At 37.8% G+C, this 72,089-nt stretch overlaps 1 non-coding gene and 1 pseudogene across 1 annotated transcript; both read left to right on the forward strand.

The window, feature by feature from the left end:
- Positions 1–15,672: 15,672 nt before the first annotated feature.
- Positions 15,673–15,807, forward strand: LOC114505871. The gene has a single exon (XR_003685326.1). It is a non-coding gene; the product is annotated as a U11 spliceosomal RNA (small nuclear RNA).
- Positions 15,808–19,762: 3,955 nt separating this feature from the next.
- On the forward strand, positions 19,763–24,904 carry LOC114504962 (annotated as a pseudogene).
- Positions 24,905–72,089: the final 47,185 nt, after the last annotated feature.

The raw sequence follows: 72,089 nt of genomic DNA on the forward strand, positions 1-72,089 counted from the left end.
AAATGGATATGTGATGGAAGAAACTTTTAGGGGTAAAATCCAGAAGTGTGGGTTGTTGATTAAATGGTGATGAGAGAAAGGGAGTCTAGGATGACTCTAAAGATCCTGTCCTAGTGTTTGGATATATGTCATCGGAAATACAGGAGAATGGGTGAGATTTTTAGGGAAGATGACAAATTATATTTAGAGCATATTGAGTTGGTAGTGCTGGTGGACCAAATATAAATGACTAGATGTATCAGGGGAGCATTCTATGTTGACAATATAGATTTGGGAATCATCGGGATAGAGTTAAAATTATAAAAGCCAGAGAACCAATTAAGAGCACTCATTCTTGCAGTTCATGGAAATTAAAATCTTCTTGAAGGAAAATTGTCACTTGATGTAGTTCTAATCTTGGTTCATTAATATACCATTAAAAGATTCAATACAATGTAGAATTATGGCAGGGCACTGGATTTATTAAAAACATGGGGTGGAGTTCCTGTTCATTTTATTTACAGAATTATCTCATATTTAATATACCTCGATATAATGTGAGAAACTGAAGCTAGGAATAGGTCAACATAGAGGAAAAAGTGAACAATATTTTTGTGGAATGCATATATCATTGTCATCACAAGGTATGACCTAACATGAACAACAAGATGACTTACATGGGCCAATGTGGGCATTATAAAAGGAAATTTCTGACCTTTTTATCGAGTGTAAAACTTCTACTTTGTAATATTGCCTGTAAGTTTATGCAGCAAAGGAGCTCAGTCAATGAAATACCAATGTATAAAATAATGCGGTTGAAAAGGTGAGGTTTACATGAAGAGAAGTTTAACTTGGAGAGAAAGAACACTTATATGTTAAATACATCTGAGCTCTTCATTGCCTATCTTACATATGTACACCAACAGCAATCATATAGGTAGATTATTGAGAGCATATAATTAAATAATTCACATGTTATCTCATGATTTTTCAAATAAATCCTATGAACTAGGTATATGGTTATTCCCATTCTGTCATTGAAGAAATTCAAACTCAGAGAAATTGGTTAACATTTATAGAGCCTGTAATTTCCAAAGCCTACATTTAATATCATACACACATAGATATATTTATAAAAATGTATAGCCTAATTACTTTTTATCACTGTCAAAGTAACAATTTCTAATTGTTTTGCTTGATTCCCAGTTCAAATGGATTCTTCTTTCTCTGAAGTTATGAAATTAAATAACCAAAACATTGCTTTGACATACCTTCCTAGTCTAACTGCTCTTTCCATGCAGGAATATCTCTTTGACATCCTTGACATATGATTTTTAGTCTCTGCTCAAATACCTATGGTGACTAAAACAAAAGGTCACCAATTCCAAAGATTTGGAAGCTGTGGCAGGTCCTCAATTTGTCTTTAAAGATAAACAGATCCATCCATGTTGTTACAAATGGCCAGATTTTGTTCTTTTTTACGGCTGTAAATATTCCTCTGTGTGTGTGTCACATTTTCTTTTTTCATTCATCAGTGGACAATTAGCTTGTTTCTAAGTCTTGGCAATTGTGAATAATGCAGCAATGAACATGAGGGTGCATGTATCTTTTCAAAGTAGTGTTTTCATTTTCTTTGGATAAATGCCCAGAACTGGAATTGTTAGAAGATATGGTAGTTCTATTTTTAATTTTTTTAAGGAACCTCCATAGTGTTTTCCATAGTGATTGTACCAATTTACATTCCCACCAACAGTTCACAAGGGTCCTCACTTCTCTACACCCTTACCAACATTTGTGATTTATCTTTTGAATATCCGTTCCAATAAGTGTGAGGTGGTGTCTCATTTTGGTTTTGATTTGCATTTCCCTAATTAGTGATGTTGAGCATCTTTTCCTAAGCCTGTTGGCCATCAACATCTTCTTGGGAAAAAAAAATGTCTATTCAGATCATTTTATATATTTTTTTTCTTCTGACTCTTCCATAATACTAACTTTTGTTTGAGCCCACTTTCTGCTGAACTTACATTTTAGGATACTAGAAATATTTTAAGGACTTATAACTTCAGAGTACCATAAAGGTAAAAAACCAAAAACCACTTTCTTATATGATATTTGTTTTTCACTAATGTGTCAGGAAAAATGCTTTACTGTTAATAGTGAGAGTGGAGGATAGAACAAATTATGATGATCTATGCTGGTTTCAAATGTAATGTAATTTATCCTTTAAACTAATTTGTGAATGAGGTGAACCTAAGTGTCATGCTAGAAAATATAAAGGAATAAAAAACCTCTCAGAAATGGACAGGCAAACGCCAATCAATTTGCTTGTAGATAGAACAGACTGATGGTTTCCAGATGGTAGGGTGTTTGGGGGACTGAGTGAAAGAAGTGAGGGGATTAGTAAGTACAAATTGGTAGTTACAAAATAGTCACAGGGATAAAAAGCACAGCATAGGGAATATAGTCAAAAATATTATCATAACTATCTATGGTGTCTGGTGGGTACTGGAAATATTGGGGGAGCACTCTGTAACGTATATGACTGTCTAACCACTATGCTGTACACCTGAAACCAATACAAAATAATGTTGTATGTAAAAAAGAAGGAAGTCATGGGAATGGGTGTTGGGCAGGGCAAGGGAGAGCAAGGGGGATAGATAATGGGGACAACTGTAACTAAACAACAATAAACTGAGCAAAATTGTAGAATATAAGATGAACAAACAAAATTCACTTGTAATTTTCTACAACAGTAATGAACAATCATTATTTTGTACTTTGCCATCAGGTGTGACACCATTTACCTATCCTTTCATCTAGTCCAGGAGTGTCAAACTCATTTTCACCAGGGGCCACATCAGCCTCGTGGTTGCCTTCAAAGGGCCAAAATAATTTTAGGACTGCATAAATGTAACTACTCCTTAACTGTTAAGGAGTTGAAATTACACTCGGCCCTTTGAAGGCAATTGCAAGGCTGATGGAGGCTCCTGGTGAAAATGAGTTTGACACCCCTCATCTAGACAATCATTTTTCTCTCTAGTTTGTAAGGCCATAGTAAAGTTCCTTCCTGAATTTAATCAGTAAGTGTGTTAGTGTTGCTGCTGTATCAAACTGATACAAACTAAAGAGGCTTAAAATAACACAAATGTATTATCTTACAATTTTGATGGTCTGAAGTGGACTTGGTTAAAATCAAGGTGTTGTCAAGGCTGAATTCTTCTGAGACTCCAGAGAAAATATCTCCTTGCTTTTTCCAGCTTTCAGAGTGCCAGTGTTCTTTGCCTAGTAATCCCTTCATCAGTCCTGAAAGCATCATTCCAACCTCTGCTTCTACCATCACAGCCATTCTCTGTCTGACCCTAACTCTACTGTTTTCCTTTTACAAAATTGATTGCATTGGACTACCTGAATATTTCACATTAATCTCCCCACCTCAGGACATTAATTTAATCACATCCGCAAAGTACTTTTTGCTATGTAAATTAACATTTTCACAGATTCCAGGGTTCAGGATGTGAGCATACTCGATGGGTCATTATTCAGCCAACCATAATATGTTTTTCTGAGCTCCACACATGTTGGTTCAACAGCATTCCAAGATTTCCCAGACTACTTAGCCTTTCAAGGATTACCGACTGAATCCATTAATTTAATGGCAATGCACTGAATAAATTGATCAGAATATACAAGTAACTGGATATGACAATTTCCTACACCAAAGTTTGGACTCACACAAAGTGACTTCTCTAGAGCAATAGCTTTTCTTAAGAGTATAAGACTTGCCTATTGCTATTCACAATCTTACCTGTTTGGGAACAATGCTTGAAATATTTCACAGACTCTATATGCATTCATTAATGATTCTTTACATATATTTTCACCAAAATAATACTTTGATGGTATGTATTATTTGTATTTTCCCACAATGAAATCAGTAATAATTTTTATTGGTGAATAGAACAAACTGATGCTTAAAGATTCATTTACTTGAACAATGATTGAAATAAAAAAAAAGAAATCAAAAAGAACAGATGAAATGGAAAAAAAAAAAGATTCATTTAGGCTATATTACAACCTGTATTTTCAGAGGCACAGATAGAAGACAGTATAAATACTTTTTTCTAAATTAATGCAATATACAAAAGAGCAATGAATATATATATGTGTATATGTAAAATTTCTGGACCCAAGCCCAACATGGGGGCAGCAGGTTCCTCCACACCAGAAGGGTGTCCAAGAACTCAATTTTGACACTATCAACCCAGAAAAAGCATCAGATTCCAAAGGTAAAGGGTTCAGTCCTACAACTATACTCTGTCGATACACACGCATACTTCAGACACCAGATACAAGACCAGGTTGTTACCTGTATTTCCAACTGAGTCGCTATAAGTCAGGTTTCCACAATCCTCTTCTTGGGTTCGATTAATTTGCTAGAACAGCTCACAGAACTCAAGACACAATTAGTTTACTGTAAAAGGAACAGCTAGATGGAAGATATGTACACGGAGCTCTCTCCAAGGGAGCCTCTCTGACAAAATCTACACATATTCACAAACCCAGAAGCTCTCCAAACTCAGTCCTCTAGGGTTTTTATGGAGGTTTCCTTACATAGTTATAGTCAATTAATTAAATCACTGAGTATTGGCAGATGAATTAAATCTCCAGCCCCTGCCCCCTCCCTGGAGGTCTGGTTTGGGGACTAAAAGTTCCAACCCTCTAATCACTTGGTTGGGTCTCCTGGCAACGAGCCCCACCTTCAGGTGCTTTCCAAAAGTCACCATCAACATAACAAAAGACACTTTTTATCATTCTCAACATTTAGGAAATTCCAGGAGTTCCAGGGGCTGTGAGCGAGGAATTGTGAAGGAAGTCAAATATATAAGAAATATATATTTAATCATTCAGATGATTCTTACAAATCACAATATCTATATTTATGTATCTACATTTCCTGCATTGAAATGTGAAGACATAACCAAGTGTAGAAGAAAAGGAGTCACATGCGAAACCTGGCATGCTCGGGGGAGACATTGGGCTTGCAAGGCAGCCTTACAAACTCAAGAGACCTAAAGGAACCACATAGGATGGTCTGAAATTAAAACTTTATAACTAAAAGCAGTTCATGTGCTATGCCAGTATTTCTCCCTAACAAAAGTCAGTCTTTACCTTAACTGAGCCTGTCTGTTGTCTTTTTGCATCTATGCTAACATACCTTTGGAAAGTCAAATTTCCTTTTTCTGGACCCCCCAAAGCACAGACACCTCACTAGGGGGAGACCACAAATGCCCTCGTTGTTATCATGTTAATTGTTGACTATTAACTATCCCATACTCACCAATGTGAAAGTAAGTGTCCATCATTTTACTTTTTATCTAGTCGCAAAGTTTTCCCTGCATTGCTTTCTCCCACCTCCCTAATCTATCACCAATGGATTTCATGTAACCCACTTAGTCTTCTCTTTTAATTGTAATGTATAAAATAAGGGGCTAAACTGCCATTCTCCAAAGCATTTCTCAGTCCATTAAGATTTTGCTTCCCAGCAACTGTTGTCAGTTTGGCTCAAAAAAAACCAAAAACAAAAACAAAAAAAACCTCACCAAAATTCTCTAGGGGTTTGAATGTTTTTTATGTTTACACAGGCATGTCCAAAAAACAGATATTTTTTCCTAATCCCTACCACACTGAGTTTTCAAAAGGAAGTTTCTCACAACCAAAGGCAAGACAAAAAAGAGGTCACATGCTAAACCTGACAAACTCAGGAGAGGCCTGAATGGTGTATTACAAACTCAGATCTAAAGTAACAAAGGAGGTTGGCCTCAAATTAGAACTTTCTAACTAACAGCAGTTCGTGGCAGGCAGTCATGTCCTAGGGCAGCATTTTTCAGTAACAAAGTTCGGTTTTTACCTTAACTGAGCCTGTCGCTTTATTGCATCTAGGCATACCTAATATGCCTTTGGAATATCAAATTTGCTCCCCAATTCCTCCAAGCACAACCACCAACCAGAGGGGAGACCACAAATCCCCTCATCGTTATTGTTATGATGTTCATTGTTGACTGTTAACTATCCTATCTTCATCTGTGTAAAAAAAAAGTGTCTATTCATTTTACTTTTTATCCAGTCCCAGAGGTTTCCCCAGCCCCTGCTTTGCTTTTTTTCCCCGGCTTCCCTAATCTATCACCAGTGGATTTCATGCAACCCCCTTACATCTTCCCCTTTGATTCTGATGAATGAAATAAGTGGTAAAACTGCTATTTAGTAGAGCACTTTCTCAGTCCATTGAGATTTAGCTTCCCAGAAACTGTCATCAGTTTGACTCAAATTAACAAATAAAATTTCTTACAGGTTTGGATGTTTCTTACGTTGACAAAACTAAAGTTGATTCTAATATATAAAAGTAAATCACTTTTTCAGGAGTTCAGATTCAAAGTTTCATTAATACCTGTGACAATTTCTAGTTGTAAATGTAAAAATATATACAATATCCCACCAATCCCCTGGGCCAGTTGACAACAAGAGTGCTGGGAAATTTACTTCCTTAGTCAGAGATGGTGAAGGAATGTTAGAGGTCTTCTGGCCTAAACTCTAGCTCCTCTCTTTGGGGTATCTGCCCATTTAATAAACATGCCAAAGTGCATTCATTGAATATGCTGAGTTAATAGGGCCAAAGACAGAGACTAAAGCAAGAAGACCCCCTTAGCACATTCTTGGCAGAGCTTTGTTTAGACATTTCCTAAGAGTGCTTGGGGTACTCTTAATTACTTCTGCCCCTCCCCCTTCTCTTCCTCCACTCCCACCCATTGCTGCTTTGCTGGACAGGCTCTCTACTTTCATTTACATACGTATCTGTTTGAACTGTTTTGATATGAAGGAGTCTCTTTATTAAGGCTCTTTATTAAGCTTCAGTTTTATTCTGTGTTGCTACATCCAGAGGACAGAAATCTTGTTATAGACTGTGGACTCCACGTTTCTATGATATCTTCACTCCAGTCTATAACAACTGGGGATTTGCATTACATTACCTTTTCCCTATATATCAAGACACATAACTTATTAATTTTAATTAAATAATATATATTGCTATTTCATTGTTTCTGTTTTTTTGTTTCCATTTGTCTCTCTAAACTGTGAGCCGAGAGGTTTCAGAGCCAGACTTTGAAATGAGTCAGCTGTTCAGAGCTCAGACACCGAAAGAGGTTTCCGTAGCAACGGGAGACGTGTGGGAAAGCCTTATGCACATTTAGCTTAAGAAGCAGGATTTACTGGCTGAGGTGCAAAGCTTCCCCTCTGTCCTGGAGTTATTTTCTTAGCACAGGGATACTTGGTTTTTGTTAGTTTTAAGCTAACATTCAAACATGGTAAAAATTTCTTCTGAATGTAAACTTTGCATTTTGTGGAAATAAATACTGATATTAAATACATACTGTTTCAAAAATAACCATAAAATCAATAAAGCACTGTAAACTAAAGGAGCTAAGTTTTAGTCAATAGTAAATAGCATAAGGCTCTTATTGTTCTGATCACAAACACACACACTGATACAGTGAATTCAATCTGGCAAATGTCTTGCCTCCATCCTTATCTATGAAGTGGTCCTTAAATATATAGAAAATACCTGACACCTAGAGAAGGTTCAGATACCTCTTCTTCCTAGGAGAGATTTCAACTTTTAGACAACCAATCCGTATTTGATCTATTGCCAGCTGATTTGATTGGTTAAAATTGTACTAAGCAAGCCAAGACTTCTGATCTAATTAAATATTCCACTTAACCCTAGGTAGTTGCACTGCGATACTGCTATTGGGTAGAAATGAAAGAATCAGTGTATTTCCACACACGCTCTTGAATTTTGAAGAAGCAACTCTAAGGGCACTCCACTCCAGGAAACTCATTTTTTCTGTGATACAGAAGTCACACATTGCCTGGAATTTTGAAAACCATTAACAAAAGAATCAGTATATTTCCCCATTGAAGGGTACTCCAGGAAACTCATCTTTCTGTAATACAGAAGCTACATATTGCCTGGAGTTTTGAAAACAAAGAACAAAAGGAGTTGTGATCTAAAGAAATGTTGCAATTGGACCATGAGGGTACTTGTAAACAAATTCTGCAATGGAAAATTTTGCAAAATACTCTATCTCAACCTAGGGCTAAACATGGTAATTTTCAAGGCCAGACTTCTCCTCCCATAATCTGTTGAGGTATGGTGAGAAGCTGGTTTATGAGGAATCATTCCTTTCTCTTTATTTCTGTTATCCTGCACACTCTTCTGTCCTCTATAGTCTGTTATCATTCTGAGGCAAGTAGGCTTTCCCTACTATACAGAGTCATTTTGTTGATTTCTAAAATAACCTCATAGACCTGATTGGTGTGGCTCAGTCGGTTGGACAGCATTCTACAAAGCAAAAGATCACTGGTTTGATTCTCAGTCAGGGCACATGCCTGGCTTGTAGGTTTGGTCTGGTCTAGGTGCATGGAAGAGGCAACCGATAGATGTTTCTCTCTCACATTCATGATTCTCTCCCTCTCTTTTTCACTCCCTTCCTCTATCCCTAAAAATAAATACATAAAATCTTTATAATGACCTCATAATTTTTAGCTAAAACCTGCCTCAAATTTGTGGTCATGATTAATTAAAATATTGAATGTCTTTTTTTTAAAGTGGCCATCACTAAAAGCCATGTGGAAGCCGCAATATATATGTAGCACACTAACCCTTATTTCTACATTAATATAATAATATTAAAGCCATAGCTACAGACTCAGCAAGCTACTTCATTCAAGACAAATAGTGTCTCTTGTTTCAAATGAAAGAATTTTTGTGTTGGTTTTCTTTTATTAGATAGGCTCTAAATACAAAGAATGCCTGTAAAACAACTTTTCAAATATAGGTACCATTTTTACTATGGTTCCTGCATTCCATCTTGGAAATGCTGAGATAGTAAAATTAACCCAAATCCCAATTACCAATCTGTTCAGTAATCAATATGTTTTTTAAAAAATTCTCACCAGAGGATGTTTATTGACTTTAGAGATAGAGGAAGGGAGAGGGAGATAGACAGAGGGTAGATAGAGAAGGAGGGAGGGAGGGGAAGAGAGAGAGAGAGAGAGAGAGAGAGAGAGAGAAATATCTATGTGGGAAACATTAATTAGTTGCCTCCCATATGGGCCCCTAACAGAAATCAAATTCCAAAACTTTTGGTATGTGGACAACACTCCAATCAACTGAACCACCCAGCCAGGGCAAGTAATTAATGTTTTAACAAATACATGACACATACTTTGTGCTGAGTACATGCTTGTTGAATGAGTAAATGATGAATGACTGAATGAATAAACATCCCCAGTTGTTTTTACCAGTCTCTCTGATACACTTATCCTCCATCCAATCTTCCTAAATTGGGAGTATTAACCAATTCATCATACTATGGCTTCACATATCACACACATTTCTAATTTGATCTTTTCATTTGGCTCCCAGTGCTAGCTAACAGATCTGCCTGGATACTAGACATGTCTTCTTGACTTGTGAGCTCTTCTCCCCCAAAAGCTTATATCTGTAAGTGAACTCCCTTTTCTGTAACTACCTCTTCCAATCAAATTCTGTTCTATTTTTTAATAATTCTGTCCCTGTTAAAAACAGTTTTATTTTCTTAAGCTATTCAGGCTTAAAATTTTCAATAATCTTTGGTGTTTCCTACTCATATAACTCTCATTCCATTAGTCACAAACTCTATCCATTTTCTTTCAAAATGCCTGTCATTTTCATCCGAATTATTTCTCTTCTCTATGCTTGATTCCAAATATTTATCCCCTCACCCATGGATTACTGCAACAGCCTCCTAAGCCAAGCCCCCAGTTCCAAATTCTTCCTCATCCAAATAATCTCCACTGCTTTTCCTGTCTGCTGTCTCCTACAGCATTTATAATTTGTCTCTCAGTTTAGCACTGAATCACTTAGTTTTACACTAGTCCTCTTTGCTGTGTGTAAAGCTTATTTCTACAATGTATTATAAACCTAAAGGCATGCATAACACCTTAAACTAGCCTGTATTTCTTACAGCCGTGAGCATGGTGTGACCACTCAAAAAACTAAGAAGATATATGAGTAAAAAAATAATAGAAAGCAGAGTATAGAAAACAGACAATAAAAGTATAAAATAAGCAAAGAGGAAATAAAGAGGGGGTTATGTGAAAATAACCTCATAGGACTGACATCTCCCAACCTTGTCCCATCCCTACCTCTCTTCTACTGGCCCCAGTGGAGCATTTACCAGGCCTCTATTCTTTTTTTTAAGGTTTTATTTATTTATTTTTAGAGAGGGGAAGGGTGGGAGAAAGAGAAGGAAAGAAATATCAATCTGTGGTTGCCTCTCATGCACCCCCTACTGGGGGCCGGCAACCCAGGCATGTGCCCTGACTGGGACTCAAACCAACAACTCTTTGCTTCACAGTCTGGTGCTCAATCCACTGAGCCATACCAGCCAGCACTACCAGGCCTCTAAATCTTAATCTTGTATGAATAATCTGAAAGGCAGGAAGCAATGGCAGAAGTGAGCTTTTAGCCTTAGCATCAAAATAAGACCCATAGCAGAGCTGATACCTTGGCTGGAATAGTAAATTTTGAGGTTATCTGGAAAGACATTGGGAAATGAAGTATCTTTGCTAAAGAAACCATAAAGCCTCTAGTTTCTCTTGCTAGGACCACCACCAAAAGCTTTTGAGAATTTCATATCCCTACTTTACCACACATTTCCACAGAACATCTCAAATAACAATGCCTTATGCTTGTATACTGGGTTAACCAGTAGAGGTTTAGATATGCTTTAGTAACATATAGCTCCAAAATCTCAGAGATGCAACAATTTATTTCTCACTCATGCAAAGTCAACTGAAGGTCATTTGGCAGGTGTGATTTCCCTCCACTTAGTAACTCAAAGATAGGTTTTCCTTCCATTTTATGCCACTATCTCAACATGTTGTCTTCATGGTTACTAAGGAAGAGGAATAGAGAGCTCAGAGATAGCATATGAACTCTTAATGCTTCGACTTAGCAGTGACACATGTCACACCTACTCATAGCCCATTAACCAGAGTATTCACACAGTCTTAATGTAACTAAAATCATATTGGGCTCTACAGCGGAGCACACAGAAAATTGCAAGAGCACTAGTGTCTTCCACACACTTTATGTTATCCAAACAATTTGGCATCTATTTCTCCTTGATTTCCACAATTCTATGAGGTCTCTGGAGCTGACAGCAGCTCCTTTGTAAAGATATAGCAACCAAGGCCCAGAGGTAGCAAAGGTGACTTTTCTGAGGTTCCAAATTTAGTTAGCAACAGAAATGGAATTAGAAACTGGGAACTCTTTGTGCTTTAAACAATTTCCTCCTGAGAGGAAAAAAATCAAGGACCAGGAGCAAGCCAATAAAATGATGATGCTCAACTTACTTCATACACAGCCACTTTCAGCCAAAATAAAAAATGCTTCTCTTGCCCTGGCTGGTGTGGCTCAGTGGATTGAGTGCTGGCCTGTGAACCAAAAAGTCATTGATTCGATTCCCAGTCAGGGCACAAGCCTGGGTTGCAGACTAGGTCCCCCATTGGGGAGCATGCGAGAAGCAACCACACATTGATGTTTCTCTCCATCTCTTTCTCTTTCTTTTCCATTCTCTAAAAATAAATAAATAAAATCTTTTAAAAAGGAAAAAAAATAATTTTCTTCAGAATGTGTTAATAGTAACTTTTAAAACATTTATTCAGAATATATTTTATTTTATTTTTTTAAGATTTTATTCATTCATTTTTACAGAGAGGGGAAGGGAGGGAGAAAGAGAGGGAGAGAAACAATGTGTGATTATCTCTTGTGCGCTCCCTACTGGGTACCTGGCCTGCAACCCAGGCATGTGCCTGAGCAGGAATCAAACCAGTGACCTTTCAGTTCTCAGGCTGAAGCTCTATCCACTGAGCCACACAAGCCAGGGCTATTTGGAATATATTTTAAAGAGGCTATCAGATGTTTGGCTGTTTCTAACTAAACCATGGACCTCCTTATACTGTCAAAAAAGAAAGAAAATCTCTATTGACCAAAAGCAATGTGCACCACAAAGCCATTTAAAGGAAACAGTAGAGAAAGAAAATGTTGTTGAACTGAAATGAAATCCAATCAGAGAAAGATTAATATTAAATATGTGGTCTTGTGTCATGGTCATTTGATATTATACACACACCCATGAATATACTATATGCCATACAGATAAGTGGTTAAGTAGACTTCCAAATAATGTATGTGTTTCAGTCTCATTTATTACTGTGATTCTCCTTGTATTCACCTCTCCTATACCCATATTAGTATGCCCCTGATGTAACATGTCACATTGTTTTGCATTGATGTGCTTGTTTCTTCCCTTCACCCAATTATCGTTTGTTACTGTCACAATACATAGTGAAATGCTCTTGCTTCTCTTGTTCCCCCTTTGACAGTTCCTCAGCTCTAGTTAAGCACTTCCATGTTCCTCAATGCTCTGCCCTAGGTCTTATTTTCTTCTCAATCTATACTCTCCTCTTGGGAAATGTCATCTACTCCCATGAATTTAAGTACCAACTATATTGTGTTTTTTTTTAATATTGTGCTATTTTTAATTCTTATTTATTTTAGATTTTATTTATTTATTTTTAGAGAGGGAAGGGAGGGAGAAAGAGAGAGAGAAACATCAATGTGCGGTTACTGGGGGCCGTGGCCTGCAACCCAGGCATGTGCCCTGACTGGGAATCGAACCTGTGACACTTTGGTTCACAGCCCATGCTCAATCCACTGAGCTATGCCAGCCAGGGCTAAGTACCAACTATACTGTAATGATAACCCAATCTCTGCTTTTAAGTGTTAGATCCATCACTCTTGCTATAGGACCTCTCTCCTCTGCTCCTGGAGTTCAAAATATTTCCAGCTGACCCAGTTATCTTCCTTACCACCCAAAACAGCCACTGCTCCTATGTTCCCTAGTTCTTTGAATGCCACCACTATCTAACCAATGACTCAAGCCAGCTATCTAGGAGTCATTTCTCCTCCTTCCTATTATCCACCATAATCAATCACTAAATCCTGAACACCTTAATTTCTTAAATCCATAAAATTTCTTTTTATCTTTACTTTCACTATATTAATCATGACACTATCACCTCCCAACTAGAGTACTCCTAATGTTTCCTTTGCTATCCCATTTTCCATACTTTAAAGGATTCTTCTAAAATACCAGTATTATCTTGTGATTGCCATATGTAAAAGTAATCAATTATCTGTTATTATTAGGTGTTTTGAGTACACTAAGATTAAAAAATATGATTTTTAAAAATATTTTATTTATTTTTAGAGAAAGAGGAAGGTAAGAAAAACAGGGAGAGAAACATCAATGTGTGGTTGCCACTCACACGCCCCCCTACTGGGGACCTGGCCCACTACCCAGGCATGTGCCCTGACCAGTAATCTAACTGGCCACCCTTTGGTTCTCAGGCCGGCACTCAATCCACAGAACCATACCAGCCAGGGCTGCTTTTTATTTTTTAGGAGCTTCAAATTTAGATGAGTATAGTTTTACGGACTGAATGTTTATGTCCCTCCAAATTCATATGTTGAACCGTTTTCCCAATGTGGTGGTAATAGGAGGTGAAGCCTTTGGGAGATAATTAGATCATGAGAGTAAAGCCCTCATCAATAGGATTAGTGCCCTTATAACAAGAGGTCAGATAGCTACTAGCTCTCTTTCTGTCATGTGAGAACACAATGGAAGTCAGCAGTCTACAAACCAGAAGAACCCTCATTGTAACCTGACCACGCTGGCACCACGCTGATATCAAACTTCCAGTCTCCAGAAGTGTGATATCTAAATTTATGTGGTGTTTATAAACTACTCAGTCTATGACGCTTTGTTATAGAATCTGAACTAAGACAGGGGAAGATGGAAAAAATAGTCTAAATTCAGTTAAGGTTTTTGGATATAAATACCAGAACAAACTCTGGCTCACTTAATAGAGAAACATTTATTGAAAGGATATTGGATAGATGACAGAACCAGTAGGAAGTCTGGCAAAGTAGGTTCAGAAACACTCAAGAACCAAAGGAAATTAGGCAGTGAGAAATACAGGAGCAGCTGGTGTTGGCAACACTACCACTGGCCACTTGATTCTACTACCTCAGTGTACAAGCTCCAATTTTCCCTCTTTCTTTGCATGATTCCTTCAGAACTCAAGATCCTTGGAAGGAGTATTCAATTGGTAAAGTCTAGGTTATATACATACATGATCATGTGCCAGGAAGAAAAAGGCACTTTGTTACCTGAGCACTTCAAACTCCACAATGGAGATGAAGCTCTAATTTCCACCAAGACTCACTGGTGTCAGATACTCTCAGAATAGAATGGTTGTTTATGTATTAGGAAGCAAAAAATGACACTGTATATGAGTATAATCAAGTTTATAATTCTTACCCAAAAACCTTAGAAACAGATATAGTTCAGAATTTATAAATTTTCAGACTTAGAACAGCACTAAGACCTATATACTGCCTTTTAAAAACACACTGACTGAAATTTGGGGAAATAGTTCATTATTAGACACATTTATATTTCTGAACTGAAATACATGAATATTAACACTAAACTGAGATACAGTAGTCCAGAAATATTAAATCAAAATTTCCAGAGATAAACAACTCATATGTTTGAAATTGCACACCCTGTACGCTGTCTAGCCGTGTCCCACTTGGAACATGAATAATCCTTTAGTCCAGTGCATCCAGTATGTATACACTACCTTCCTGTTAGTTACTTAGTAGCCATTTAGGTTATCAAATGGACCATTGCAGTATCTCAGTGCTTGTGTTCAAGTAACCATGATTTTACAGGCACATCTCAGAGATATTGCAGGTTTGGCTCCAGACCACTGCAATAAAGCAAATATCCCAATAAAGTGAGTCATAAAATTTTTTTGTTTCCTAGTGTAAGTCATTAAGTGTACAATAGCATTATGTCTAAAAAACAATGTACATACATTAATTTTAAAATATTTTATTGCTAAAAAATGCTAACCATCATCTGAGTCTTCAGTGAGTCAATGTTTTTGTTGGTGGAGGGGGTCTTGCCTGAATGTTTATGTAAACACAGTATCTGTGAAGTACAGTACAGCAAAGTGCAATATAATGAGGTATGCCTGTGCTTAATAATGACACCAAAGCACAAGAATGGCGATGTTTTGGATATGCCAAAGGGAAGCTATAAAATGCTACCTTTAACTGAGAGGTGAGTACAGTACAATAAGGTATTTTGAGAAATACCACATTCATATAACTTTTATATTACAGCATATTGTTAGAATTGTTCTATTATGTTATTAATTATTGTTGTTAATCTCTTATCATGCCTAATTTATAAGTTAAACTTTATCATAGGTATACATGTAGAAGGAAAATGTAGTATATACAGGATTCGGTACTATTCGTGGTTTCAGTCATCCACTGGGGATCTTGGAACATATCACCCACAGATAAAGGGGGCTACTATAAAGACTAGAGAAAGTCTCAAATCACATCAGGTTAGATTTTACTACTATATAAGATGAGGTGAGTTCTGGTTTTTCTAATAAATTTTGAAAAATTTTCTATTATCATACCTTTGGAGATTTGAGAATTTCAAGAGAAAGGACTTCTGTCATGACTGGCACACATAGGGCAACTTGATTGCTCTATGTGCAGAATCAACATCAAAGAGATTTCAGAAGTGTGATTTTTTGGTACCCAGACAGCTAGTGATCATTGGCCCTGGCACATGAAAAAAAAAAAGAAAGAAAGAAAGAAAAAAGAAAAGGAAAGGAAAGAGAAGAGAAGAGAAGAGAAGAGAAGAGAAGAGAAGAGAAGAGAAGAAAAGAAAAGAAAAGAAAAAAGCAAAGAAAAAAGAAAAGATTGGCCTATCAGTATTAGTACCATAAAAAACTCATGGAAGTTTTTGGAGAAAGGAAAGTTGATTATTCTGAAGGGATCAAAGATAACTTACTGAGTAATGAACCCAATCTAATATAAAGAACAGATAAAATTTGAATAAACCTGAGTGAGGAAGGACATACACTTTAGAAGACACAGCATGAGAAAAAAAAACGTGGATGGAGAAACAAGGAAATGTGAAGAATAGCTTAGGTCAAGTTTCAGGGTCTGTGAAGGCAAAGAATAGGATATAGCCTTGAAAGGTAGAGCAAATCATAGAGAACCTGATTAAGTGGTTAATTTTATTCTTCAGACAATGGGGAGTCATTGAAAGTTTTTGAGTACGGAACTGTAAGATCAGAGCTATGCTTCTGGAAGTTTAATCTGGTTGTATTGTGTCATTTTCAAATAATTTATATAAATAAGTTTTATCTGATGTCACAGAAGGTGTTTAATTTATACAATTGAAATCCATTTTCCCTTGTCCTTGTCTCAGTAAAGATAAACAGCCGCTCAACACCACCAGGTCAATATTCCCATACTTGCAGAACATCTTAATTCAATTGCCTACTAAGAAGTATTGAACAATTGTCAGGACACTTGTGAGGAACTACGTTATTAGTGTAACATAAACTAAAAATAAACACATAATGCAGAATACTGGACTTTAAATATTAATATTTAACCACTTCTTCAGTTGTTGCTTTTTAAAAAGATTTTACTTATTTTTAGAAAGACGGGAGAGAGGGAGAGAAACATCAATGTGTGGCTGCCTCTCACGTGCCCTCCATTGGGGACCTGGCCCGCAACCCAGGCATGTGCCCTGACTGGGAATCAAACTGGTGACCTTTTGTTTTGCAGGGCAATGCTCAATCCACTGAGCCATACCAGCCAGGGCTGTTGTTTATTTTGTTTAATGACCTGATTATTAGCATGCCAGATGATGACAAAATAAGTTAATTACAACCATTCCATGTGAGAAACATAGTTAAAGAGAAGATCAACTCCAACAAACATTTATTATGCATTTGGTGGGAGCCAGACATTATCCTAAGCAATTTATGAACCTGATACTCGTGTCAAGAGTGAACTATTTCTTCACCATACACCAAGAAACCAATCTCTCTCCATTTCCTCTTTACCCCAAATTATACCCTCCTTTCTTGGATACAAAACAGAACTTCCAGTTTTGACACTATTTTGTCCTTAGCAGCAGGAACAGGTAGCTTTCATTTCAAAGTGTCTCTAATCACAGCTACCACAGAAGTCAGAGTGGCTATATATCAAAGACCATTGGCTGTGCCGAGCTGATTAGCAGCCAAAAGCACAAAAGAAATGCATCCTCAGCACATTTTTGTAATATTAGCCCATTATTTCCCACTAAGTGTGATCTATAAAGGCATCTTCATGACCTCAACCCTCACTATTACATTTGGCTCCATGGTACTGTCCTCCCTATAAGCTGTCACCTGCAAATTCTTCCATAACACACATAGGCCAGTTATGGTTGAGATTAAACTGCAGAATATTTTTCTCTGTGGGCTAGAACATTTCCAGAAATTAAGAGTTTTAAAACCTGGCCAGGTAGTTTAGTTGGTTGGAGCATCGTTCTGATAGGCCAAGGTTGTGGGTTCAGTCCCAGTCAGGGCACATATAAGAACCAACCAATAAATGCATAAATAAATAGAACAACAAATTGATGTCTCTCTTTCTCTCCCTCAATCAATCAATAGAAGTTTTAAGAATAAGTTGTTTTAAAACAGTTTATATTTTTCCAATATCATTAAAATACTGTATAATCCATCTGTTCAAATCCCACAATCCCTCCCTATCTTCAACTAATTATCCAAAGTCACTCCACCTTTTTAAAAAATATATTTTATTTATTTATTTTTAGGCAGAGGGGAAGGGAGAGAGGGAAACATCAATGTGTGGTTGCCTCTCACACGCCCCCTACTCGGGACCTGGCCAGCAATCCAGGCATGTGCCCTGACTAAGGATTGACCTGGTGACCCTTTGGTTTGCAGATTGGCAACTCAAAACACTGAGCCACATCAGCCAGGGTTTTTCTACATTTGTTAAAGATTTAACTTATTTATTTTTAATGAGAGGAGAGTAAAGGGAGAAAGAGAGGGAGAGAAACATGGATCAATTGCCTCTTGCATGCCCCCTACCCAGGCATATGCCCTGATCAGGAATCGAAGCAGCGACCACTGAACCACACCAGTCAGGGCTCTACCTTCTTTTTTTAGGAACTTTCCTTGCTATCCAAGATCCATTTAATATCTATATGCTGATGACTTCAAAATTTTTTATTTCCAAAGCAAATCTGTTCTCTGACCTCCAGAAACCTTCAGTCCCTCTATCTACTTGGTATTCAAATTGTAAAGGTATTTCTTTTTTTTAATATATTTTATTGATTATGCTATTACAGTTGTCCCATTCCCCCCCTTCACTCCCCTCCACCCTTTACACCCTCTCCCACCCATATCCTCCACTTTAGTTCATGTCCATGTGTCATACTTATGAGTTCTTTAGCTTCTACATTTCCCATACTATTCTTGCCCTCCCCCTATCTATTTTCAACCTACATTCTATGCTACTTATTCTCTACACCTTTTCCCCCTCTTTCCTCCTCCCACTCTCCTGTTGCTAACCCTCCATGTGATCTCCATTTCTGTGGTTCTGTTCCTGTTCTAGTTGTTTGCTTAGTTTCTTTTGGTTTTGCTTTAGGTGTGGTTGTTCATAATTGTGAGTTTGCTGTCCTTTTACTATACATGTTTTTTCTTTATCTTCTTTTCTTAGATGAGTCCCTTTAGCATTTCATAAAATAAGGGCTTGGTGATGATGAACTCCTTGAACTTGACCTTATCTGAGAAGCACTTTTTCTGCCCTTCCATTCTAAATGAGAGCTTTGCTGGATAGAGCAACCTGGGATATAGGTCCTTGTCTTTCATGACTTGGAATATTTCTTTCCAGCCCCTTCTTGCCTGCAAGGTCTCTTTTGAGAAATCAGCTGACAGTCTGATGGGAACCCCTTTGTAGGTGACTGTCCCCTTATCTCTTGCTGCTTCTAGGATTCTCTTCTTCATTTTTACCTTGGCTAATGGAATTATGATGCGCCTTGGTGTGTTTCTTCTTGGGTCCAACTTCTTTGGGGCTCTCTGTGCTTCCTGGATTTCTTTGAAGTCTATTCCCTTTGCAAGATTGGGGAAGTTCTCCTTTATTATTTGTTCAAATAACTTTTCCACTTGTTGCTCTTCCTCTTCCCCTTCTGGTACCCCTATAATTAGGATGTTGGAATGTTTAAAGATGTCCTAGAGGCTCCTAAGCTTCTCCTCATTTTTTTGAATTTTTATTTCTTCATGTTTTCCTGCTTGGTTGTTTTTTGCTTCCTTCTGGTCCACTCTATTGTTTTGAGACCCAGTTTCCTTCCCATCACTATTGGCTCTCCGTGCATCTTCCTTCATCTCTTTTATGGTAACCTGCATTTTTTCATCAAATTTGTGCCCAAAATCAACCAATTCTGTGAGCTTCCTGATAACCAGTGTTTTGAACTGTGCATCTGATAGATTGGCTATTTCTTAGTCGCTCAAAAGGATGAGTCCTGGGGGACTGATCTGTTCTTTTTCTGGAGACGAACAGATCAGTCCCCCATATCTCTCTCTGTCTCTTCTTTTTTTTTCTCCTGTCTGGTCACTCTTGTGATGGTGTGGGGCGGAGCCTTAGGTGTTACCTGGGCTGGGCACCCCAGTCGCTAGAATGTGACATTGCATGTGGGGACGGGTGTGGAGGCGGGAGGGAACAATGGCGGTAGTTCCGTTCTCCTGGGATCACAGTCCCTTCCCTGGGATCCTGGGTTGCACGCTCTGCCCTGGTCCACAGTCGCTGCTTCAGTGGGTCTGCCAGCCTCTGCTTGCATACTCAGGGTCCACCGCTGCGATCTTGTGTGCCCCAGATGGCTTACGCGCTGAGTTCGCATGCTGAGTTCGCTCGCCAAGTTCTCCCCGATCACCGCACACCGCTGCCAACCCGCACCCGCCCCGCTCCGCCCCTCCTACCAGTCTGGATGAATGGGTCTACTTCAACTTCTTGGCTGTCTGACTTCCATTCAGATAAATTCTCTGTCAGTTCTGGGTGTTATTCTGTCTCTAAATTGTTGTTTTTCTAATCTTGGTTGTGCGTGGAGGTATGGTGCGTCCACCTATGCCTCTATCTTGCCGGAAGTCGGAGGCATTTCAAACTCAGTTTTTCTTTTTTAACATTTGTATTATTGTTCAAGTACAGCTGTCTTTATTTTCACCCCACTATGCTCCCCCTCCCCCCTCCAACCTGCCTGTTTTGGCTTTGTCCATGTGTCCTTTATTTATGTTCCTTGATAGCCCAAACTCAATTTTTCTTCATAATCTTCCCTCACCAGCTAGATCCTCTTCCAGTATGCCATGCCTCAGTGAATATTTCCACTTTCCATTTAGTTTGGTAAGTCAAAAACTTAGGAGTCAGTTCTAATACCTATTCCCTCAAATTTTGTATTTAATCTACCCCAAAGTCCTGCTAATATTCCTGAAATCTCTCTATTTCTCCCTCTCTACCTATTTCCCCCTGGTTTAAACCATGAACTTATTTCATCTGGATTACTATAACTTACTTTGCACATAGCAGACATATTATAATGTTAATGGTGTCCTAAGGATTTGCTGGACTCAGCAGTTCTCAAGTCACTGGAGGGGAGTAAAATCAGGAGATCATGACCAGAAGTCAGTTACTAGCACTGTAGAGGAGAGATGCTCATCTTCAAGCAGACTGTTGTGAATGACACACCTCTCTCTGTGGAAGACTCTAAGACCACAGTTGATAGAAAAATATTAATACAGACTAAGTAGGACTAAGAAGGAAGTAGGACTCAGCAGCTGAGAAGCCTGGATTTTTTTCTGGGGAGAAATCGGCTTGCACCCATGACTCTTGGAACAATCTTGAATCTGCTTTTAAGAATGCAACTTGACTGTCTTAGAAGCTCATACTCAGAACTGGCATTTTTTTCCACAAAGGTCTGCTCTCTCTCCTGGACTTATTGAGCTATGCCTGCTAAATTCAGTTCTATAGGAGAAGAAAAAGGATGAACAGAGAAGTGTAGATGAAGTTAGGGATAAAAGGAACAGAAGTACTGGAAAAGAAATGGACACATGAAATGATATAAACATTGAGGAAAAGTTTTACACATAGCTACCTCTGTCCTTTTGCAAAATCACAAAATGAAACTCATCATACATTTCTAATTAGATATGAATCTACAGTAATAGTAGTGTTCATCTCCTACCACTATCATCTCCCTTATTCCCTTCCAATCACATTGTCACTGTTTTCCTGAAATATACTAGACTTGCTCCAATTTTAGATTTATGCTTTGTGTTGCAGCTGCTTGCCCCCATCTTTCTTCTAGGTATCCTCATCACTTTTTCTTTCATTTCCTTCATGTCTTTGCTCAGACAGTATTTTATCAGAGACTTCCCTAACACCCCCCCACCTGCACTTACTAATCTTCCTTGTTGTCTATATACCCCCAGTGAAGAAGTTAACTTCAGAAATCTCTCTCTCACACTTTGGTAGCTACAGCATGTTTACATTGAGGTGTAATTGACATATAACATTATATTAGTTTCAGCTGTACAACATAATCTGATATTTGCATATATTGTGAAATAATCACCACAGTAAGTCTAGTTAACATCTGTCACCACACAGTTACAGAATTTTTGTGATGAAAAATTTTAAGATCTGCTCTCTTAGCAACTTTCAAATATGCAATACAGTAATGTTAACTATAGTCAACCTTTACATGATATCCCCATGACTTTATTTTGGAAGTTTGTACCTTTTGACACCCTTCATTCACTTTGCCCACCCTCCCTCCACCCCCTGCCTCTGGAAACCACCAATCTGCATCTATGAGTTTGGGTATTTTTTTTAGATTCCACATATAAGTGAGATCATTTGGTATTTCTATTTCTCACTACAGCATTAGAAAACAATAGCAGGTTTCTAGTAGGTACATAATATTTTATATGAAAAAATAATCTGTCCTGGCTGGTGTGGTTCCATGGATTGAGCACCTGACAGTGAGGCAAAGCATCACTGGTTCAATTCCCAGTCAGGGCACATGCCTGGGTTTTGGGCCAGGTCCCCAGTAGGGAGTGTGTAGGAGGCAACCACACATTGATGTTTCTCTCCCTTTCTCGCTCCCTTTCCCTCTCTCTAAAAATAAATAAAATATTCTTTAAAAAAATAAGTAATCTAATGCAGCCTAGTGATAAAATATTCTAGTGAAAATATTTCCTATTGCTCTGGCTGGTGTGCCTCAGTGGATTGAGTGCCAGCCTGCGATCCAAAGGGTCACTGGTTCAATTCCCAATCAAGGTATATGCCTGGGGTGTAGGCCAGGTTCCCTGGTGTGGGGTGTGCAAGATGCAACCAAACATTGATGTTTCTCTCCCCCTCTTTCTAAAAGTAAATAAAATATTTTTAAAAAGAAAATATTTCCTATTAATTACTAACAAATGCTAACCAAAAAAGTCTCACATACTTAAGCAGCATCAATCTGTTTGGTTAGAATCCAGGAACTATGACAGTCTCTGCCAACACCCACTCAGAACCCTTTTGCCCCATCCATCTGCTAAATGTATCTATTCATGTATTTGCCTTTTGGCTTTGTTTTCAGTCCCATCTAAACTTTTTTCTTGTCTAAAAGGAGAGGCATAATCTCTGTGTCTAGTACATATTTAGCCTTTTCCTGCTCAAGACTTTGTGTTATTTCTTTTCCCAGGCATTCTGAACCACAGCTTCTTCTCGTCAGTGGTTATCCTACAGCCAGGCCACCTGCCAGGCTTACCACATCACTCAGCTCAAACAGGTTCAGATTTTGTATAGGCCGAGTTAAGCACCTGTCTCATACTGGAAATGAACGAACAAACTGAGTTGTGTGTAAGCAGTACAACTGTGAGAACTAGTTTCAAGCTGCTTGACGAGCTGTTTGAGTAGTTATGTTTATGACAGTAAGCAGCAAAAGATTGTATTCACGCTCTCTGAAGTCTAGAAAAAAAATACTAAGAAATGAGGTTTTCAGAATTTAAAAATAGAAATGTACACATATTTATACAGAACCAAAATAAAGCACTAATGATTCTACTGAGATTATATCGGGCTTTTTTCTGTGAAGATTTTGTATGGAGCATTTTATAAACATGGGTAAATCAGTTAAACAGACAGAATAACAGGAAATGTAATTCTAATACAATGATTAAATGGCTATGGGAAGTCCATGAAGTTTATACTAGAATCATATTCAGGGCCTCCACCTCCTAACTTCTTTAGGATGATTTTTCCAACAGATATTAATTTAGGACATAAGAAATAACAATATCCCCTAGCTTATTTTAGGTTTTATTTATAGTTGGGATAGTTTTATCACCAATCTCAGATGTAGCATGGTACAGTTAAAAGAGAACTGAAATGAGAACTGGGATTTAGTTAGTTTTTAAGAAAATGGTGTTCCACTTTAAGCAAATTACCTAATCTCTCTGAATCTCAGTTTCTTAATCTGGACAATGATTTAGTAACAATGGTTCTTAATAGAAGGCTTTACAATAGCCCTGGTTGGGACTTTGGAAATGGTCACTGGCATTTTTTTTTTAATTTAGCAGACGGGTGCCAGTGATACTAAAAGCCCTACAATGTGCATGATAATTCTGCACAATGAAGAATAATCTCCCTCAAAATGGCACTAGTGCTCCTCTGGGGAAACACTGGGCTGGATGGTTTTTAAGGTCTTTCCAGCTCTCACATTCTATGATCCTGGGGTACTGACACTCTTAGAGTCTTTATGTTAATATGCAAACTATTAACACTTGGAACCAATAAAATCACCTTTAAAATGATTCTTGTTTTAGATGTGATAAGAAATTTCAACTTTTCTCACAGCCAATAAATTGTATTGGGGAGAAATATATACTATGACACAAATGGCATAAAGGATGAGAAAAGGAGAAAATGGATATATATATCCCAAGGCATGTGCCCTGTCTGGGAATCGAACCTGCAACTTTGGTTCACAGGATGGTACTGAATCCACTGAGCCACACTAGCCAGGGCTTTACACACCTTTCAACGAAGATTCTAAATAATGAACAAATTTGACAAAGTAAAAGAGAAAACTTGATACTTCCATAACCGTATCTATAGATTTTAACATTCCTTTTTCAGTAATTGAAGAACAAAATAAAAACCAGTAAAGATATAGATTTCCTTCCTTTTGTGGGTGGTGGCAAACATGGAGAGAATGCTATGAAGGTCTGGCACTGAGAGTATAAGGTGGTGGGGCTCAGCCTGCCCACCCCTAAGTGCCATGCACCGCCCATTTTCCATATGTGCATCTTTGCATCTAACCATGTCATTGCCAAGTCCCACAGTGGGTACTTTGTGTCTCAACTGAAGAAGTTCAAGAAATCTTCAAGGGAAATTGTCTGCTGTGGGCAAGTGTTCAAAAAATTCCCACTTCAGGTGAAGAACTTAGGTAACTGGCTGCATTACAACTCCTGCAGTGGGACCCACAACATGTACCAGGAGTACTGGGACCTGACAACCGCAAGCACCATCACCCAGTGATACCGAGACATGGAGGCTTGCCACCATGCCCACACCCACTCAATCCAGATCATGAAAGTGAAGGAGATAGCAACCAGCTAGTGCCATTGACTGGCAGTCTTGCAGTTCCATGACTCCAAGATTAAGTTCCTGCTGCCCCACCAGGTCCTTTGTTGCCAACACAAGCCAGGCTTCACCACCAAGAGGTCAACACCTTCTTTCAGAAGCAGGGCCTCTCTGTCCCTTGGTCTGCCCAATAAACTCCTTGGGAAAACTGGGGTGCTCAGGAAAAAAAATATAGAAGATTTATAGAACTTCTGTCCACCACTTTGAGGTAATAGTTATAGAACACTGTACCTTACAATTGTAGAGTACATATTCCTTTCAAGTGTAGAGAGACCAATGTCTGGAACAGAAGCAAAAATATGATGCACTTAACAGGACTTAAGTCTTACAGAGTTATGTTCTTTGATCACAGGGGAGTTTAAGTTACAAATCAATAACAACAATGTATCTAGAAAAATAAATAAATACTTCGGAATTAAACAACTTACTACTAAATGAGCAGGAGAAGAAAGAATAAATCACAAGGGAACTTAAAATATATTTTGAACTTAATAACAATAACAACAACAATAATAACAACAGTGAAATTATGTCATATCAAGTGTGGGGTGTAGATAAAGCAGTGCTCAGAGGAAAATTTATTGTTTTAAAAATTATAGTAGAAAAAAGTTTCATTCCAAAAAGTTAGATTTAAAAAAAAGCAAAGATAATCTTTCATTTTAAATAAGTGGAAGGAGCCCTGGCTGGTGTGGCTCAGTGGATTGAGCACCGGCTTGAGAACCAAAGGGTCATACCAGTTCAGTTCCTGGTCAGGGCACATGCCTCAGTTGTGGGCCAGGTCTCCAGTAGGGGGCATACAAGAGGCAACCACACATTGACGTTTCTCTTTCTCCCTCCTTTCCCCTCTCTAAAAAAAATAAAACAAAAAAAAACTTTTAAAAATAAGTGAAAGAAAATAAATAATGAAGAGCATATATCCATGAAAATAGAAAACTGACAATTACTAGAGAACACGAACAAGGTCAAAAGGATTCTTTGAAAAGTTCAATAGAAATGATACACTCTTAGGCTGATCAAGGAAAAAAGAGGGAGAGTACAAAATAACAATATAATTAAATCTTATAGATGTTAAAAATATTGCCCTGGCCAGGTGGCTCAGTTCATTGGAGCATTGACCTGTGCACTAAAACAGTTGTGGGTTCGAACCCTGCTTGGGGCATATGCCTGGGTTGTGGGTTCAATCCCTGGACAGGACATGTACTGGCGGCAGCTGATGGATAGTTCTCTCTCACATCAATGTTTCTTTCTCTCTCTCTCTCTCTCTCTCTCTCTCTCTCAATGGATATATCCTCAGGTGAGGATTTTTTAAAAAAATAATAAAACTAAAATATATATTGTAGAGCAATCTTATAAATAATTTTATAACAAAGTAGATAACTTAGATAAAATGGGCTAATACCTCAAAAAATACAACTCTCCAAAAGTGACAAAAATAAAACAGAAAATCTAAATCACACAATAAATCTAAAAGAAATTGAATGTTATTTTTTTAAAAGTCCAAAAAGAATTGGACTTTTCAAATTTCAAGCTTTTATAGTTTCACTGGTAAATTTCTCAAACATTTAAGGAGAGAAAAACATGAATCTTAAACTCTTTCAGAAAATAGAAGAGGGATCAATTCACACCTCATTTTATAAGGCAAAACAGAAAGTTAATTTTAAAACCTGAGAAAGCTATTACAAAAAAAGAAACTAGGAGACAGTATCCCTCATGAATACAGGCACAAAACTCTTAACACCGTTAAAGCAAATAAAATTCAGAAACAGCCCTGGCTGCTGTGGCTTAGTGAATTGAGCACCAGCCCGAGGACCAAAAGGTCACTGGTTCAATTCCCAGTCAGGGCACATGCCTGTATTGGGGGCCAGGTCCCCAATGAATCATTGTAATTTTCCATATTTATTAAATGGAAATAAAACCCACATATGGCAAAGTTCAACACTCACTCATCATAAAAAACTTCAGCAAACTAAGTATAGAAAGGAACTTCTTTAACCATGTAAAAGTCATTAACGAAACACCTGGGGTCAACACCATATTTAACGGTGAAATATTGAATGCTTTTCCCTTTAGAACAAGGGAAGAGTGACCACTTTCACCATATATATTCAGTACTTTACTGGAGGTACTAGCTATTACAATAAGGCAAAAAAGATATAAATTCATCAAAGAAGAAACAAAAATCTTCTTATGTGTAGATCTCATGAAGGAATGTATATAGAATATCACATAATCTACAACTAAAATTATTAGAACTATGTCATTTTAGTAAGGTTGCAGGATACAAGGTTAACATATAAAATCAATTATATTTCATATAAAACAGCTCCAATTGGAAATTAAAATTCAAGCAATGAAATTTACAACAGCAGTGAAAAACATCATAGCCCTGGAAGCAAATATAACAACAGATGTTGCAAACCTCTACACTGAAAACTACAAGCAATGGCTGATAGAAATTAACACCTAAATAAATGCAGATATTTGCTATGTTCATGAATTGGAACACTTACTCTTTTTAAGATGTCAATTATCCCAAATCGATTTACAGATTCAATGCAATATCAAACACAATCCTATCATGCTGATAACCTAATTTCCTAAATGTATATAGCATGAAAAGGATCTAGAACAGTGAAAGCAGTTAGGAACAATCACAACAAATTTGGAGAAATATACTACCTTATTTCAAGAATTACTGTAAAGTTGGACTTCCGGCAAGATGGAGGAATAGGTGGACGTACCGTATCTCCTCGTACAACCAAGATTAGAAAAACAATAATTTACAACAATAATTTACTATCAGAATAACACCCAGATCTGGCAGAGGATTTATCTGAATGGAAGTCGGGCAGCCAAGAAGTTGAAGTAGACGCGCTCATCCGGACTGGTAAGAGAAGACCAGCCAGGCGGGTGCGGGGCTGGCTCGGGTCGGCGGCGCGCGGAGGTCGGGGAAAGTTTGGCGCGAAATCGGCGCAACAGCCATCCGGGGGCGGAAGAACGCAGCGGTGATACCTGAGTACGCAGGCTGCAGCTGGCAGACCCAGAGGGGTAGCGATTGTGGACCAGGGCAGAACTCGCGGCCCGGAAGCCCAGACGAGGGTCTGAGTCCAGGAGAACGGAACTATTGCCATTGTTTTCTCCCCTTCCGCTCCCGCTCCTGCCCCACCCCCACATATAACGTCACAATCTAGCGACTGGGGTGCCCAGCCCCAGTGAGCACCTAAGGCTCTGCCCCTCCACCGTAACAAGAGCAACCAGACCGGAAAAAAAAAAAAGGAGAGACAGGGAAAAAATATGTTTTCAACAGAGCAGATCAGTCCCCCAGGACTCATCCTTTTGAGCAACCAAGAATTAGCCAATCTATCAGATGCGCAGTTCAAAACACTGGTGATCAGAAAGCTCACGGAACTGATTGATTTTGGATGCAATTTAGATGAAAAGATGCAGGTTACCATAAAAGAGATGCAGGAAGATACGCGGAGGAGAGCCAATAGTGAAAGGAAGGAATATGAGTCTCAAAACAATACAGTGGACGAGAAGGAAGATAGAATCAACCAAGCAGGAAAGCATGATGAAATAAGAATTCAAAAAATTGAGGAAAAGATTAAGAGCATCCAAGACACCTTTAAATGTTCCAATATCCGAATTATAGGGGTACCAGAATCGGAAGTGGAAAAGCAACAGATTGAGCATGTATTTGAACAAATAATAAAGGAGAACTTCCCCAATCTGGCAAAGGGAACAGTCTTCCAAGAAATCCAAGAAGCTCAGAGAGCCCCAAAGAAGTTGGACCCAAGAAGAAACACACCAAGGCACATCATAATTACATTAGCCAAGGTAAAAACGAAGGAGAGAATCCTAGAAGCAGCAAGAGGTAAGGGGACAGTAACCTACAAAGGAGTACCCATCAGACTGTCAGATGATTTCTCCAAAGAGACCTTACAGGCAAGAAGGGGCTGGAAAGAAATATTCCAAGTCATGAAAGACAAGGACCTACATCCCAGGTCGCTCTATCCAGCAAAACTCTCATTTAGAATGGAAGGGCACAAAAAAGTGCTTCTCAGATAAGGTCAAGTTAAAGGAGTTCATCATCACCAAGCCCTTATTTTATGAAATGCTAAAGGGACTCATCTAAGAAAAGAAGATAAAGAAAAAACATGTATAGTAAAAGGACAGCAAACTCACAATTATGAACAACCACACCTAAAGCAAAACCAAAAGAAACTAAGCAAACAACTAGAACAGGAACAGAACCACAGAAATGGAGGGCACATGGAGGGTTAGCAGCAGGGGGATGGGAGGAGGAGAGAGGGGGAAAAGGTATAGAGAATAAGTAGCATAGAATGTAGGTTGAAAATAGATAGGGGGAGGGCAAGAATAGTATGGGAAATGTAGAAGCTAAAGAACTCATAAGTATGACACATGGACATGAACTAAAAGGGGAAAATGTGGGTGGGAGGGGGGTACAGGGGGGAGGGGAGAGAAGGGGGGAAATGGGACAACTGTAATAGCATAATCAATAAAATATATTTAAAACAAAACAAAACAAAAAAGAATTACTGTAAAGTCATGTCACTCGAGACAGTATAATACTGGCCTAAAGAATGATGGAGCTCTCTGACTGGGTAGCTCAGTTGGTTAGAGTATAATCCTGATAGGCCAGTGTTACCAGTTAGATCCCGTCAGAGCACATACAGGAGAATCAACCAATGAATGCATAAATGAGTGAAACAAGAAATCAATGTTTCCCTCTCTCTCTCTCAAAATATGAATCAAAAATTGTTTTTAGTTCTTAAAAAAGATAAATGGAAAAAAGTCCAGAAAAATAGCCACACTTGTAACAGTTACTTAATTTTTGAAAGTCACTAAAACAATGCAACACTGAAGAGAACAAATAGCAGAGGAAAAATTGGCTATCCACATGGAAAAATAATGAAACTCAATCCCTGCCTTACATCATAAACAAAGATTAATTTGAGATGGATGATTTACATTTATGTAAAATAATATATATTGCATATTTATACAATGAAAAACAATAAAAAGGAATAAACAAGTGATATATACTATATCAGTGAATCTCAAAAATATTATGCTGAATGAAGTAGGCCTCCTTACACAAGAGAGTACATAGTGTATGATTCCACTTACATGAAGTTCTAGGACAGGCAAAACTAATCTGTGAAAAAAAAAATCAGAGCATTGCCTCTGGTGAGGGTGTGGGTGGGAGGTGACAAGGAATGAGGCATTAGGGAAATTTCTGGAGTGATGGTAATGTTCTCTATCTTGATAGGGTTTTAGATTTTATGTTGTATTCTGTTAGCAACACTCATTGAACATCAACACTTAAGATTTCTACATTTCATTTTATATAAATTTTCCCTTAAGTAAAGAACTATTGCTCTGGCTGGTGTAATGGCTCAATGGATTGAGCACTGGCCTGTGAACCAGAGAGTTGCTGGTTCGATTCCCAGTCTAGGGGTACATGCCTGGGTTGCTGGCCAGGTCCCCAGAAGGGGGTTCACAAAAATCAACCACACATTGATGTTTCTCTTCCTCTCCTCCCCTCTCTAAAAACAAATAAAATCTTTTTTAAAAAATAAAGAACTATAAATACACATTTTATTCTGGTTGATGATCTACATTCTGTAGTGTTTTCTGACAAAGTGAACTGATGTCTGCCACTTATTGTAAAATGCATTAAAGAAAATAAGTTGAAGCCCTGGCTGGTGTAGCTCAGTGGATTGAGCGCAGGCTGCAAACCAAAGTGTTGTAGGTTCGATTCCCAGTCAGGCCACATACCTGGGTTGCAGGCCATGGCCTCCAGCAACTGCACATTGATGTTTCTCTCTCTCTTTCTCCCTCCCTTCCCTTTCTAAAAATAAATAAATAAAATCTTTAAAAAATACTCTTAAAAAAAAGCATTTAAAAAGAAAAAGAAAATAAGTTGAGCCCTGGCTGGTGTGGCTCAGTGGATTGAGCACTGGTCTGAGAACCACAGGGTTGCTGGTTCGATTCCCAGTCAGGACACATACCTGGGTTGCTGGCTGGGTCCCTGGTGGGAGGCATGTGAGAGGCAACCCCACACTGATGCTTCTCTCCCTCTCTTTCTCCCTTCCTTCACCTCTCTGTAAAAATAAATAAATAAAATCTTTAAAAAAATAAAATAAGTTGAATTTTTTGGTGGATAGATATGTAATAAAGTAGATATTGTAAACTGTTAATTCTAAAATCTGCGTAATGTTTACTTACTGTATCATTCTTTCCATCCTTTCTTGTGTACTTCAAAGATTTCACTGTAAAATGTTGCTAAAAAAGCAACCAAACAGAAAAATGCATGTTTATAATGATAAGGAATTCCCTATAAGATATATCATTAAGTGAAAAAAATCAAGGTATAGATGCTTCCATTTATGTAATATACATGTGTGTATATGTATTTTTTGTGTGTGTAGTTTCTTGTAGTCTATGCATATTTTGGAAGGATACACAAGTGACCATTAATAGCGGTTGGGTTGCAGCTGCCTCAGAGGGGAGGAACTGAGATTAGAGACATTTCATTGTGTATCATTCTGCACTGTATGAAATTTTATCATAATATATAACTTTTTTCTCAAAAAAAGAACTATGCAAAATCCTAAAAATAAGGAAGATGATACAAATAAAAACTAATCTAGACATCTAATTTCTATTTAATGAGAAGCAATGGATAAATCTTCTTAGGAGACAAGGACTTAGAATTCAACAAGGTCTTGCCTGTACTATTTATTTGGGAAACCAAGTAATCAATTTCAGAAAAACCAGTATATACATACACACCTGTGTGGACTTTAGACAAGTTATTTAAATTCTCTGGGCCTTTGTTGCTCATCTGTAAAAAAGAGGTAATATAAGGCTGCAACTTTGCACTAAATGGCATATACAAATATGTGGGTGCAGCAAGATTTGCTCAGTCTTAGCCTGCAAAAAAAGAGTGGTAAAAGGAACTGATTAAACATCATTTTAATTGCTGGATTTCAAGGAAACAGGTATATATTTCTTTAAAAGAGCCAACATAGGAATCCAAATGCTCTGGAAAGCATTGATAAACTACCAGAATAAATTTTTTCACTCGAGTGATTGCTCCATCCTACACATGCTGGTAACAGGGCTCGGTTCACCCTTAATGAATGCAATATCTGAATGCTTGGGAATCTTTGTTCAGGTGAACTCAAGTCGTATGCCCTTACTACATTTTATTAAGAGTTTCCTGTCCTTACTACATTTTATTAAGGCCAAGAAATACTCTTCTGGTGTTCTGGGAATCAATTTCCTGCCACAGGGGGCAGTTCTCCTGATATCAACAAACAATTTTTAGACACCAGCAGAGTGTCAACTCGATTCTGATACTATGTGTCCATGAAACTGGAAAAGCCAGCGTTCCCGCTGCCTGGCACTACCAAACCCAGTAAACAGAGAGAGGGATTGAATCTTTATGGGTGTTTTAGTCAGATGGCTGATGATCTGAGAAGATGGCCAGTATATACCCTAACAGACCATTGTCCTTTTCCTTTCAGGCCAGCCTTTTTATAAGGGTGAAAAATGTAGGTAAGGGATTTGGAATTCAGGAAACAGGTTAGTTAGATAAAAGCTGCAGTCTAGCAATTCCCTAATATCCTTTCATCTGTGGTGATTTTCTTTACCTGTGTCCAGAGGGGAAGACTGTCTCTCCCTGGAACACAATGGCTCAGATACCACCTTGATTGCTTTATGGTCTCTTCTGGAGTACAAAGGTTGTGGTCTCCTGGTGTCAGGGTGGGCCCTACTGCAGTTCCTGAAACAATAACTTTTTACATGCATTAACTACTAGGCTTATTAGCTATTACCTTAAACTAAAATTTTCCAACTCCTGAGTTCCCCCATCATCCAGAGATAGTATCCAATTCCAACAGGTTAAGAGCTCCGTCCTACAAGACTGCCCTTACTGCCCCATAGTTGTTACCCGTACTTCTGACCATCTGGCTATAAATCTGAGGTTGCCAAGATCCCCTCCCTGGCTTTGATTAATTTGCTAGCAGCAAGCAGAACTCAAAATAAATTGTACTTACTGGATCACCAATTTATTATAAAAGGATATAACTCAGGAACAGACAAATGAAAGAGATGCACAGGTCAAGGTATGATGTAAGGACTCATAGCTTCCACGCTTAACCAGTTGTTCCACGTCCCAAATCTCTAAGTGTTTACTAACTCAGAAGCCCTCCAAATCCAGTCCTTATTCACATGATTGATTTAATCATTGGCCATTAGAGATTGAACTCAATCTCTAGCCCCTCCCCAGAGATCTGGAAGTGGGACTGAAATTTACAACCCTCTAACCACTTTGTTGGCAACCAGCCCCCATCCATAGGTGCTTTACAAAAGTCATCTGATTACCATAACAAAAGATAACTTTAGCACCCATTATGTAGGAAATTCCAAGGGTTTTGGAAGCTGTGAACCAGAACCATGGAGGAAGATCAAATATATATGAGAAATATATTTTAGTCTTTAGTTGTCTGCTATAAACCATAATATTGCAAGTGCTTAAAAATTATAGAAAAAAAATCCATTAAACTATTAATACTTTTCTGGCACTTAATGGTTAATCTACATTTATCTAGAAAAATTATCTGTCCAAACAACTACTTCTCCAAAGATTTCAGTTTTATAAAGTTCATTCAACTGCTAAAAGGTTGTAGCTACATGAGACAACCTTAGTGGCATATTCAAATGCACATGCATATCTGGTTCAAATATAATTTTACATATTTCCACATTTGGCTTTATACAAAGGAGAAAGGAAGGTCATTAGGAGGTAACAGAAGGCAAATAGCTTTGTTTTTTAAAGATTTTATTTATTTATTTTTAGAGAGAGGAGAAGGGAGAAAGAAAGGAAGAGAAATATTGATGTACAAGAGAAAAATTGATCAGCCGCCTCTTGCACTCCCCCAACTGGGGACCTGGCCCAAAGCCCAAACATGTGCCCTGACCAGAATTGAACCAGCGAACTTTTCTCTGGGGGATAACGCCCAACCAACTGAGCCACACCAGTCAGAGCACAAATAGCTTTTCTGTATTCTCATTGACCTAATACACAGTAATGTTCCTGGATATCTGGGTGTTTTCGTTAGCTCAGTGTTGGATTAATTCAGCACATATTTATTGAGAACCTACCTATTATGTGTCAGATGTGGTCATGTTACAGGGTGCAGCCAAGAGGGGGACCCCAAATGGACATTTGAAATGTGGTCCAGAACTTAAGGTGTCCAGGAGATTTTAAGATGTCTCCATCCCCCATCCCAGGGTGTGGGTTGGGGGAAGGGACAAATGGAGCAGGGCCATTGAGAGCTGTTTAGCATAGCAACAGCCTTGCAGCTAAGCTCTGGGTTGGTCATTTAACATATCTATAACCTTTGACTGGTTGCATAGATATGTTAAGTAGCTGTGATCAGCTCTAAGCCAGGGGGACAGAAGTAACTTCCCCACCCAGACTGGGGAGGGCGGGTCCCCTGCGTTACAGCGCCTGCGTGGGAGCTCAGAGAGGATTGGCTCCAGGACATGGGGCCACGCCTGCCCAGACTCAGGATGGCAGCCCAGTAAAGCTGGAAGGATACGAGTTCTGGCAGGTGAAGCCGAGTGTGGGAGGAGTCGGAAATGAGGCTGCAGAAGATTGGCCGCGGGGATTTAAAACCCAGATTTGGCGGCCATTGAGGAGAGTAATGCTGCTTTAGGAATGTGAGCCATGCGGCAGCCCTGAGGAGAGAACCACGCGGCCTGGCAGAGTGGGGACCCCCACAGTTTTAGAAGGGGGAACCACCAGCTGGTTTTAGCAGAGATCCCGACGACTCAGCTGAGGGTGCCGGGAATCCAGGGAGGTCTCCCAGTCGAGATGGAGTACTAACTGGAAAGAACCAGAAGACTACCTGAGCCATGGACTTAAATTTCCTTTCCTGAGATACGGTACTCTGGACTGGGCAAAGGGGGAAGGAAGGAAGGACTGCATCTGTTTGTCGGTGTTTTTAGGGACTTTGGGATTTTGGTGAAGACATTAGGTCACTACTTTAAGTTAGTATAGCATTAAATAAACATTTCCTTTCCTTTTCACGAATCTCTGGCATTGAGAGACGTCTTTCCTCTGGCGGCGGACATAACGGACCTGGGGCCTTCTTTCAATATTAGTATATCATCCCAGGCCCCCCCTTGTTATTGTTTCTGTAATAGTCACAAGCACAATGAAGAAAGTGCTGTGAAAGAAAGATCAGGTTCTTACTTGTGGCAGTTTGCATTCTCACTGAAGAAGAAAGACATGCAGAGGTAACTTTAGATAGTGTTAACTATTATGAAGAAAATAAAAGAGGATAATGTGATAATGACTTAAAGTGGGGGTAGGGCACATTTCTCAAGTGTGGCCTGGGAAAGCCTCTCTCTATAAGGGGTGACATTAGCTGTGACCTGAATGTTGAGGAAAAAATAAGCTATATGTGGATTTGTGGGAAGATACTTTTTGAGAAACATGAATCTAGGGCCTGCTTCCTGGTATGTGGGATAGATTTTCATACTGTAGCACAAAATGAATAGGAAAATTCAGAGCAGTGGGCCTGGAGAAAAGATCCACAGCATCTTGTAACCCTAGAGAAATGAGTGATAATGGAACAGGCAGACTAGAAGGAGTCATGTAGGTTTGTTAATCAAGGCTTGAGAGTGGGTGGAGGCAGGGAGATCAGCAGGTAGAGCGGTGTAGGCCATACATCTAGTCAGACAATATTCCAATTAGCAGAAATCTGTACATCAGTGAGATCTGGAGAGTTGAAGCCTGTTCTTAAGGCAGACTGCTATCTGCCTTGCTTCACACATCCTGCTGTGTGGGGGTGGCCCTGAGCTCAGAGGTGTTGATTGAAGATAGGACATCAGAAGCCTGCAGGTACACTCTGTTTCTAAGGGAAAAAAAGGGTGGAGATACTGTTTTACTTCTCATGAAACCAAGGGTTTTTATGACTTTGATTAAATTTAGCTTTAAAATCCTAGCTCTAGAAATCATATCTCTCTCCATGTACATACCCCTCAGAGACCTGACCTTTACCCATATTAGCAACCTCTGAGGCAGCAGAAGACAATAGCCCAGACCTGGTTACAAGGTCCTAGACCTCTGGCAGGCTAAAGATAACATCTTGACCTAAGTTATATTTCAGCTCTTGAGTCTTAAGGTGGAATGACCCCCCACACTATGTTCCCATGAAACCAGATGGAAGGACTCCAGAACAGACCTCAGAGCTGTCCTCAAGACCAAAGAAATAATTTATTACCTTTACCTCACCTCCAACCAATGAGGTCCCAGCATGACCCCAAACCCCTAACCAATGGTGTCTTGTAATTTTGCCCTATATACGGATAATCTATAACCTAAGTGCCATCAAGGAGTTTGGGCTTTTGAGCATTAGTTTCCTGTTCTCCTGGGTGGCACCATCCATAATAAAATGGCCAACCTTTCTCCACCACAATTCTCAGTGGCTAGTGTTTGGCTCTGTTAGCAATGGGTGGATGAACTCTTCTGTTCAATCACATTCTTGCTTTGTCTCACCAGTAGAATTATCTAAATGTTGTTGACTGAGAGAAACTTGAGTAGGGAGGAGATGAAATCTACTTTTTATTTCCAACCCAGATGATGATAATGAGCTTCACCACATTCTAATTACTTATTTCTGCCTGGAGGAACATATTGGCTTTTCCAATTAACAATAATTTAATATGTTATTGCTTATTCTTTGTTCTTTTTTTTTGAGCTCATCCAATTACTGCATACTGCTTTTGTTTCTTAGCCCTAAACACTAGTTTTATTGTTTTTTATGAGATTTTTTCTAATTATAAAGTATCTCCAGTTATATTTAAAATCATGGTTAAATGCTTAATATTTTTGGCATGTGCTAAAAGATTGGATAAAGTATTATCTTTTTGTTACTTGGGGAATAATGCAAGTTACATAATACTATTTGAAAAATTTTAAACAGATGGTTTTTATCTGTTTAAACTATTATCAGTCCAAGGTACAGGCAATTTAAAGTAAATTGAATCACCTTTGCAAATCAATGGCTGTGTTGGTTGAATAATCAGTTCAGGAGCCATTCTGCAGTTTTCTGCCTTTTACACAGTGTGGGACTCAAACCGTGTAAGAAACACATGGATTCACCATATTCCTAAAATATTTCAGAAAGAAACCAACTCTTGGCACAAAGTTTCCCAAGATGCCACTTTACCTATTTTTACTGAGTAATAAAAATTTGATAGGCATTGTAATTAGTGTTTTCCAAGCACTGCTTATAGTCTACACCTCATTATTTACTTTTGCAATGTTTCATAGTTCCCAAATGTAACTGCAAATTTCTCGAAGTCAGAAAATGTATATCATGCCTTTGTTTGCCCCCAAAATATCAAGCAAGTAGGGTCAGAGTAGGTTTCCAAAGGTAAACTGATATGTTTCTGTACCCTTTCAACCCAATTGGTTACCCACAAGTGCACTGAGATCATGCATTGTCCCCTCTGTGGGCTCTTAGATAGGTTTACTAATCTGTTGATGGGAGAGAAAAAAAGAAGTGTAAATTAGACACATTTCTAACAGTTTTTTTCAGTCTACGTTAAAAATAAATTATATATCCTAGAGGCCCAAAGAACAATTTTCATGACTACTCTATTAACAGAACTCACCAGTTTTATTTCATTGATTTTATTTATAGAATTTCAGGTCTAATAGAAGAAATGTAATCTCTGAACCATTTATCACTAGAAGATTACACTTTTAATCAGGTTGTGTACTTTGATAAAGGTTATACATACTGGAATATACCAATCACTTACCAACCCGCTCTTCCCAAGGAATTGGGCAATTCACCCCACTGAAATAAATCATTGCCTTATACAAACAAATTATTAGCAATGGGCCTGTGAGCACTCTCATTCCATTCCAATTTGCTAAAAAGCCCTTAATTTGATTTGTGCTTATGTAAGAGAATGTGTTCTGAATATCGATCTAACTTCACCTTTGAAAATGTGGAATAGGCTAGTAAATTTCGAACTTGCAGTTGAAAGAACTGGTTCTACAACTGACACCATTACTTATTAGTGAGGTAACATTGGGCAAGTTATTGTACTTCTCTAAAGCTTTGATTTGTCCCCTATAAAATGGTGACAATGCTGCCTGCCTTCCCACCTCTCAGGGCTGTGAGGGTTTACAAGTTTTGCAAGCATTAGAGCATAATACACATTGAAGGGATGCTAGCCATACCATAACCAACAAATCCCCCTACCTTGAGCTGCCCTTTGTGGATTGAGCATAAATTTTTCTGGGGGAGATTCTGGTTTCTAAATGAATAAAATTTAAAAGTCCTACTGGATAAAACTTGTTTCTTGCATGGAAACATTCATTGTTCAGCTCTCTCTAGAAATGTGCCTGTGTCTCATCTCTCTGACTTAGCTGCCTTATTTTCAACTTCTCCTCTCTCCTTGCAATTCCTCCCCATTCTTTGAGACACATTTAAAGTCTGGTTGGTTCCTCGATGATGTATCCACACCACACTGATTTCTTCCTACATTGACCTCCCAGAGGTTTTACGATGGTCTAAACCATTCGATTAGCTCATCTTGCTGTCCTTCCCTGACCATCTTTACCAGGTCTAGGATATGGGATCCTTGTCTGCACTCCCAGAGGCCCTTGGGCATACCTCTTTTTTAGCACCTATTACACCTCATGTTTTAAAACTCAGTATATATATGTGCATATATATAATAAGTTTGAATAAAATGACATTTTGATAACTTATTTACTCACCACCAAGTTAATAATAATATCATCAGTATATTGAAGCTTCCTGGGCCCCCTCTTCCTTAACCCTGAATTAATGTCTATTATTCCATGTAATTCTATATCAATTAACTACATATACATGTAGAACTATATACCATATAGTAGTATTTGCTATATTTCATAAATCTTATATGGAATTATTATGGAAGTATCCTTCTGTGATACACACTTTCACTCAATGTTGTTTGTGAGATTCTTCCATGTTGGATCCTTGAGTATACTATAATGTAGTTACCAATCCTTCTAACTGATGGATTATTTTTTCAAAAAATCTTTTCATATAATTATTCTATGAACTTTTTTATACTTGTCTTTTGCTCCATATATATTATATATTTCTGTAGAACATATACATAAAAGTGGAACTGTTGGGTCTAAAGTGTGTATGAGCTAAGCTTTAATAAATATTAACAAATTGTTCTCCAAAGCAATTGGAGTCCCAACATAATTGTATGGGATTTGCATTTGGTCTACATACTTTCCAACACATAGTATGGCTAGGGTTTTAAAATCTTGTGGGTCTTGTGTAACTCCAGATTACACTTCATTCCTTCCTATCCTGCTATGTGGTCCATGATGTTTAACAGTATTCAGGATAGCAAAGGATTTCCTTGCCTTTGACTTTTGTTTGGTTACACATGGGGAGTATCAGAAGGAAACTGAATGGAAGGTAGACTTTGTTTTCCTTCTCTTCCCTCTATGTGGAGTTGTAACCATGCAAACTGGTGCTCGGCCACTTGGTGTCTTGAATCTACATGACTCAATAATTAATGTGGGAGGAAACAGGTTTTTATTAATAGGGTTTCAACCTTGGGGTGGGGGGACTGAGAGCACTCCTGCTCACAGCCCTCCTCTTCCATGATACCCAGCACTTCCCCTGCTCCCCACTAGGCTATAAGCAAAACCCATGCTCAGAAATTTCCCCATATCCTTATCTGTTCTTAAGCCAGCTGCACAAACATGTCTCCATCCTCTCTGGAATATGGGCTTGTGGGTTTCAGAGCCCCCATCCTCTCACAGCAGCTCTCTCCTTCAGGATTTGGGGTGTGCTGCTCTCAGTCTCCATTGTAGCTAGCAGTTCAAGAAACTGTGTGCCATGCTACAATGGATCAAGGTGTCTCCAATGCTGGAGCCCAGGGAGGCATGAGTCCCTGTGTGGGATCCTGCCTCTAGGAGTGGGTTCCTGGCCATATAGGGTCTAACTTGCTGGTGGGCCCCACATTTCCTGGTCCAATGAGTGCTCCCATCCATGTGTGAAGCAGCGTCAGAGGCCAAGAATGTCCAAAATGCCAAAAGCCCAGAGGGAGAGAGCTTGTACCTAGCTCTAAAGCCCTGTACCAAGAGCCCCCGTACCAAAAGAGTGCCTTCTTCGTATGTCCTTCAGAGAAGCAGAAGTCTGCAACTCAGCATTCCTGGTCACAGTTCAGCTCCAAGCATCTCTCACATGCCTGTGTGCTTGGTCTGGTGGGTCCCTGCAACTCCATCAGCTCTGCCACCATCTTGTTCAGGCAGACTTCCAGGAAGACAGACCTTGTGGCTGACTTCTCTGAAAACCTCTCTGCAGACCTCTTCTGCAGACCTCCTCTGACCTCATCACTCTCTTCTGACCTTCGGCCTGCCCTAATTTAAGTGCTCAGCTTAGAACTTCCTATGGTGTGTTAGTGTCTGCCATTTTTGCCAGTTCCCCAGTGTCTTTAACACTCTTGGCTGCCATCTTTAGTCAGGGCAACAGTTCCCAGCAATGCACAGGCATCCAATTAGGATATCCAGCCCCTCACCTCACTCCAGCTATGTTATAAGTCACTGCACATTCTCACTGTCAGTATGCAATTCACCCTGGGCAGCAGCCTTCTTCCCTTCAGGAAGTCCTGGCTGTTAATTTGTCTTTGTTATAAAAAGTGTCTTAAATGCTGTGCTTTCCATTTTCCCTTGCTTCCCCACCACAATCCTGCCTTCAGGATTAGGTTCCCCTATTGTCTGGGAGCCCATGCTCTGCACCCCATTATAGAGTTACCACATAGTAAGTTAAAATCATACCTTCACTCTGTCTATTGGAATGACCTTTTTCTTACTGATTTATAGGAGTTCTTTACATATTCTAGATACTAATCCTTTTGTTTTTGCTCATGTGCATTGCAAATATTTTCTTCCAATGTGTGGTATATCTTTTTACTTAAAAATATTTCTGTATGATATTTTTAAATTACAGTGATTTTATTTATCAAGCTGTTCCTTTTATAATGTATGTTTTCTTTGTCTTCTTAAAGAATTACTTTTCTACTCTAAAGTCATAAAGATACTTTCAAGAATTTTTTTCTTAACAAAAGTTTTGTTTATAGTATTTGCCTTTTAAGCCACCTAGAGCTGATTTTTGTAGTGTGAAATAGAAATCCACATTTACTTGATTGTCATATGGATATAGCCAATTTATCTAGAATAAACTATTGAACTGTTATCTTCTCCCCACTATGAAACATGCCATGTTTCTGTTTCATGCTACTCTTTTCTTTATCATTTCAGGTTTAGTGTATGTGCTGACAAAGCACACATTCACATTTCACTTTGTTATCTTGCTATGTGAGTATTTCCCTGTAATAATTCCCTATTGCTGCTATAACAAATTACCACAAACTTGAAGGTTTAAGACAACACAAATGCATTCTCTGAACTGTATATTCTGGAGGCCCAAAGTCTAACATCAGTTTCACTGCCTGAAACCAAGGTGTCAGCAAGTCCAAGCTCTCTCTGAAAGCTGTAGGAGAGACTCTATTTCCTTTGTTTTTCCAACTTCTATAGGTCTTCTGAATTCCTTGCATTCATTGCTTCATGACCCCTTCTTCCATGTTCAAAGCCTTAGCAACTTCAGATATCTCTCTGCTGAGGTTGCCACATAGTCTTCTCTCTTGTGTAGTAGAATCTGCCTCTGCCTCCCCCTTATGAGGGCATTTGTAATTACATGTAGATCCCATCTAGATTATCCAGGATAATCTCTCCATTTTGAAATCTTTAATTTAATCACATTGGAACAAAGCTTCTTTTACTATATAAGATATGATTCAAAGGTTTCAAGGATTAAGATCTGGATATCTTTGGGGGCTGTTATTTAGTCTACAACACACTCTATTAGTCCTGTGAACTTAAGGGCCTATGGTCTTATTAGCCTTTAGATTCCTAGAGCATTAAAAGTAACAAATGTTCAGAAAATATTCTCTGAATAAATACAATTTTGTTTCATTTCCATGCTGTGATTGTTAACTCCTCTAAGGAAGATTTTCTATCTTTAACTTTTTTTTTTACCTTCCAACAAATGTAAGACAGCATAGATCCCTAGTAAATTCAATACTCTTGAGAAAATATGGTAGAGTAGAAAGAGACTTAGAATCCAGTCTTGGCTGTATCATTTATTAACAATGAATTTTGGGGCAACTTAATTTTTTACTTCTCTGTAATTGTCTTTCTTCATTGGTAAAATGGAGAGGAGGAAAGAGTAAGCCTAGCTAGTGAGAACCCAAACCCCACACTTCTGATTCATAGAGAACATTTCTGCTGTGATCTGTTTTATATACCCACTGAGCTTTTTAATACACAATTTTGTTTCAAAAACAAAAGGTTCTGCTTCTTTAACAAATTTTGAAAATTACTGTTCTTATCACAGTCTACCATGCAGATACTGAAATACAGAGAGGTGTACTGCTTTGCCTCCTGAATTTACTTTTGGAAACCATTACCTTGAAACCATTTGGTTGAAAGAGCCACTAGAATCACTTATGTCCTATCCTGGGGGTTGCTAACATTCTCTCTTGTCTTAGCACACAAAGTAGAACTGTGTAAACTGTATGAATATATGATCAGTGGCATATATCTTATGGGTGGACAAAGGTCGAAATCTGCAGTACAATCCCATCAAATTGCAAACCACAGCAATTGTTCGGGAAGAAGGAATAGAGGAACACCAAATCAATCAATAAGCCAGGACACTTACTATATTCAGTGTGGTAAGGGGTACAACATGCTCCTTGAAAGCAAGAACCATACCTTATTCTTATTCATATGACACATTTATATTGAATAGATGATTCAGTATCTGTCCCCAAAGGACTTATATCATTGTCAGTATAGTACATTGCATGTACAATTTTAATCTATTTCTATCAATAAGAAAGCCAAGCTGATTAGATTCACTTAGGCCAATATTTGCAGTTCCTCAGATATAAATCTTTCCTTAACTCCTCTTGCTCTCATCTCAAATTTTACAAAGAAGACCCAAGAAGATCAAAGCCATCTTTGTGAGTTCCTTCAAGGTCCTTCCCTTTCACTTCCGAAGTCCTCTCCCTGATCACTCATTCTTTCATTTTCTTTTTTCATTTTAGAGAAAGAAATGTATCCTGCCAGGATTTTTATTTCATTACTCTCCTCTGTCTCTCTCTCTCCAGCATATTCATCTCTCCTTTTCTGTATCTACTTCCTGTACTTCCATCTTTAGCACTCATCTTTCATCTATGCTCTAGATCAAATCTTACTAATTTCTGGGCAGATATTTTCAGGTAAATGTTCCTTAGACTCCTTAAACTCAATGGTTTTTAAATGAAACTCACCACTGCCTTATAAACTTCTTATGGAACATCCTGCCTCTCCTGATTTCCTCTCTTCTTTAATGGCATTACTCACTGTAGTGTTGAATCATTCTCACTCCTCACCATCCCTTATATCACAGGTGGCAAACACAAGGCCTGTGGGCCAAATTCTGCCCTCCACCTTGTTTTATCCGGCCTGGCACCTTGTTTCTACCTGATGGAAGCACCAAGCTCTCACTTAACTGTTCAGGAATAGTTACATTTATAGTCCTATAATTACATTTGGCCCTTTGAAGGCAACCGTGAGACTGATGTGGCCCCTGGCGAAAATGAGTTTGATGCCCCTGTAAGACTATAACATTGATCACATGTGACCTGTGCTTTGTGGTCAAGTTAACATAATTCAAGCCCTCATTCTTTCCTAATATCACTACAAATGCCTCCTAAGTCATCTTTCTGTTTCTATTCTCATTTCTCTTCATTTCATTCTCCATACCAGGGTGCGTTATTAACATACAGTTCTAATCATTTCACACACCTGCTCAAAAGCCTTTGCTGAATCCACAGAATAAAACCTAAACTAGTCACCATTGTTATTCTATATTCAGCAACACAGCTTCATCTTCCTATAAACCTTACTTTTAGACCTACTTCACAGCTCTCTGTTCTAGAAATTATCACATTACATCCCTATCTTTGTAGACATTACCCACTCTATCTGCAGTCTTATCATGTCTCTTTATCAAAACTCAAAGCCAATTCAACTTTCAAGAAGACATTTTTATGTCTCTGTTTGAAATCTCTCTTTCCTACGTTGTGTTCCTTTCATTCTCTACTTGTTCCTATGAGGTTTGCCTTATTGTTCCTACAAATCCTGACACAATATAGGTGCCTATATGTTTGAAGTGAATTGAATTAATACATAATTGATACAATACACTGAACTATGGATTATGGTCATATCATGTTGTACCATTCAAACTCATTGTTTCTTTTGGTAGAAAAAAAAGATTATCAATGTGTTATTTCATATGGTTTAACCTCATACTTAACTCCTTAATTGGATTTTCTATTTCTTTTTTTTTTCTAGAAAGGAATTTTCACAGTGTAATGAGGTCATAATAGAGTGTCGTGGTCCTCATAGTTAGAATAGAGAATGTTTATTAGACATTCTTATTTGTAATTTTAGCTTTTCAGCATTCTCATTATGTTCCCTAGATCAGGTCACCTAAATCACTATACTAAGGTCATGAATACTCAAGGCTAATAACCAAACATTACTGGGGAAAAAAAGGCACATGTACTTAATAGAAAAGAGTAATTCTGAGCAAAAACAGTATGGCCAAACATCCTGACTCAATGAAAAAGTTTAATTTCGGTTCAGCTGATCTGGATCCATTGAGAAGGTATTAACACATTCTTGTTGCACTTTACAAATGAACTGAATTCTAATTCCTGTCTTTAAATTCATGATGGTCTATATATAGGAATTACTAAGAATAAATGAAATTGAATACACTTAGCCCCCTACACCATTGAGATTATAGCCCAGGCTTCAACTTGTACAAGAACAGAGTTCGGACAGTTTTCCTGAGTTAGTATTGACAATTCTGTAACCACAAAGTCAAACCCACATACCAAATGCTTTTGAATCTTTTTAAAACCCAGGATTCATGGCAAATGCATTTTTGATAACTAGATTAATGATGTTTAAAAAGAAGGAGGATCTTTTCATATGTCTATTGCCCATCTGTATGTCCTCTTTGGAGAAGTATTCAGATCCTTTGCTCATTTTTAATTGGGTTGTTTGCTTCTTTGCTGTTGAGTTTTGTAAGTTCTTCATTCATTTTGGATATTAATCACTTATCAGAGGTATTGGCAAATATGTTCTCCCATTCTGTGGGTTGTCTTCTTATTTTGTTGATGTTTTCCTTTACTGTGCAAACTTTTCTAGTTTGATGTGGTCCCATCTGTATATTTTTCTTTTGTTCCCTTGCCTGGGAAGATATATTCAATAAAATAATGCTACCTACGAGCAACATCTGAGATTTTGATGTCTATGTTTTCCTCTACAATTTTTATGGTTTCAGGTCTAAAATTTAAGTTTTGTATCCATTTTGAATTTATTCTTGCTCAAATCACCATCACTTATCATCAGATCAATACAAATAAAACCACAATAAGGTATCATCTCTTACGTGTTAGAATGGCTACCATCAATAAACCAACAAACAAATACTGGTAAGGATATGGAGAAAAGGGAACCTTTTTGCACTGTTGGTGGAAATGCAGATTGGTGCAGCCACTGTGGAATGCAGTATGGAGATACTTGAAAAAATTAAATATGGATCTGCCTTTTGCCCCAGCAATCCCAGTTCTAGAAACATATCCAAAGGAACCCAAAACACTAATTTGAAAGAACATAAGACCCTAATGTTCATTGCAGCCTTATTTACAATCACCAAGATATGGAAGCAGCCCAAGTGTCCATCAGTAGATGAGTGGATAAAACAATGATGGGACATTTACACAATGGAATACTACTAACTAGGCCATAAAGAAGAAAATTTTACCCTTTGTAACAGCATAGATGGACCTGGAGAACATTATGCTAAGTGAAACGAGCCAATCAGAGAAAGACAAATACCACATAATTTCACTCATATGTGGAATCTGATGAACAAACTGAACTAACAAGGAAAATGGCGACAGACTCAGAGATGGAGAGCAGGATGACAGCTGTGGGGGAGGTTAGGGAATTGAGAGACTGAGCAAAAAGGAAAAAGGACTCATGGACATGGACAAAAGTGTGGTGATTGCTGGTGGGAGAAGGGTATAAGGGGATGGAATGGTAATATAAAAATACAATAAAGATTAAATAAAAAATAAAAAGAAGGAGGGGGAGTGAAGCAGTTCAACAAAATAATTTGGAATCAGTAGATGTAAGTTTGAGCTCCTGCTAACTACATACTAGTTTACGACACTGGAAAAATTCTTAATTTCTAAGGGTTTCTATTCCTAACACCTTTCTTGTTAATTTCTTAGGGCTGTTTTGAGAACTGAACAAGATAATCAAAGCAAAAACACTTTCCAAGAAAAGGAATATTATCCTTACTAAGACAAAAAAGACAAATAAGTAACATTTTGAAAGGAACAAATCCTTTGACACTTGACAAAGAGGCTAAAAAAAAAGTTTCTGAAACTTAAAAGCAATCTAGAAAATCCTAGTTTCCTGAGACTGACTCCTGGAGGCTCCTGGAGGCTCCTAGCAAAGGTAATTATTTATGCTAACTGGCTGTTCCCATTTTTTACTTACAATTTCTCTCATTATATCCTCACTCTGATTCCTTACATGCAGAAATGGCTGCCTTTATATTTCATGTCTTCTTTCCAGTATTGAGACTAATAGAGCACAGTGACATGAATAATAGCCAATCTGCCACAGCACACACCACACCTCATAACATGATTCATTGATGCAGTTTTGGTAGTACAATGTTTCTTGATTTGAAGTTCTGGAAGTTTATGTTTTCCCTCTGTATTAACTTTGAACATATCATGTCAGTATTCTAAAGCACAGTGGCTTTGGACTGAAGAGATGCTGTATTTTGAGGGACAAGGACTCTTATGTTTAACATAGAATTGTGGTTTGTAGACTAAATCAATCCTAAATTTTCATGGTTTTGTTTACATAAAAAATAACTGTCACACCAAAATTTACAAAACTATTGGCATCACCAAGTATTTCATTGCTTTTCCTTAATTGCCTTTTTGTAAAGAGCAAGTCTGAGTAGAACTACTACCCAAAGTCTTTTAATTGAATGAGCAGTGTATAAAGTAAGCAATGGTCATGCTGAGGGCAATCCCATTTATAGCTTGTCTGCTTACTTTTAGATTAAAAAAATTCCCCAGCACTTTCTGGGAGATTCTTCAAGTCTGTGAGATACTCTCTTTGTTCTAGGACATCAACCATTTTCATATCCCTATACCTGTAAAGTCATGTATCTATAGAAGAGTGAATTCTCTATTTTTTAGCCTTGCTAATGGCCAGTTTTCACATAATGAATCAACCTGACCAAACAGTGACCTGAAACAGCATGTAAGACAGAGAGCATGTAGATTTGCCATTACAATCCAAAAGACTGGCTCTTAAAAGCTATATATGGTAACAGTTAAATCTGTGGCTGTTTAAAGATGGCACCCACAGAACAACTTTGGGGGAGCTATTTTCAGCTCAGTTTCAGATAGAGGCTGAATTCATGTTCTAGGACAATAGAGTGAGCCCTTTCTTGGGCTGAGGTTGACATTTCAACTGACACATATTTCCTGAGCCCTTGCCATGTGGCCAAGGCTGTCAAAGTGACTGAATTGTTTGATTGAATGGGAAGGCAAAAGTTGAGTTAAAGCACAGATCAAATTTATGAAGTAAAACACTAAAATGAAAATGGTTGGGAAAAAGAGCCTGAGATATCTTAAAAATTCCCACCAACAGTGTATATGAAGAGCAGGCTGGGGGGACACATCTCAACATGGGACAGCAAAGAGCCATGGTGCATATGGTCACAGAAAGGGATGGGGCAAAGAGGACAGATCGGCAGTTACCCTGTCTGTTTCCTCTAATAGCCACTAGTTGTCTTAAGAAGAAACACTGGATGCCTCTGTTCTCTTTGGCAGACAGGCAAATGAGTCAATTGGGAAAAGATGAATTTCCTACTATGTATGCTTTTCTCTAGCTACTGCAAGTTGGGAATACAAAGAAATAGGTAATATGGCTTCTACACTCTAATTGCTTATGGTCTAGTTAGAAAGTTAAGATATGTATGGATAACAATCCTACACTAAAAGTTTGTGCCATCAGCTAAATGGGAGCTATAGCTTATAAAGGTTATAGAAGTTCAGAATTCCCCATCTGTTTGAACCACTTTTTTCCTTCCTTCCCTGGCTTGACAAGCTAGGGTCAGTCCTTTCAGCACAGGCATTCCTAGGACCTGCACTTTACTTCCTAGTCCCTTTTTGGAGCCTGTAACTCTCTGTGATTATTTTATTTCTAGACACTCCCAGGTATAAATCTGTAATCAACATGAAAGTTCAAGGATACTTTTTTACCCACCACTGTATCTCCAGCATGAGGCAGAGTGCTTATTTGCTTTCTCATGTACTTAATGTAGCATAATTTTCTTGTATTTAATTTTAGGTGATTTTAAGTCAATATAATTTAAATATAACAAACATAATTCATTTAAAATGTTCAAGTTTTGATACATGCATACAGCCATTGAACCACCACCACCACAATCAAGATATGGACCATTTCCATCACCTCAAAAAGTTCTCTGGCACCCCTTTGCAACCTGTCCCTACCTCTGACCCTGGTCTCAGGCAAACACTAATGTTTTTGTTCAATTTTTCTAGGATTTCACATACATAGAATTATATAGCATGTACCCTTATATCTAGCTTCTATGATTTGACATAATGATTTTGAGAATCTTCCTGCTACTGTATTGTCACAATAATTTTTGTGCATAATACAACAGGGCTTTTTGACAAAGAATGTATTTCAGTCTTTTGTATTGAATTTATTGGGGGTGACATTGGTTAATAAAGTTATATAGGTCATAGGTGTATAATTCTATAATACATCATCTATATATTGTATTGTGTGTTCAGCACCCCAAATCAAGTCTCCTTCCATCACCATTTCCCCCCACCTTTATTCTTTACTACTTCCCTCTACCCCTCTTTCCCTCTAGTAAGCATCACACTATTGTTTATGTCTATGAGATTTTTTATTAATCCCATCACATTCTTCACCCAGTTCCCCAAATCCCTTCCCTCTGACAGCTGTCAGACTGTTCTCTGTATCTATAACTCTGTTTCTATTTTGTTTAGTTTATTTTGTTCATTAGATTCCACATATAAGTTAAATCATATGGTATTTATCTTTCTCTACCTGGCTTATTTCACTGAGTATAATACTCTCCAGGTCCATCCATGTTGTTGCAAAAGGTAAAATTTTCTTCTTCTTTTTCTTTTTCCTTTCCTTTCCTTTCCTTTCCTTTCCTTTCCTTTCCTTTCCTTTCCTTCCCATTTCCCTTCCCTTCCCTTTCCCATCCCCTTTCCTTTTCCCTTTCCTTTCCCTTTTCCCTTTCCCTTTCCCTTTCCCTTCCTTTCCCTTTCCCTTTCCCTTTCCCTTTCCCTTTCCCTTTCCCTTTCCCTTTCCCTTTCCCTTTCCCTTTCTCCTTTCCCTTCCCTTCCCTTCCTTTCCTTTTCCCCTTCCTTTCCTTTCCTTTCCTTTTCTTTTTTGCACCTGACTAGTATTCCATTGTGTAAATGTATCACTGCTGGCTCTGGCCAGGTAGCTCAGTTGGTTAGAACTTTTTCCATATATGCCAAGGTTCTGGGTTCAATTCCCTGTCAGGGCACATAGGAGAATTAACCATAACTAAATGGAATGGCAAATCAATGTTTCTCTCTTTCTAACATACTCTCTCTCTCTAAATCAATACAAAACAATTTTAAAAATGTACTGCTTTTTTATCTACTCATCTATTGATGAAAACTTGGGCTAATTTCAAATCTTGGTTATTGGAAATAACACTGCAGTGGACATAGAGGTGCACATATCTTTTTGAATTAGGGTTTGGGGTTTCTTTGGATCTATTCCCAGAAACTGGGTCATAAGGCAGTTCCATTTTTAATTGTTTGCGGTAACTTCATACTGTTTCCCACAGTGGCTGCACCAATTTGCATTCTCAACAATAGTGTACTAGAGTTCCCCTTTCTTCGCATCCTCACCAGCACTTGTTGTTTGATGATTTATTGATATAGCCATTTTGACAAGTGTGAGCTGATACCTGATTGTGGTTTTAAATTGCATATCTCTGGTGATTCCTGATGTTGAGCATCTTTTCCTATGTCTATTGACCATCTGTATGTCTTCTTTGGACAAGTGTCTATTCAAGTCCTTTGCCCATTTTTTAATTGGATTGTTTGTTGTTGAGTTTTGAAAATTCTTTATAACCCATTATCAGATGTATCATTGGCAAATATGTTTTCTCATTCAGTGGGTTGTCTTTTAATTTTGTTGATGGTTTCCTTTGCAGTAGAAAAGTTTTTTAGTTTGATGTAGTTTCACTCTTTTCCTTTTGTTTCCCTTGCCTGAGGAGATATATTAGAAAAAAATATTGCAGCCCTGGCTGGCGTAGCTCAGTGGATTGAGCGCGGGCTGGGAACCAAAGTGTCCCAGGTTCAATTCCCAGCCAGGGTACATTCCTGGGTTGCAGGCCATAACCCCCAGCAACCGTACATTGATGTTTCTCTCTCTCTCTCTCTCTCTCCCCTTCCCTCTCTAAAAATAAATAAATAAAATCTTAAAAAAATATATATTGCTATGACAAATGTCCAGGATTTTATTGTCTATGTTTTCTTCTAGGATTTTTATGGTTTTGAGTCTAACATTTATGTCCTTAATCCATTTGAGTTTATTCTTGTGTGTGGTGTAAGAAAGGTTTCATCTCATTTTTTGCATGTATCTGTCCAATTCTCCCAACACTATTTATTGAATAGACTATTTTTATTCTGATGTATATTCTTGTCTCCTTTGTCAAATATTAATTGATTATAAAGGTGTTGGTTTATTTTTTGAGCTCTCTGTTCTGTTCCATTGATCTATATGTTTATGTTTATGCCAGTACCATGTTGTTTTGATTCTTATGACCTTGTACTAAAATTTGATATCAGGTATCTCGATTCCTCCAACTTCGTTCTTCTTTCTAAAAATGTTGTTGACTATTTTGGGTCCTTTGTGGTCCATATAAATTTTTGGAGTATTTGTTCTAGTTCTGTGAAATGTGCCAGTGGTATCTTAATAAGTAAGAATTGTGTTCAGTGTATAGATTGCTTTGGGTAGTATGGACCTTTTAATTATGTTAATTCTTCCTATCCATGAACATGGTATATACTTCCACTTCTTTGATTTCTTTTTTCAGTGTCATATAATTTTCCAAGTACAGGTGTTTTGCCTCCTTGGTTAAATTTAATCCTAAGTATTTTATTTTATTTTTTCTGCCATTGTGAATGGTATTGTTTTCTTAGTTTCCCTTTCTGATAGTTCATTATTGGTGTATAAAATGCAACTTATTTCTGGATATTTATTTTGTATCCTGCTACTTTAGTGAATTTATTTATCAGTTCCAGTTGTTTTTTAGTGGAATCTTTAGGATTCCCTATATATAATATCATGTAATCTGTGCATTTCTGTTTTATTTTCATGTTTTCCATGTATTATTTCAGTAAGTTTCTCAGGACAAATGAACAAGTTTGTTGCCAGGATGGTGTGAAATTTTGTAGTTTGTTAACAAGTGAAAATCCTTAGCAGAGGCTTCAAAACTTTTCTCACTGTTAAATGAACTTGGATAATATATTGAAATAAGTATTACATGATTTCATACATTTGAAACTCTGGAGTTAACTTTCTTCTTTTTCCTCTTTTTATGTCCTTTTTTCTCATTGCCAGATCTATTAGTCACTGATTTTATCTTGTAATACAGTTGACTAAGAGCTTGTACCAGGAGTAGGAAATCTGTCAGATCTGCTATTCACTTGTCATTAACTTGTGCTTATGTTATTTATATTAGCCTCAAAGCAGAGTTTCTTTGAAGGAATATTTTTAAGTTACATATCAATTCATTAAAGGTTTCTTTATTTTAAGATAGATTTTTGAAAACCCTCAAGTCAATGTAACCAGAAAGTGTATTTTGTTGTAATCAGGAGAAAGTAAAAGGATGAGCCCCAGCATCACTATACACTCATCTGTATGGAGGGACTCCAGCTCTTTCCTTCAACACCGTGCCTCCCTTATGTAATAGGTGGTCACATTAATGCCAAGTAAGAGTGCCAGTCTATATCCATGTATTCAATATTCAAAGAACTTTTCTTTCTCTCTTACTGTTTGAGGTAAAATATAAAACTAGAGTCTACCTCACTTTGAAGACCATTTCTAGGCAGTGGAGGGTTATTGAGACCTCATAAGTAGAGGAGAGACATCATAAAGAAGAATGTTATATCAATGTGGTGATACTAAACAAAATATATTGCAAGGAGTAGTAGCTGGTGGTACAGGGAATAATTAGAAGTTGTTTGGTGTTTTTTTTTTTCATTTATTTCTAAACCAGCATATTTAAGTAGTTTATACTCAAAGTAAAATATTTAAAGGAAAAAAGAATATAAAGCCCTCTTTCTCCCCTCGAGTTTCAGCCCAAATCCTTAGCTAACTACTGTTAATAGTTTCTTGTGCATCCTTTTGGATAGTTTCTATGTGTATACAATCATACACATATGGCTATACTTGTCTATTTGCATTAAGTGTGATTAACTATTCAGTGTTGTGAAACTGATTATTTGCTAAATAATATACCTTAAACAATTTTCCACATATGCAAATAGAGGACTACTTGATTCTTTTTAAGATTTTATTTATTTATTTTTATACAGAGGGGAAAGGAGGAAGAAAGAGAGGGAGAGAAACATCAGTGTGTGGTTGCCACTCACAGGTACCCCACCAGGGACCTGGCGTGCAACCCAGGCATGCGTCCTGATTGGGAATTGAACCAGCAACCCTTTGGTTCACAGACCAGCGCTCAATCCACTGAGCCACACCAGCCAGGGCATCTCTGATTCTTTTTAAGTGCTACTGAGTATTCCATTCCATGGGTATGCCATAAGTTTTTTAACCAGTCCTCTTTATTTTGTATTTTGATCCTTAGTAGAAACACTGCAGTGGCCATGTGTATATATGCCTTCAGAGGGTTATTTTTAAAAGCAACTTTGCTGGATAAAAACACATATTGGTTTTATTGTTGAATAACAAACTGCCTTGTAAAACAACAACCATTTATTTGTTCATGATTTTGTGGGTTGTCAGTTTGGGCAGGACAGAGATGGCATATGGCTCATCTCTGCTGCATATGACACCAGTTGGACCCACATGAATGTTCAGCCTGTAGGTGGATTGGCTGAGAAGTTGGCTGGTCCTAGATGTCCTCTCTCTCTTGTCAGGGGCTCCAGCTCTAAGGGCTGCTACAGCTGAGATGGCTGGGCTTTTCTTTCTCACCATGTGATCTTTCTCTCCCTTTGGTGTCTCATCCTCAAGGAGGTTAGCCCAGGCTTATTCACAGGGTTGTTATAATACAAGCAAATGAGAACAGAAGATGAAAAGCTCCTTAAGGCCTAGACTAGGAAGTCACGCAATGTTATTTCTTCCACATTCTATTGGTCAAAGAAAACCCATAGCATCCCGGATTAAGAAGTCAGAAGATAAGCCACTTTTTGATGGAACTTGTACCAAGATACATTGCAAAGACATGTGTTTACAGAGGTATAATAAAATGTTTAACCACCTTTGTAAACAAGAATGTGTAGATATTTATTTTGGCAATTTTTTCCAAAGATTTTATTTATTTACTTTTAGAGAAAGGGTAAGGGATGGAGAGAGAGAAGGAGAAAAACAGCAATGTGTGAGAGATGCATCCATTGGTTGCCTCTTGTCCGCCCCAGCTGGGGACCTGGCCCACAACTCAGGCATGTGCCCTGACCAAGAATGGAATCCGCAACCATTTTGTTTGCTGGATGATACCCAAGCCACATCAATCAGAGCAATTTTGACATAACTTTCCAACTAGGATAATATTGTAATTTCCACATCACTGTGGAATAATAATACAAGAGTGATGCAAAACCCATTGTAAAGAAATAACCAAGTGGGCTTGTTAACTGATTACATATGGGGTTATAAGTAAGAATAGAAAAATATTTTCATGTTCAAAATTAGGCTTCTATGCAGTTGCCCAAGTTTACAATATTAGGGCTGGAAGAGCCCATAGGAAATTATCTGCTCCAACTACAGTTACTGCTCAGATTCCTTTTTCAAAGACATTCTTGAGGTGCTTGAGTGCCTTCAGCAACAGAGACATACACCTTTGTCTCTTACAATAGTCCACTCCAGTTTTGGAGAGTTCTGCTACATGGGTCTCTCCGGAAGCCAGCCAAACTTTGCCTCCCTGAAGCTTCAACTCCTCAGTCTTACTTTTGATCTGTAAAATTCAGAGAATGATTCTATTCCTCCTTTGCCATTAAGGCCTTTAATAACTGAAGCTCACTACCATGTCCTTACCTAGTCTTTTTTTCCTCTTTTTTTTTTTTTTTTTTTTTTTAGAGAGAGAGAGGAGAAGGTAGGGAGAAAGAGAGGAACAGAAACATCAATGTGAGAGACAAACATCAATTGGTTGCCTCTTGTATGTGCCCTGACAGGGTAACAAATCTGCAACCTAAGCATGTGCCCCAACCGGGAATCTAACCAGCATCCTTTTATCTTGTGGGATGATGCCTAACCAGCTGAGCCACACCAGTTACAGCAGTCTTTTCTTCTTTTGATTAAATGTCTCCAGGTCCTTCATCTGTTCGCCACATTACATATCTTCCAGAATATCCATCCTCTGTGTGGTTAGCAGTATTTTCATATGCTACTGTTTGGCAACGTCTCTCAAAATATAGTGTCCAGAACAGAACACAGTATACAAGGATGGTCTTGTGTATAGCAAAGCAGAACCATTACCTCTTTCCCTTGGACATTCCATATTGGTTAATAAAACCAGGGCTACACTAGCTATCTTAGAAGCTGAATTTTATACTCTATTCATTTCTATTTTCAGTAAATAAAAAATTTAATGTGTTTTTTTCAAGTATTCTATGTTTAGTAAAGTGCCAGAAGATGTTTGAAAACCTATTTTTCCAAGCCAGGACCTTTATGCCATTTTCCGTGTGACAATCTTTTATTTAAAAAATAGGCTTAATAAACTCTCTTTCATATTCCCGGAGAGTGGTATTACCAGTACTTGGCCATTTTATTCCTAAATGATAATTTGTGCATTGCATGCTTTACAATGGAATGGAACAACATGAGACAGTCTGCAAAAATGTTATTGCTTCCTTTCTGTCCTGAGACCACCTGTATTTTGGTTACTTTGCAATTTTTTTAAGTACAAGGGAAGCTCACTTCTCTGTGTCCCAAATGAGAAAATAAAGCTTGTAATTATAAATTAAAAGTATCAATCATGTTGGTTATAGGAGTGAGGTGTAGTCTCTCCTAAGACACAAAAAACAGGTGATGTTCAGAGCTTGGTTCTCCTGAGAAAGTTGAGAGGGGTAAAGTTTACACTTTTCATAATTTAATTTATTTCTATACTCATCTGTGGACATGCTTATTGATTTTAGAGTGAGGGGAAGGTAGGGAGAGAAACATCAATGTGAGAGATTAACATCAATTGGTCACCTCTTGTACTTGCCCCGACTGAGGACAGAACTCACAACCCAGGAATGTGCCCCGACTGTGGATTGGACCTGTGACCTTTGGGTTTACTGTACAGTTCCCAGCCAACTGAACCACACCAACCAGGGCATACTTCTTGTTTTGTTTGTTTGTTTGTTTGTTTAAAGAAAGAAATGTTACCAGCAAAAGATTGAAAACAATTACAGGTAAAATCTAATTATTCTTTAATATTATCTTTATCTTCTGTTGAAAAACTCTTAATTCCTTTTGAGTTTGAAATCTTTCCCTTGTTGCCTTATGAAAATACTCAATTTATGTCCTGGAAAGGAAAGGTGTTCCCTGATTGTTGACTAAGAATTCCCCTAAAATAAGAACTGGCTGTTTTCAGCATAAATATAAAACTTTATATTTATTTATATCAGTCAAGGTTCATCTTTTAGATTCAAAAAATCTAGCTTGGAGAGATCTTTAAGCCTTCTGATTATGCCATAACAACACAGTCATTGACCCTACCAAATTCTTAGGATAAGTAGACTTTTTATATATGTTTTGAATGTCCTCCTGAGTCATTAAAAAATTGTTAAATAAGACAAGCCCAAATTTCCAGCTCTGCAGTGTGACATTAGAACGTTCTCTCCAAGATTATGGTGAGCCATAATCAGGACCTTTCGGCTGTAATAAATTTGACCAGGGCTTAATTCACCAAGTTCCACTGGGCACTCAGCCCATGCTTCTCTAGCTCATCAAACAGGACATCATGGAAATCACTACTATCTGCTTCCTGATGACCTCTTTTTATTCCTCCCTGAATTCCTAGTTTTAAACTCAAGTTTAAAGTTATTCCACAGACTGGTGTTTGTTTAACCGTCATAAGGAAACACATTTCTAATGCAGAGATATTTTTAAATGTCCATAAAGTTCTTTAATTTAAAAATGCCAAATTCATCTATATACCAAATAAAGTGAAATAGCCCAATGCACACTATTCTTAGCTCAATCTGCCAGAGCATATTTGCATAATATCACAATGTACTGATTTCAGCTGTTTGTAATATCAGGACCAGATGGAGCAAGGCCAGGAAACAGAGTGGAAGTGCCGATAGATGCTACAATACTGTTTTTCATTAATGAGAAGCTTAAAGAATGGCCTCTAAAAAATAACACTTGTCAGAACCTTAAATGGATACTGTCTAAGGAGTATTGATTGATCTTGACTAGCCAGGAAATTAGAAAGAGGAGAGTCACCATGAAACAATTCATCTTTGTCAATAAGAGTAATTTGTTTCTGTTGGAAACCTTCTCTCTCCTGGTTCATAGGATGCAGTCTTCAAAAAATGTAAATTCTGCAGCAATTTTCATGTGTTGTCTTGAAAAGTCCTCCAATCACAATAATTATATATGCTTATACTTGTTGCTTTAAACCACTTTAAAAAAAGATTTTATTTATTTATTTCTAGAGAGAAGGGAGGAGAAAAAGAGAGGGAAAGAAATATCAATGTGTGGTTGCCTCTCATGCATCCCCATATTGGGGACCTTGCCTGCAACCCAGGCATATATCCTGACTGGGAATTGAAACACCAAAAACTTTAGTTTGCAGGCTGGTGCTCAATCCACTGAGCCACACTAGCCAGGGCCCTTAAACCCCTTTTAATCACATTCACCTACCAACACAAAGTAACTCAGAAATGAAATGTTGACCCAATGCACCTAGGAGTTGCTTAGTACTATAACAATGAAAATGGGGGAAGTTTTTCATTTGCGTCAATGAAAACCAAAACTTATATTCTGTTGAGAGCTTCCAGTCAAGACAGCAATGTAGGCAGACATGGCTCACCTCTTCTCACAACCACATCAAAATTACAACTAAAATATAGAACAACCATTATTCAGGAATGTCAGAAATTGAGCTAAATGAAAGTCTGACAACTATGGAATTGAAGAAACCACATCCATCCAGACTGGTAGGAGAGACATGCATGCAGAATGGGCTGCTCCTATACTCACGTGTGGCAGATAAAAATTTGTGAGGGATATCTAGGGACTGAGGAGTCCCAAACCTATACCAGGCCCCCCAGCCAAGGGTACCAGTACCAGGACAATAAGTTCCGATAACTTGTGGCTAAAAAAAGCAGTGGGGACTAAGTTGGTAGAGGAGGCTGCTGGAGCCCTCAGCAGTTCCTCTTAGGAAACCCACACATGTACTCACCTGCTCAGACTCGCTCCTTTTGAGCTCCAGCACTGGAGTGGCATCTTGAAGGACACCAGTGATATATAGGGAGAGACTGAAGTATCTGGCATCGAGGTGAGCAGAGGCCATTGTCCCATTGTTGAGCCCTAACCCCAACAGAGCCAGTAGGCTAGTGCCATATCTGAGACCCCATCAACCTAGCTCACACGGTGTGATCACCTTGGAGCCTCTACCCGACCCAACTTATGGGCCCACACCAACTGCTTTTCCATATGAATGACTGGTCTTGGATCCTAAATCCTACCAAACAAGCAACAGCTGACTTTAGTGAGCCCTAGCAGAAGCCATACTAAAGTCACAGCTTGGCCTCCCCTGGGAATCTCCAAGCCCAGCACAAGTAGCAGCCATCTCAGATTACTTGACAGCTTAGGTAGAGTGGACCCGGGAAAAACACAGGTTGGGGCAGACCTTGGCCTGCACCACCTGGGAAACCCCAGGGCCAGTGCACCCAGTGTATAGCTACAGACCACATTGGAGCACCACCACCCTACCCCTGCACAGCTGATCCTCCACAGAGGGCAGAAGTTGGGGATAAGTGGTCACAGCCAGTCCTTACAGCTGACTGGCCTGAGTAAATCCCTCCCATTGATCTGCCAACAGAAACCGAGGCTCAACTACAAGATGAGGGCATACTCAGCCCACACAAAAGCCTCACCTTGAGTACCCAGCTTGGGTGATAGGGGAAGCTGTGCCACTGGACCCATTAGGACACCTACTACATTAGGCCACACTATCATGACACAAAGTCAAAGCAGCTCTACCTAATACATAGAAACAAACACAGGTAGGCTGCCAAAATGAGGACACAAAGAAACATGGCCCAAATGAAAGAGCTAATCAAAATTCCAGAAAAAGAGCTAAATGAAATGGAGATGAGGAATCTAACAGATGCAGAGTTCAAAACACTGATTATAAGGATGGTCAAGGAACTTAGTGAGGACCTCAGCAGCATAAGAAGACTCAGTCAGAAACAAAGGACAATTTATAGGGAAACAACAGTAGAGTGGATGAAGTAGAAAATCAAATCAATGATTTGGAACATAAGGAAGCAAAAAACCACTCAGAATAAGAAAAAAATCCAAAAAAATGAGGATTGTATGAGCAGCCTCTGGGACAACTTTAAGAGGTCCAACATTCACCTCACAGGGGTGCCAGAAGGAGAAGAGAAAGAGCAAGAAATTGGAAATCCATTTGAAAAAATAGTGAAAAAAAACCCCAAATCCTCCCCTAATTTGGTGAAGGAAATAGACATGCAAGTCCAGGAAGCACTGAAGGTCCCATATGATGATGCAAAGATGTCACAGGTGGGCACAAGTAACCAGGTTCTTGGTGATCGGGACAGAGTTGAACCGAACACCCAGAGTTTATAGCAGAGAACATGGGAGCAGGCCAACTGCAAGCAGAGATTGACCTCATGGGCTGGAGGAACTCTATTCTTATAGGGCGGATCCTTCCTGGCTAGTTTTGGTGGGCTTTTACTGTGCATGTACAAGTAGTTGCATTACTTTGAAGCTACTGCACATGTGGTCTCCCATGATTTTCCCTGATTGACTACCAGGAAAGAGGGTCCCACAATGCTACCAAATCGACCCCCCTTTCTCCTTGGTCCCCCTGTACTAGGTTCACCTTTCCCTATGCCAGAGAATTATAGCTCTCCATGTTAGAAACTGGTGAAAAGGAAAGGAATTATTCATTCAAGTTATACAGACTTAAGAGTAATGACTTAATGTCTTCATCAAAATCCCAAAGTCTCTTAAAACACCCACAAACACACACAGTCCTTCCTTCTCCCCCTTTGCCTAGTCTGAGGTACCATATTTCAGGAAAAGAAATAGAAGTCCATGGTTCAAGCAGCCCCCGGTTCTTCCCAGTCAGTAATAGGTGTTCGGCTGGGAGGCCTCCCCTGGTTCCCAGCACCATCAGCTGTGTTGCCGGTATTTCCAGCTAAAGCTGCATGGTGATCCTTTGCTAAAGCCTCATGGTGGTTCTTCTCATGGCTACAGAGAGGGAGGCCCCCACTCTGCCAAAGCGCCTGGTTCTCCTCACTGCCACAGCCACATGGTCTTCTCTTCAATGGCTGTCAAGTCTGGGTTTAAATCCCCTGGCCAATCTTCCTCTGCAGCCCCATTTCTGACTCCTCCCACAACTGGCCACACTTGCCAGCACTCCCATATCCTTCCAGCTTTACTGGGCTGCCATCATGAGTCTGGGCAGGGGTGGCCCCATGTCATGGAGCCAATCATCTCCAAGCTCTCATGTAGGTGCTGTAACTAGGGGGAGTTGCCTCCCAGTTACATCTTGGGGGGAAGTTCCTTCCATCCCCCTGGCTTAGAGCATGGCCACAGCTATTTAACATATCTATGCAACCAGTTGAAGGTTATAGCTGTGTTAAATGACCATGCCAGAGGTTAGCTGCAAAGCTCTTGCTATGCAAAACAGCTCTCAATGGCCCTGCTCCATGTGTCCCTTCCCCCAACTCACACCTGTGATGGAGGGCGAGGACATCCTATATATCTTTCTAATATTTCCTGGACACCTTGAGTTCTGGACCCCATTGCAAATCCTTCTTTTGGGGGCCCCTGGCTGTACCCTCCTACAAAGAGGCCCACTCTGAGACATAACATTATTAAAAGGCCAAAGGTTAATTATAAAGAAAGACTCTTAAAAGCAAGAGAAAAGAAGTGAGTTGCCAGATTGTTACCAGATGGGAGGGACCTGGGGGAGAATGGATGAAGAGGTGAGGGGATTAAGAAGTACAAATAGGTAGTTACAGAATGCCCATGGGGATGTAAAGTACAGCATAGGAAATGGAGTAGCCAAAGAACTTATATGCATGACCCATGGACATGAACAATGGTCGGGGGATTGACTGAGGGAGTAGGGGACTCTGGGTGGAGGGGAGCAGATAGGGGGGTTGGAAATCAGGACAACTGTAATAGCATAATCAATAGAATACAATTTTTAAAATAATAAAAAATATATTCTGTTAAGTTGACCAAATGGTAGTGTTTTTTTTTTTTTTTCATTAGAGTGTAAGCACCTCTTACTTTGCTCAATGGTATGTCCCCAGCACGTAGAGAGTGCATGGTATGGCACATAGCGAACACTCAATAATATTAATGGGGTGAATAAATGGATTAATGAATAACTACTTCAATACATATCTGTTAGATTTTTTCTATGGGCAAAGTACCATGTAACATACTAATAGGAAGACTTATTCATTTATTCAACAAATACTAAGTGCCTATTTTTTCTCAGGCACTGCACTAGGTTCTTAGGGTAAAACTATGGGGAAGATATAGAGTGTACCCAATGGCAAGTAGCCAGAAGTAAAAGATAGACTCTACTTTTGGGAGCTAGCTATTTAAAAATAGAGGTGGGGAGACAAGACATAAACACAAGAAAGTTAAATAAAGAGACTTTAACATGCATAATATAAAGGCTATCACCCCTTTTTATATATAGTTTTTTTAAAGATTTTATTTATTTATTTTTTAGAGAGGGAAGGGAGGGAGATAGAGAGAGAGAGAAACATCAATGTGCAGTTGCTGGGGGTTATGGCCTGCAACCCAGGCATGTACCCTGGCTGGGAATCGAACCTGCGATACTTTGGTTCGCAGCCCGCGCTCAATCCACTGAGCTACACCAGCCAGGGCTTATGTATAGTTTTAAATCTTACAGACTCCACCTAAAACTAAGTTGATGTCCACTTTTTTTTTTTTTGTTTTATGAGGGCTTAGATATCCTTACCTCAAATGCTAAATTTTATCCTTTCCTTTCTTCTTAACTTTATTTATTTTCATTTATCATTTTTTTCTTTTCTGTATACTATAAACTGAACCCCCAACCAAATAGGAAATAAAATTAAGTGTGATACATCTTGTTTACTTTAAAACATCCCAACCTTTCTGCCTACACCAAGAAAAGCAATTATACTTCAATGTCTGTTGGCTGTATCATCTCAGCACTTTAATTTAGATGTAGTTACATTTGCATAACAGTTTAGCTGCGAATTTGGCAGGAAATTCCTGAGGAGTTATTTTGGTTCTACAGATAGCATGCCCAATGTCTAATAAGCAGATCTCCTGTGCGGTATTGCATTTTTATTTATCTTTACAAAAAAATATACCCTGGAGGCTTATACCTTGGCAAAAGCTTTTTTGCAAAGAAGTAATATGATTAGCAGCATTGCTTTTCCTAAGCGTGATAATGTGGTGAAGCCTGTTGAATTTTTGACACCATAGTAATGATACAAGAGAAACTCAATAGAAATGACATTTTAAAAATTTTGTATGGTTTATGTTTCTAATTTTGAAAGAAATGTATATTCATAATTATACATTTGGAAAATGTAGAAAGATAGAGAGAGGGTAAAAAATCACTCATAATTCTGCCACCTGAAGGTAAGACCTTTAATATATTGGAGTAAATCATTCTAGTTATTCTGTGTGTGCCTGTGCGTGTGTGTTATTTTAACAAACTCAGGAGCATATGCTACAGGTCCATGATGGAAAATAAGTATTATCTCACATGTCTTTCTAACTGATTATCAAAGACACTAATGGGCTGAAGAGGATTCTCAGACAAAGATACAGTGATGAATTAATAATGGCTGCCTCCTTTCTCACATTCTTTCATCTTTTCTTTTTTTACTTTTTATTATAAAACATTTCAAACATAAAATAAAATAAGCAAAATGTTACAATAAAACTCTATGTACCTATCACCTTCTTCAACATCTATCAACGTTCTGCCATTCTTGTTTCACCTATATTCCCCCAACTTCCCAAGCTACTTGATTATTACCTTTGTACATTTATAGGCAAAAATGGAAAACATTAAAATGCATATTTCAATTACACAATTTTAAAAAATGGATAAATTTATGTAATTCGCACCCATGTCCAGAAAGTTCCCTTTACAATCAATCCTGCTCTTCCTCCACCTTGGAAAAAGTCAGAATTTTGACTCTTCTAGAACTTCATACACATATACACATATACATACATATATAGTATGTACTCTTTTATGTCTGGCCTCTTTACTCAGCATAATACCTGTAAGATCCATCCATATTATTGTGTGTATCAGTAGTTCATTTTATTTATTGCTGAATATATGAATAAACCATGGTTTGTTTATCCATTTTTTTCTGTTGATGAACACCTGAGTTATTTCTAGTTTTGGCTGTTTCAATAAAAATGTTATAAAGATATAAGCATTCTGGTGCACATTGTGTGTAGACATATTTTTATTTTTATTAAATAAATACCTAAAAGAAGAATGGCTGGGTCATAGAGAAGTGTATGTTTAGACTCTGTCAGACCTTTTACAAAATGGTTGTAACCTTTTCTCACTCTACCAACAGTGTATGGGTGTTCTGGTTGCTCTATATCCTCATCCACATTAGATGTTATCAGCCATTCTAATGGGTATATTGGTTTCACATTCTGGTCCAGTGATTAGGATGACCAAGTTCCTAACACACATATATTTTTAAAAGATTTTATTTATTTATTTTAGAAAGGGGAAAGGAGGGAGAAAAAGAAGGAGAGAAACACTAATGTGTGGTTTCCTCTCACGTGTCCTTTACTGGGGACCTGGCCTACAACCCAGGCATGTGACCTATACTGGGAATTGAACCGGTGACCCTTTGATTTGCAGGCTGACACTCAATCCACTGAGCCACATCAGCTAGGGCTGTAACACACATATTTAAGGCTGAGGCCTAGTGGATACCAGTGACATCCCAGTGTCTATGATGTCACAAAGGCTGTTTCCTGGCAACAAGTTGCTAAGAGTATAGGGACAGAGTGGGTTCCCACCTGAGCACTGGTGTCTGGTGTCTTGAAAGGCTCAGGCTAGCTGGACAATCAAGCTAGGCCAATTAGGATAAAACATCATGTCTGAAAAAAGAAGCTATCTTAACTCTTTTGAGATGAAGAAGCAGGCAGTCTCCAGCACCACAAAGACCAAGTTGCAGCTCCGCATGAGCCACATGAACCGCCACCTGCAGGGAAACCGCTCTGCCCAGAACCTGAACTTGTCTGCCCAAGTTTTCCTCTCATCCATTGTCAGACAGATGACTACCAGCATTCTACAGCTGTTGAACGAAAAGGCCCACAACAACCGCAGAGCTCAGAGGGCCTTGGACAACAAGCCGGAGCCGAGTCGCCACTTTAAGGATGACACCAATTCTCAGGTGGATGAAACGCTCTAATCCAACAAGAACTGCTGATACCTTCATCCCAGAGACTGGAGGGAGTCCACACAGCCTCATCCAATGGGAAAATCTCTCACAGAAAGAGGCCTGTGCTGCTAACACCTGCACATGCTATTAAAAAATTTAAACCTATGGGACTGCTTCTGGTTCCTCTCAATTTTAGTCATATTATGTTGAAGTTATCTGTGAGATATTCAAGAGAAAAATGCCATAGAGTTGAAGGGATACAGGATGTGGTCAGCATGGGCTGCTTGAACCAGTGATTTCAGAGAAATACAGGTAACAGTGTGGGGAGTGGCCCTGGTGGGAGTACCTCATTGAGGGGAGGGGAACTCCTTCATTGGTTCTGAAAATGCAAGGCCTTGTGAGTTCAGGGAGTTGGCTGGGAGCCTCCTACATATGTTGAATTACCAGAATGTTGGTGGTAGTTGGCTGGAGCTACAGAAAATGAATGAGGCACAGAAGCTTCATTTGTGATAGGGAATGCCCAAAGGTCAGAAGGTGACAGCAATGGGGCTGGGGTGGAGATGGATGCATTGTGATTGGCATGAATCTAATGGGGCAGAGGATTTTACATGAAGGTTGAAAAGTTATGGAGGCAATATTAAACAAGTATACAAAATAGAAACTACTGCTATATCCATTTTGTTTATTATTTATACTCCCATTCAAAAAAGAGGGACTTGAAATAGGGATTATTACCTAGATAGTGCTGTGATTCTTCCTGTGGAATATGCCCTTCTGTACTCTTTTATGGACAAATAGATAGGGATGTTATATATAAGCTGCTCTCTGTCCTAAAGTATGCAATTTAAACAGTTCTTAATGGTTATTATTTATTAGTGAATGGACTTATTTGTTCCTGTTTTCCATTGTAAATATAATTATCAATCTCATTCTCAGATGAAACACCAATGAGTATAATAATCATTTATTTGACAGAGCACCATAGAGTTATAAGTGATTAAATCAGAATTTTAAAAGGTATAAGTATATTCTATGTAAATTCTGTTCCATATGATGTACTCAAAAGAAAGTACAATTCTTATAAATACACTCATGTACTGTATTAAATTAAAAATAGGTGACATATTACATGTAAAAATCTGAGATTAATTTTTATGAACAGTAATTATTCATCCTCCCTTGTGAGTGTCAACATTTGTGGTTTTCACTTGTTCATCAGATGCTCAAATGCCACCCTTTGCTGTCTCTTGGCCTTTTTATAAAGGGCTGGTAAGAGGCCATCTAGATAACCTGAGTAACAAAATTTGATGGACTGGGCTGAAGACAGCAATTCACTGCTCACTCCCATGTGATCTTGGACATTCATTTATTCCCTCTGAACAACAGTTTTTGCATCTGTAAAATGAGAATAATAAGAGTTCCTCCATCTTTGGGTTTTCACAAGAATTAAGTCAATTTATCCTTGTAAACTACAGTTTAGCCAAGTGCCTAGCATAGAGTACTTTTCATGAGTAGCTGCATATACCTTCTTCCATATATATCAGGTGTTTAGGTGTGCTTCCCCAAGGTGCAGTTGGACCTGGTTCTTATGTGATTGCTGGATGCTTGGACTACAAGCTCTGAAAACTATACCTCTCTGCACCGCATGGAGAGACAAAAGAGTGCTGTGAGGATAAGATTTCAGAGTTAGAATAGAGAACTAGACAGTCCATATGCTGGTTTCCTCTTGACTTCCCATTGACAGGTAAGCTACTCTCTCTTTGCTTTCTACTATTTGTCAAAGCAGAGGGATATAACTGTGCCATTGCCTGCTACACAGGAGTGCTCTGAGAATAAAAGTAATACTATTGGGATTTGGTATTTAGCTCTTTGGAATATGTGCTTGTATAAATGCAAGAAAACTTCCTGCATTATCTTTTATTCAAAATCTAATATATCTCCTCCACTATGGTGCTATCATTCTAACAACTCTACCCTGTGCCCTGTGTGCCAAAAAGGTTTCTCACTTTGGCTGGTGATAATACAAAATATGCTCAGCCCCATGGAGCCTTTGGAAATTGTTCATCCTAGTGCTTTACAGTGATTCTATTTCCTGTGCCTGGTAGTTTCTTCTCGTGCATGCACAGGAGTAATACACCAAGGACTCAAGGGAACACATTTGCATTCACTGGAGTTTTCTCTCTGACACTCTCTCCTCTCAGGTACTCTGCACGTGATTGATTACCAGCTGCACTGGCCTCCTTGCATTTTGATCTTTGACTCTTTAGATCTGTAATAGCACCAGGCTCTGCTTGGGTTCTCCCTCCCTCTGCTCTGTAGAGGGAGGGAGAACTTATTACAGTTTCCTTCCTGTAATAAGTTGGGGAAATTTGAGGGACATAATTTATTTATTCTCCTTTTGTGATAATAGTCCTATGCTGCCTGTTATCCAGCCTGAAAACAATTGATTTATGTATTATATTCAGTTTTCTAGTTGCTTAAGTCAGGAGAGTAAATCTGATTCCTATTACTCTATTGTGGATGACTACAGAAGTCTCTTACAAATTTCATGGTTTCTTGTTTCCTGCTGATCTTTTACAGCTTTCCTTTATTTCTTTAAGCACAGTAAGCATAGCTATATTACACTTGATTACAGATTGTTCTAATCTCTCAAGTCTTTATTACTTTTCTATTGTTGCATAACAAACTACTACAAATTTACTCACTTAAATCAACAACCAATTATTAGCTCACAGTTCTGTCAGAAATTCAGGTGGAATTCTTTGCTTGTGGATTTCAGAGGGCTAAAATCAAGTATTTTGGGGTATAATGTCTCAAAGGAATTAAAAATAAACATTCCTGGATGAATGGAGTGCTTGATGTGTTGGGTGCTTGGGCAGCAGGTGGGAGATGGTTCAAGGGAGTGTGGGATGTTGGAGGCATGTAGCTCTGAGGCTGCTGTGGGGCCCCAAGGACCTGAGTTGAGGGGCCCAGCTGGCAAAGACAGGGTGTTTGTGCCAGGACTCTCAGTGGGCTTTGAACCACTTTTAACCTTGTTGAGAGTGGCCCTACAGAGCCCAAGGACCTCATGGACAAGGCATTGCCCTTGGGGTGTGCAAACCCAAAGGTACTATTGATTGAGCTAGCCATCATGCTGATGCCTTCCCTGGATTCACACACTTAACCCTCACAATTCCACAAAGTGGGTAACACTAGTACCCTGGTCCCTGCTGAATATCACTTTTGATAATCAACAAGAGATAACAAATTTGCACAGACTAAAATTAAAACAACAAAGATAACAGAAGAAATAAAAAAGCCAACTCCAACATTTAGAAGAAGCTTGTGATGAATCATGCCACAGATGACTGACTGCTTAATGATACCTTATCATATTGATGATGCTTTCATTAGCCATTCTCATGAAGAAACACCATAGTGTTAAAAAAACATAGAAATATATGCAAGGGGAAGTGGATACCTTAGAATTCACAGTGGAATTAATTCAGCAAGTGTTAACATATTTATAAATTCAGTTATATGCAAAACTTAGGAGCAACAGAAACCTTAAAGCCAGTGAACATTAAACATTTTTAAATACTTTAAAAAATCCTCACCCGCCCTGGCTGGCATAGCTCAGTGGATTGAGCATGGGCTGGGAACCAAAGTGTCCCAGGTTCGATTCCCAGCCAGGGTACATTCCTGGGTTGCAGGCCATAACCCCCAGCAACCGCACATTGATGTCTCTCTCTCTCTCTCTCTCTCTCTCTCTCCCCCCTCCTCCCCCTCCCTCCCTCCCTTCCCTCTCTAAAAATAAATAAATAAATAAATAAAAATCTTTAAAAAAAAACAAAAAAAATAAATTTAAAAAAATCCTCACCCAAAGATATGTTTATTGATTTTAGAGAGAGGAAGGGAGAGAGAAAGGGAAACATTGATGTGAAAGAGAAACATCTCTTGCCTTCCGAATCCACAACATAGGTATGTGCCCCTACTGGGAATCGAACCTGCAACCTGATTTCAGAGAGACAGAGAGAGAAATATCATTGCTTACCTTCTAGTTGTGCCCTCACTGGGATCAAGGCCACAACCTAGGTATGTGCCCTGACCAGGGATCAAACCCACAACATTTTTGATGTACTGGATGACACTTACTGACTGACCACGTGGTCAGGGCCCTAATACTTTTAAAAATTTGTTTAATATGTTTGAATACTATTTACAATTTTAAAAATAAGCATTTATTTTCACCTACCAGTTTCACCTCTAAAAACTTTATCTTAAGAAAATAGACATGAGCCCTGACTGGTGTAGTTCAGTGGATTGGGTGTCCTCCTGCAAACTAAAAGGTTGCTGGTTTGATTCTGGGTTAGGGCACATGCTTGGGTTTGCGAGCCAGGTCCTCGGTTGAGGACATGTGAGAGGCAACTGACTGATGTTTCTCTGGTACATTGATGTACCTCTTCCTCCCTTTCTCCCTCCCTTCTCCTGTCTCTAAAAATAAATAATTAAATCTTAAAAAAACCAGCATGAGTATATATTAAAAACTACACATATGTTCAACAGAATATTACTGACAATAGAGAAAAACTGTAAATAACCCTAACACCAAACAATAGGAAACTAGTCACAAATATATATGGTACATGCATACAATGGAATAATGGAATAATTCTATGGGGCTATAGTAGAGGTAATGATAATGGAATATATATTCACTGTATATACATCCTTATTTCAATAATGTTCTAAACATATGTGGTGACACAAATTATGTCATTTTAAATTTAAAAACAAGTTAAAATTGTATATACAACATGCTTTTATTTTGCAAAAAATAGAATAATGGATAAAAATAAATGGACATATATTCTCAAGTTAATAATTATTTCTTTTTTAAAAAAGATTTTATTTATTTATTTTTAGAGAGGGAAGGGAGGGAGAAAGAGAGAGAGAGACAGATACATGAATGTGTGGTTTCTGGGGGTCATGGCCTGCAACCTAGGCATGTGCCCTGACTGGGAATTGAACCTGCAATGCCTGGTTCGCAGTCCGCGTTCAATCCACTGAGCTATGCCAGCCAAGGCTAATCATTATTTCTGGGTAGAGGAATTGGAAGTAACTTTATTCGTTTTTTTGTATTTTTCTAATTTTTCAAAAATTCCACAGTGAAGGTATATCAATTTTATAAATATGAAAAAAACAAATAAACATTATTTTATTTATTAAAAAGATCTGATAGGACTCTTCCAATAGACTAGTGCTGGCCCAACTTTCAGATCTCTACAGACCCTAGGATATCAGTGCAAAGGGGCAGGTAGTAAATGAGAGACAGTATAACTTCTTGTCTTTGTGCAGGCAGACCAGATCGGTCTGTGGCATTAGAGGGAGCTTTAATAGGGTACTGACTATTTTTTCAGTGCTCAATTAGTCTTATAACAAGCAGAAATTCCTTCAAGTGTCTGCTAGTAGGCTGTCTCTTAGTCTTACTTTTCATTGCTGCTTAATTTTCACCTTTTTATTTGCCTTCATTAGTGTTATGGGGGAGGTTGTACGAGGCTGTAGTAGAGATGCTTTTCTGAAGTCCTTTTTAAACTGTACACAGACAAAAATTACTCCTGTTGATCTATTATTCTGTTGTCATATATATGCATATATGTGTGTATATATTATTATATATACTATTATAATATACAATATATAATAATATATAATACATCATACATAGAGATTTTTACATATATGTATACAATATATAACATTATATAATAATATAGTATACATTATATACTATATCTTAGTTGCAATTATAATATAGCATATATATTGCATAATATATTATATATAATATATTATGCAATATATTAGTATATACACATATTAGTATTACATATATTAGTATTATATTAGTATATATAAGTATTATATATGTTAGTGTTAGTATTACATCACATTTTATTAGTATTATATTAGTATTATATGTAAGTATTATATATTAGTATTGTACATTATATATAATGCATATTAATATATATTACATATATACTAGTTAGTATATATTACATGCATTAGTATATATACTGCAACCTGTATATTAGTATGTAATATATACTAATATATATTCTAATACACACATAAACACATATATATGATGGTATGTTAAGTAGGCATTTTTCTTATACAGAGGATTGTATATATTATGCATTATATAGTATACAGAGCAAATATTCTATGCAATACATATCATATATAATATATATTCTATACAATATAAACTACATATACAATATATAATTAGATATAATATATACCATATATAACTATATACAATTACATATATAACATGATTAATATAATATGATATAGTATATTATTATATATCATAATAATATTATTATATTATATATAACATTATCATATAAATATATAGTATAAAGAAATATAATTTATTATAAATAAATCATAATAGATAAATTATAATAAAATATAATAAGTAAATACACTATAAATAAACATAACCATGCATAATATATAATTATATAATTGCATATATAATTATATATTTATATACTTATATATTAAACTATATATGTTATATATTATGTTATATGTTTGTATATTATAGATCATATTATGTATGATTTATATTAAATATATTACATATAATTGTATCTAATTATATTAATTATATATCAATATATATTGAATATTTAATTATATTAAGTATAATATATGTTATATTATATTTATACTATATAATTATACATATGGGTTACCTATCCTCTGTTTCAGACATCTGGAATTTTATATATATATATATATATATGATCTCTGTGAAGTAACACTCAATATACCATCATATATATGTATATATCTATGTATATATAATAATATATATTAGTAAATACAATACTAATATATATAATACCAATATATTACTAATTAAATATAATATAATGCTGACATAATACTAATATAATATATAATATATTATATATAATCATCTATAATTATATTAATATAATTATATGTGATACATATACTACAATATATAATTATATATTACATATTATATATAATTATATATAATTGTGTGTTATATATTATATATAATCCTATATAATTATACATAATCATTTTTATTATATATTCTAGAATATTTATATTTATATATTATATAAACATATATTTATATATTATATTTATATTTATATATTCTAGAATATATAATATATCATTATATATGATATATATTATATTAGTATTATATATATTTCATATTTATGCTAATAGATATATTATTGTATACACACATATATATATACATGCATATGATGTATGTTGAGTAGGCATTTTTCCTTATACAGTATTACTTCACAGAGATCAGTAATTCTTGCCACTTCCTAGTCACTCTTGAAAGCTGTGCTTGGATTTTTGACATACTGGAAAAATTCGTTTTGTTTCTTGTATTTATCCCAGATGTCTGAAACAGAGGACATGTAACCCACCCCCAGAAGGAAGGAATTTGACAAGCAGGTACTGGGTTCTGGGAACAACAAGTTTTTTCACTTCTAAAACTTTATCTCTGGAGGCAGAGACCACTTTCGCTCTGGTTTTCTGAATTGTAACTCAGAGGTCTTTTCTGAGAAAGGAACATTATTAGGAGCTCAAATAGAAGGCCCTAGAATCAGTTCTGCTCTCTTCATCTGTAGGAACTTCACACAACTTATAGTTGTTAATGGGCTTGGGGTAAAATCACCCTGACAGCTTGATTACACCTCTGTAGGAGTTAAGGTCACCACAAGAAAAAATAACTGTTTATAGATCCCACTTCTAAATTTTATGTGTTAATAAAACTACTCTTTAAATTTTTATGCTACAGTGGTATTAACATGGATGGATAGGTACATCTAGTTATGTGTATCTTTTATAGAGATTTGGAAGTGAGGCTCTTTTAGGGGGTCACTACAAAGCAAATTTTCTTCTAATATAATTTGCTTTGACATTTCAAAATAAATCTTCTCTTAAATTCCATATTTGCTTTTAATTCCAATATCTTATACATGTTATTCTGTAGATACATCATTAAGTTACACAGTTTTATGTTTAAGGGGAAAAAGTTTTAAATTGTGAAAATTATCATTCAGAAATAATGATGTATTTTTCAAAAGGG

The sequence above is a fragment of the Phyllostomus discolor genome, chromosome X, assembly GCF_004126475.2.
Source record: "Phyllostomus discolor isolate MPI-MPIP mPhyDis1 chromosome X, mPhyDis1.pri.v3, whole genome shotgun sequence".
Classification (NCBI taxonomy): domain Eukaryota; kingdom Metazoa; phylum Chordata; class Mammalia; order Chiroptera; family Phyllostomidae; genus Phyllostomus; species Phyllostomus discolor.